This window comes from Salvelinus sp. IW2-2015, linkage group LG14 (genome assembly GCF_002910315.2).
Source record: "Salvelinus sp. IW2-2015 linkage group LG14, ASM291031v2, whole genome shotgun sequence".
Lineage (NCBI taxonomy): Eukaryota > Metazoa > Chordata > Actinopteri > Salmoniformes > Salmonidae > Salvelinus > Salvelinus sp. IW2-2015.
The window spans coordinates 20869260-20941348 of record NC_036854.1 but is presented as its reverse complement, the minus strand read 5'-3'; the positions used below and the strand labels follow the sequence as shown (position 1 = coordinate 20941348).

General features: G+C 42.1%; 3 protein-coding genes, 1 long non-coding RNA gene and 1 other non-coding gene across 5 annotated transcripts in view; 2 read left to right on the top strand and 3 right to left on the bottom strand.

Annotated features, from left to right (window-relative positions):
- gata4 (GATA binding protein 4) overlaps nt 1–2240 on the bottom strand; it is an 11785-nt gene extending 9545 nt beyond the window's left edge. The window contains exon 1 of the mRNA XM_024000165.2: nt 1442–2240. Within this exon, the coding sequence (XP_023855933.1) occupies nt 1442–1967 (526 nt within the window). The 5' untranslated portion in view covers nt 1968–2240. The remainder of the gene's footprint in view (nt 1–1441) is intronic.
- A 20054-nt stretch (nt 2241–22294) lies between these two features.
- trnae-cuc (transfer RNA glutamic acid (anticodon CUC)) lies at nt 22295–22366 on the bottom strand. The gene has a single exon. It is a non-coding gene; the product is annotated as a tRNA-Glu (tRNA).
- A 1800-nt stretch (nt 22367–24166) lies between these two features.
- Nucleotides 24167–49031, top strand: LOC111973073 (nuclear receptor coactivator 7). The gene is made up of 17 exons (XM_024000254.2): nt 24167–24601; nt 27848–27994; nt 35138–35298; nt 40806–40873; nt 41337–41444; nt 41519–41620; nt 41714–41839; nt 41920–42104; nt 42595–42749; nt 42920–43555; nt 43636–43798; nt 43914–44064; nt 44268–44396; nt 44525–44677; nt 44755–44850; nt 44979–45052; nt 46282–49031. The coding sequence occupies exons 2-17, from the start codon at nt 27957–27959 to the stop codon at nt 46415–46417; spliced, it is 2481 nt and encodes an 826-aa protein (XP_023856022.1). The 5' UTR covers nt 24167–24601; nt 27848–27956; the 3' UTR covers nt 46418–49031.
- Nucleotides 49032–55021: 5990 nt separating this feature from the next.
- On the bottom strand, nt 55022–55653 carry LOC111973325 (uncharacterized). Its single transcript, XR_002878556.2, has 3 exons — nt 55517–55653; nt 55239–55405; nt 55022–55110 (listed from the first exon to the last, which is right to left on the bottom strand). It is a non-coding gene; the product is annotated as an uncharacterized lncRNA (long non-coding RNA).
- Nucleotides 55654–62839: 7186 nt separating this feature from the next.
- The window catches only part of LOC111973205 (adenosine 5'-monophosphoramidase HINT3), an 18100-nt gene continuing 8850 nt past the window's right edge, over nt 62840–72089 (top strand). Inside the window, exon 1 of the mRNA XM_024000489.2 lies at nt 62840–63429. Within this exon, the coding sequence (XP_023856257.1) occupies nt 63298–63429 (132 nt within the window). The 5' untranslated portion in view covers nt 62840–63297. The remainder of the gene's footprint in view (nt 63430–72089) is intronic.

Below are 72089 nucleotides of genomic sequence, written 5' to 3'. Positions count from 1 at the left end.
CTGGGTGGAATTAGCCTGCTTTGATTTATAATGTAATAACATTTCCYTTTGCTTCTTTTAAAATGTTACATTTGATTTATGTAGGCTATTTTAATCTGCCATCGACATAGGATGCAGAAATTCCTAATAGAACGAATGCGTCTGTGAATGATAAATAAGCTATCGGACAGAAGGGAGTAAATAAATAACAATTATTGTGAGAAACGCAGGGATTGTCAAAATAAGATTTTAATTCCCTGAATGTTTGTAGTTCTACAAATGTGGATTTTTTAAAGGTCCAATGCAGCCGTTTTTATCTCAATATCAAATAATTTCTGGGTAACAATGAAGTACCTTACTGTGATTGTTTTCAATTAAAATGGTTTAAAAAATAAGCTTCTTAGCGAAGAACAATTTCTCAAGCAAGAATTTTGCGAGGACTGTCTGGGTGGGAGTGGTCTGAGTGGGGAGGGGAAAACAGAAAATGTGCTGTTATTGGCAGAGATGTTAGGAAATCTCTTTCTTATTGGTCTATTAACTAATTTACCACATGGTGATATCACCATGGAAGGCCAAACTTCCACCAAAACAGTCTGAAATGTCAGGCTCTTTTCAAACAGCTCTTACAATAACAGGGAATTTCACAGTATTATTTAAATCTCATAGTGTGGAAATATATATATAAAACACTTTATCATTTATTAATGGTAAAGTCTCATACTATAGCCTATATCCTACAATTAACAGGAATAAAACATATTTTCTTCAACAAAAAATCCATAAAATGCAATGTCTTGGGCTGGCTATGCAGTTAGATTTTTGTCCAATGCATGCCCCAATGTGCAATATTGTCGAGCACTAGGCCTATCTCTATCTACCCCATTGGCCTATTAGTATTCTTTAATATCAAAAATGACAAACGATAACAAATGATAGAAATTTCGTAGGATATGCTACTCATACGATATAACTCTCCCAACGTGTTCAAGCAATGCATTGACTCTGTTTATTTCAAACCATTGATTAAAGTTATCATGACTCAGGCTGTAATGAGACCTATACAAGTGTTTCGGTGATATAGGGTTGTATTATTTGTATGGCTTTCATTTGATGGAAACCATGTTAAATGAATAACATTATGTCCGGAAGACTTGGAAATATATACATGTTCAAAGTTGGATACACATGTGGAGATATATAGCCTATATTGTTACGCGCAGTTTAACGAACGGCTGTTCAGTGTTGACCTTTGGATAGGCCTAATAACCTACTGAATCAAGTATGACGTTTACCAATAGCTTTAATTCTAGTAATGAAACAACTGAAATATAGGCCTACTCTTGGCAATGTCTTAATCTGAATTTGAAAGCAATTTTTTTAGCAAAACATTTGTTGATAATGGAAAACCTGACATGAAAATGTTAATGGTGGATATTTCTGACCATGTTTTCACCTGTCTTACCTAGGTTGGGGTGCCGTGTCTGGCCCCCGGACTGCAGGCTATGCAGGACGGAGCTGTCGAATGGAGACGTGGCCCACGTCCCGCCCATGTTTGTGTTCATATAGGCCGGGTACGGACTGTGGTATGACCCGCCGAGGCTTCGCGTCCCGTAATGATCCCTCCCGTTGGTGGAGATGTTGAGCGGACTAGTAAACGTGTTCGTCTCCCGAGCTACGGCGACCCCGGATGAGAGAGGTGGGCTGGTGGAGAAGGAGAACCGCGGGGAAACCGAATGGTGGTGCGCATTGCTGGTGTTGTAGGAGGGAACCGACTCGGAACCCGGCTGCGCCCAGGCCGAGTGGCCTGACACAGGGTTGCTCTGCTGCGAGGACCCGTGTGTCTGGAGGTAAGGCAGCGTGGGGATCATGGGGGTGACCCGGGTCGTGGGCACGTACACCGGTGAGGTTGTGGGGGAGGCATTGTGGAGGAAACTGGGCTCGTACGTCGAGGGTCCGTGGTTGGTTGTCATGGTTATGCCCTGGTACATATCTGCTCCTCTGGGGTGACCATCAGCGTTGATAGTTGGTTATGATAGCAGCTGTGTCCACAGGCTCCTCGCTAACGTGTGAATGATTGCTGGTAATCCAACAGAACTTCTCTCCAACTTCTTCTTTAAACGGACTCTTGTCATGTAGTCAAACATAGGCTACCATTTCAAATAGTTTATTTTCTTCTTCGCCGAATGGACTATAGCCTAGTGTAGGCTACAATACAAGAATAACCATCTCTCCAGAGAGGAGAGGAGTGGGAAGCCGAGGCACAGTAATGGGCAATATTCCTGCTCTCATGTTATCATCTCTCTCTCGCGCTCTCTCTCTCTAACGTTACCTTTCTCTCTCTCTCGACCCACCCTTCACCGTGACTACTGAAGCCAACTCTACCCCAGCTTTAGTTTGAATTGTTTCCTGAAGAAGATCATACGATTAAAGAGATTGTCTTTGTAAATACCAGAAGATCAACGGCATATTTCTCAGATGAGATTAAATATGTAATCCAAAACAATAAAATACAAGTAGGCCTACAATGTAACATACGTAGGCCTATAATTTTTTGTGAAGCAACTGAGAAATAATATATTTTTTTAGATATTCCATCTATTTATTTCCCCCTTTAGCAAAGTCAATGTTGCAGTTCATGTATGATCATTTTTGCTCAGACTATCACATTCAGTTTTTCATTGATTGCCACAATTTGTCAAATTATGGAACAAATAACACATCGAATGATGTAAACATTTTATGAAAAAAGGTTTTCTTTTGTGAACGTTTTGTTCGTGCCTATTACAAATCAACTCGTTGCGCGTGATTGTATTTGTATGACTCTCACATTTCAAAATGGTTTATGACATTTACCACCCAAGAAAGTAAAAAGTAAAATATGTGATATAAATACATGATGTTCTTTAATTTGATTGAATGAGGCTGGACATTCAATAATATGTTTCAATTGCTGAACGATGAAGACCTTTATTATTGTAAATTGTGGTGTTAGCCAGTCAATAATAATAATTATAACAACAACAACACTAGGGCTTAATAATAGCAATACAATAAAAAACACAAATAAAACAAAACAATTAGTCATAATAATAACACAAATAATAATCCATCAATAAAATAGCATAAACATAACGTTAAATATAATGCCATTTTTTTTTGACCTGACGAATGTTTCTACCATTGTTAGAGATGATGGAGACTGAGTGCTGGGTCGGTTGGTAACCTATACAGTCACGGACCGGCGATGGTCGACGCCAGACAAGTCTTTAGTCCTCCTCGTCGGATGTGTCGAGCGTTGTTGTTCTCTCGTAGACAGATTTATACCTGTCATCAACACTTGTGAATGTAAACACACGAGGCCACTTCATTGTCCCGCTCTTCCCCCTGACAGTCAAACTTTGAATTATGTGGTTCAACGCACTATGCGTGCTGCCAAGTCAATGCCTGCACTTGTGTGTGTGCGTGTGTGTAGCTCAGGAGCAACGTCTTGTCGGTTAAGTCAGTCTAATTTCTGTCAAATTTCGTTTCATATTTGGTTATACATGTACATTCATTAGTTCAAAGTATTTCTTAAACGAATATAAATTGACGTTCACAAAAAAACAGATCAATATTATGGCTGTGTGTTAACTAAATGTAAATTAATTAATAATGAGCAATGCAAAATAAACGTAATGTAATAATAGGGATTGATAGCTAAAAGGCCTGTTGGAGTGTGTGTCTCTCTCTCTCTCTGGTGGTGGTGTGTGTGTGTGTGTGTGTTGTGTGGTGTGTGTGTGTGTGTGTGTGTGTGTGTGTGTGTGTGTGTGTGTGTGTGTGTGTGTGTGTGTGTGTGTGTGTGTGTGTGTGTGTGTGTGTGTGTGTGTGTGTGTGTGTGTGTGTGTGTGTGTGTGTGTGCATACAGTTAGAACATAGCCTATGCGTTGGTGTGTGTATGTGTGTGTATGTGTGTGATATGCATATGCTCGAATACTCCAGTTTCAGTCTTTCAATGTCACTATAACATAAACTGTGATAGGTGGCAATGTGTAGTGGGGTCCGCATGACTTCAGTGTGTGTATGTATGACTTCAGTGTGTGTATGTATGACTTCAGTGTGTGTATGTATGACTTCAGTGTGTATGCATGACTTCAGTGTGTGTATGTATGACTTCAGAAAGTATTCACCCCTTGACTTTTTCCACATTTTGTTGTGTTACAGCCTGAATTTAAAATGGATTAAATTGACATTTTGTGTCACTTGCCTACACACAATACCCCATAATGTCAAAGTGGAATTGTGAAAAGTTGAAATGTTTTGAGTCAATAAGTATTCAACCCCTTTGCTTTGGCAAGCCTACATAAGTTCAGGAGTAAAAATGTGCTTAAAACCTCTACAGGATCGATGTCCCCCCCCGGACGGTTGAGCTAACGTGTGCTAATGTGATTAGCATGACGTTGCAATAAGTTGCATGACTCACTCTGTGTGTGGTAATAGTGGTTAACATGATTTTTGAATGACTACCTAATATTTGTACCCCACACATACAATTATCTGTAAGGTCCCTCAGTCAAGCAGTGAATTTCAAACACATATTCAATCAGCCTCGCAGAGAAGGACACCTATTGGTAGATGGGTAAAAAACAAAACACAAAAGAATAATGTGCAGATATTGTACAATCTAGGTGTGCAAATCGCTTAGAGGCTTACCCAGAAAGACTCACAGCTGTAATCGATGCCAATGGTGAGATATTTCTGTATTTCATTTTCAATACATTTTAAACATTTATTAAAATATGTTTTCACTTTGTCATTATGGGGTATTGTGCATAAATGAGTGAGCACATTTTTGTTCTTCTACCCATTTTGAATTCAGGCTGTAACACAACTAAATGTGGATTAAGTCAAGGGGTATGAATACTCTGACGGTACTGTATGTGTGTGTGTGTGTGTGCATGCATGTGCTTGCGTGTGTGTTACTCTGGTCCTGTCTATTGTGCCATCAGGCCTTGTGGCCAAACAGGATGCTCTTGGCCGTCGTTGTGGCTACAGTGAGAGGTGACCAGTCTTTGTGGATCAGCGAAAATAACAAGACACCACCCTCTGTATCTCACAGGGCTTCCTACGCCTCTCCCCAGGGGCCCTCTCTCCAGGGGCCCTGTTCACCCGTACGCCTGGTTCTGGTGAGGGCTGACTTCGTCCTGCCTGCCTGGCCTGCTGCCTGAGCACACTCAAAACAATGTAGGGTTTGTTTGGTTGACCCAACTGCTGGCTTGCAGGCCTTGGGTCACTTAGTTGGGTTGTTTTCTTTAAAAACTGCTGGGTTATTGATGCTGGGTGCTGGGGTTATTGGTGATGGGTTWTTGAAATATGACCCAGCAGGTCTGATCAGAAGACTGGAGGCATAGTTTAGTATGCACGTGGCTTTTAGGTAGTTATTTCTAGCCACCGATTAGAGTAAATGTCATTCCTGTTCATCTGTTCTGTTGTATAGTTTTCATATGTTAAGGTTGAACATTTACATTTTTGTAGCTTCAATGAGGTTTCTAGAACTGTATAAGTTCCCCAAAAGCCTATGTAAATCCCATTGTTGGGATACGATAAGGAGGTATACCTTATTATAATATGTAATAAATCATCTTAAAGGTGCAATATGCAGAAATCACTACGCGATTTCCTGGTTGCTAAAATTCGAATAGCTCACCTAATTTCAGTTTGTGACAAAACAAGCAATGTATAATGAGGAAAATCATTGTACCATCTAAACCGCTGTGAAATATCTTTTCAATAACAAAAAATATTGCATTTTCAGCTTTTTGAAGCTAGTGTACAAAACCAAATGTAAAATATACAAAAACAACTTGTTAGGTTATTCACACAACCCAACTGGCAGGGTCAAATAACCCAGCGTGCGTTCTGTTCAATATTTACCCAGCGCTGAGTTACCAAATAACCCAAATTGGGTTGTTTTTAACTTAGTATTTTTTAGAGTGCAGAATGTTTCCACATCTAGACAGCCATACCTGTTTGATGTACACTGCTACAGCAGGTATAACTTTTCTCTAAAATGTCCAACTTTCTCCCTCTCTACCTCTTTCTCTCTGTCTCCCTTCTCCTATCTGTTTGTGTAGGCGACAGGGTGTGCCCAGGGCAGCCAGCCCACTCCAGTCCAGTCCAGCCCGGCCAGCCCAGGGCATGGCAGCCCATTACAGTATTGATTCTCCTGTTCTTGGCCCCTGGAGAGTCAAGGCAAATAGCCCAGTATTGCTCCATTGGAAAGGAACAGGGTATCATCAATGTGTAACTGATAAAGCAGCTAATAAATAAGTCTGCAGCTATTAACCCAAAGAGCCTAGCTACGTGGGGAAACACTCTGTGACGCATATCCCTGATGAGTCATGAACTTGCCTGGGGTATATACAGTAGGAGGGGATCTATAAGGGAATCTATAGGGAAGCGGGACAAGGTGTTTTGTGGCAACTTTAGCTGATGTGTAGGTTTGACACTGTGCATTACACGATCGGTTCTGACTGACATTTCATTGATTACTTTTTATGGAAATTAACATATTGGTTTGAGTATACTTGAATGTCTCTTATGCATGAGTGTGTACAATAGGTGTAGCTGTCTGAGTTGTGTACTTGTACATGCCTTGGCCGTAATATCACTGACAGAATGTGACGGGGGCCAGATCTCACAGAGGCTGGATCTGAGACGGAGGCCAGATCTCTATGTATGTCTACTGCAGTGTGTGTGTATGAATTAGGTGTTGGGTGAAGGACCAGATAGAGATGTTGGTGTGTGTGGGGGGGATAGACGGAGCTGGAGGGGACTGTTATGTGGGAGGTGTATTTTGTGTGTGTGTGTGTTAGGAAAGCTAAGGCTAGCTTTTTCAAACAGAAATTTGCATCCTGTAGTACTAACTCAAAAAAGTTCTGGGACACTGTAAAGTCCATGGAGAATAAGAGCACCTCCTCCCAGCTGCCCATTGCTCTGAGGCTAGGAAACACTGTCACCACCGATAAATCCACTATAATTGAGAATTTCAATAAGCATTTCTCTACGACTGGCCATGCTTTCCACCTGGCTACCCCTACCCCGGTCAACTGCCCGGCACCCTCCACAGCAATCCGCCAAAGCCCCCACCATTTCTCCTTCACCCAAATCCAGATAGCTGATGTTCTGAAAGAGCTGCAAAATCTGGACCCCTACAAATCAGCCGGGCTAGACAATCTGGACCCTCTCTTTCTAAAATTATCTGCCGAAATTGTTGCAACCCCTATTACTAGCCTGTTCAACCTCTCTTTCGTATCGTCTGAGATTCCCAAAGATTGGAAAGCTGCCGCGGTCATCCCCCTCTTCAAAGGGCGTGACACTCTAGACCCAAACTGCTACAGACCTATATCTATCCTACCCTGTCTTTCTATGGTCTTCGAAAGCCAAGTTAACAAACAGATTACCGACCATTTCGAATCCCACCGTACCTTCTCCGCTATGCAATCTGGTTTCAGAGCTGGTCACCTCAGCTACGCTCAAGGTTCTAAACGACATCATAACCGCCATCGATAAGAGACATTACTGTGCAGCCGTATTCATCGACCTGGCCAAGGCTTTCGACTCTGTCATTCTTATTGGCAGACTCGACAGCCTTGGTTTCTCAAATGATTGCCTCGCCTGGTTTACCAACTACTTCTCAGACAGAGTTCAGTGTGTTAAATCGGAGGCCCTGTTGTCCAGATCTCTGGCAGTCTCTATGGGGGTGCCACAGGGTTCAATCCTCGGGCCGACTCTCTTCTCTGTATACATCAATGATGTTGCTCTTGCTGCTGGTGATTCTCTGATACACCTCTACGCAGACGACACCATTCTGTATACTTCTGGCCCCTCTTTGGACACTGTGTTAACTAACCTCCAGATGAGCTTCAATGCCATACAACTCTCCATCCGTGGCCTCCAACTGCTCTTAAACGCAAGTAAAACTAAATGTATGCTATTCAACCGATCACTGCCCGCACCTGCTCGCCCGTCCAACATCACTACTCTGGACGGCTCTGACTTAGAATACGTGGACAACTACAAATACCTAGGTGTCTGGTTAGACTGTAAACTCTCCTTCCAGACTCACATTAAGCATCTCCAATCCAAAATTAAATCTAGAATCGGCTTCCTATATCGCAACAAAGCATCCGTCACTCATGCTGCCAAACATACCCTCGTAAAACTGACCATCCTACCGATCCTCAACTTCGGTGATGTCATCTATAAAATAGCCTCCAACACTTTACTCAACAAACTGGATGCAGTCTATCACAGTGCCATCCGTTTTGTCACCAAAGCCCCATACACTACCCACCATTGCGACCTGTACGCTCTCGTTGGTTGGCCCTCGCTTCATACTCGTCGCCAAACCCACTGGCTACAGGTTATCTACAAGTCACTGCTAGGTAAAGCCCCGCCTTATCTCAGCTCACTGGTCACCATAGCAACACCCACTCGTAGCACGCGCTCCAGCAGGTATATCTCACTGGTCACCCCCAAAGCCAATTCCTCCTTTGGTCGTCTTTCCTTCCAGTTCTCTGCTGCCAATGACTGGAACGAACTGCAAAAATCTCTGAAGCTGGAGACTCATATCTCCCTCACTAGCTTAAAGCGCCAGCTGTCAGAGCAGCTCACAGATCACTGCACCTGTACATAGCCCATCTGTAAACAGACCATCTATCTATCTACCTCATCCCCATACTGTATTTATTTATTTATCTTGCTCCTTTGCACCCCAGTATCTCTACTTGCACATTCATCTTCTGCACATCTACCATTCCAGTGTGTAATTGCTATATTGTAATTACTTCGCCACCATAGCCTATTTATTGCCTTAACTCCCTTATCTTACCTCATTTGCACTCAATGTATATAGACTTTTTGTTTTCTTTTGTTCTACTGTATTATTGACTATGTTTTGTTTTTTCCATGTGTAACTCTGTGTTGTTGTATGTGTCGAATTGCTATGCTTTATCTTGGCCAGGTCGCAGTTGCAAACGAGAACTTGCTCTCAACTAGCCTACCTGGTTAAATAAGGGTGAAATAAAATAAAAGTGTTGTGGTGTCTGTGGTGCATCTGTGTGTGGTGTGTGTGTGTGTGTGTGTGTGTGTGTGTGTGTGTGGTGTGTGTATGTGTGTGTGTGTGTGTGTGTGTGTGTGTGTCTGTGTGTCAGTAGCAGCATGGGTGGGTGGAGAAGAAACTGCTTTTCTGTATCCATAAAGTGTCCAGATATCCATGTCCTTTGAAATGTTTGAATCATTCTCAACTATTATGTGATTGTCGATTCAAATAAAGTATTTTTAAATGTGTGTTGTGTGTTGTGTGTGTGTGTGGTGTGTGGTGGTGTTGTGGTGGTGTGTTGTTGTGTTGTGTGTGTGGTGTTTGTTGTTGTGTGTTTTCTGTTGTGGTGTTTTGTGTGTTTGTTGTGGTGTGTTTGTGTGTGTGTGGTTTTTTGTTGTCTCCATCCAGTCTCGAATGAGTCCGGACTCCAGGAAAGCCTGTCCCCGTCTGGCTGGGGGCAGAGACCTTGTCACTGTGGGGTCAGTCTGCACACACTGCAGCCCTTTCTTCCTCTGGATAGACCCCGGCGGACCCCCTGGCTCCAGGAGAGAGCACTTCAAATGAGGGAGCAGGATAAGAGCCAGGCCAGGGAACTCTTGTAACAGAGGACCTGGAGCAGAGGGCCATGCATTAGAAGCACTGACCTTTCCGCTGCAGGACTGGAATTAATGCATGTTGCCCAATGTCTGTGATGGACCATGGTTCGGTTGCCCTGCCTAGTTAAAATTTGAGCATTCTGAACTTTATTGAATCATCTGTTTTTGTGAGCATATTTACCTTTTTTGATTAGCCTCATTGATTTGAGTGTTTTGGTGGGGTGTGTGACCAACGGTAATCAATGTCAAGTTACAGAGAGGGTTGTGGTGAGGACAGTTAACTACACCACTCATTCTCTGGCTTGTCTTAACACAGGGCTATCTCTTCAAATCATTTCTGCAATATGAACCGGAGTGGGACAGGTACTTGTGTGTCTGCCAACATATATAAAAATAATATTTTGAGTGAGACTTTAATCAATGCTAATGCAGATACCTACCTAGGTTGTATCTATGTGTTCCATATTGTTCCCTCTCTCTCTCTCTCTCTCCTCTCTCTCTCTCCTCTCTCTCTCTCTCTCTCTCTCTCTCTCTCTCTCTCTTCTCTCTCTCTCTCTTCTCTCTCTTCTCTCTCTCTCTTCTCATCTCCTCTTAACCTCTTCTCTCTCTGGTGCTCTCTTTCCTCTCGCTCCCTCTCCACTCTGCGCTCCATTTAAAAAATATTTTCTCTCCTCTACTCCTATCCTAATACATTTGGAGTTCTATTGGACAAATGAAAAACATAAAATTGGTCACTATGATGCGATGTGTGTGTGTGTATGAGTGAGCATGAGCTGTGTGTGTTATTTTTAGGTATCTGTGTTGTGTTTGTGGATTAGCTTTGTTTGTTCAATTTGGGCTAGGGAGTCGGGAGGAGACACATAGATCTGCGCATACTCTGTTATCCCGGAGTTTGTCTTTGACTAAATTATTAACTTAGTCCTCCAGCTGTAGCTTCTCATGTGTGATAAATTGTGCTGAATAGGAGTTTAGTCACACCATTATAAGAGCTATGTAAACACACTCAAACACCGGATAATTAATTAGATACACTGCTCAATTCTATAAGAGTTATTTTCCCCGTTGGAATCCCTTGTTTTAAAGCTTTTTATACAGCACAATAATGAATTTTCTAATGCTGTCTTTGATGTGAATAATAGTTGAAATACCACTTCAGCTTTGATTGTCTGTTTATGATACAATACCATGATGTGTCTCATGATCACTTTCACCGCACACTGCTGGGCCAACCCACCATTCACATGGTGGCCAACCGTATGGATCTAGCTGCTGATTGACAGCCCATCACAGCCACTCCAAAAACCATGTATCGAGGGGAGTTGCCCTGCCTTCTGCATATGTGTGTGGTTATCAAAGGTGTATTTTTAGTGGTTGAGGCACAGGGATCCCAGGCAGACCCCAGGACTCTCCCAGTGATAAGCAATGGCCAAAGTCCGCTAGCTGGGCCTGGAGAGTAACAGTACACACCACACACACCACACACACACACACACACACACACACACACACACACACACACACACACACACACACACACACACACACACACACACACACACACACTCTCTCACAGGGTATAGCAGATAAGCTGCTGATAGTGTAGGCCTCAGTGGCGACACTGCGTGGTAGGCTACGGGGACAGAAGTGTGTGTATGTGTGTTGGGTGTAGAGAGAGGTAAAGTAGGGGTAAGAGTGGGATGGGGTTAGGTGGAGGTGAGGTTGACGTAGGCACAACAACCGATGCACGACAATGAGACGGTGGGTTCATGTAGGGTTCAGATACCAGGTTAAAGACAAAGAGATGAGTAAGAGAAGGAGAGAGTGGTGGAGATACACAGAGAGAGGTTGTGTACTTTTATGGGTGTCGCTGTTGTTTTTGTTGAACATATTTGCTTTGGCAATGCAAGCCCCCTCACTTTTCATGACACTTTATTAAAGTTTATTGAATGAAAAGCTGTTCACCCCTGTCACTTATAGTGCTGTTCCTCCTAATGTCGAAACAGTGAAAAAGACAACAAAAACAGAACGAGGAAGTGAGAGGAGAGAAGTGTTTCAATCCAGAGATAGATAGGAAGTACGTCACGATAAGAGAGGGAATATTCCTGTTTTGAAAGGATGAGCGTATACAGGACAGAGAGAGAGACGGAGAGAGCGAGTGAGAGATAGACATTGAGTGATAGAAAGCAATGGAGAGCGATAGAGAAGGTGAGGCACAGAGACGGAGTAGGAGAGAAGAGATGGAAGCCACAGGAGGAGCAGTGGAAACAATAGGGCTCCATACTGCTCTTTCTTATCTGTCTGGGGCCTTATCCAGTGGGCTGGCTCTGTTAGTGTAACCTCCCTCCACCCCCCTCTCCTTGCGGGCCACTGGACACCCTTATCAGGCCAGGGCTGACGTCAGGCAGGGGCTAGGGAGCAAGGGGAATGGGGGCGGACAGGGGGAACAGGGGAGACAGGGGGGGCCGGAGACGGACCCTGATAGTGGGAGAGAGACAGCCTCCTCTGGGCTGTGGGAACCAGGAGGCTGGGCCCTCCCCGACCCACTGACCCTGCACGTCCACCACATACAACACACACACCAGTACCAGGGTATGGGCTGGTCCAGCGTGTCTGTCAATAGAGCCAGTATCAGGGTATGGGCTGGTCCAGTGTGTCTGTCAATAGAGCCAGTACCAGGGTATGGGCTGGTCCAGTGTGTCTGTCAATAGAGCCAGTACCAGGGTATGGGCTGGTCTAGTGTGTGTCTGTCAATAGAGCCAGTACCAGAGCGTGTTGTTGTGTGTTTGTGTGTTTTTGTCTGTGTTCAGGAGTAATGCCAGCTCCAGACTTAGACATATCCCATTTGCTTGTGTGTGTGTGTGTGTGTGTGTGTGTGTGTGTGTGTGTGTGTGTGTGTGTGTGTGTGTGTGTGTGTGTGTGTGTGTGTGTGTGTGTGTGTGTGTGTGTGTGTGGTGTGTGTGTGTGTGTGTGTGTGTGGTGTGTGTGTGTGTGTTGTGTGTGTGTGTGCGTGTGTGTGTGTGTGTGTGTGCATCCTAAACCAGCGACAGAATCCAGATAATGACAGAAATTCTTATGACTGTCATTTTCCAAGTTAGGACCTTTGAACATTACTGAACTAACCACGTACAAAAATATACAAGCTCACTGCATAGCAAAATCCTTTGAACATGTCACTTTGAGTTCTATGCTCTCCCTCTGAACCTCTCAACACACACTCTCTGCAATGTTATCAAAAATCACACACACATGATAACAAAAAGCAATGATGAATACTTTTATTACATAACTAGTAATGTCTTAACTATTAAACATGTCATCATTTAGAGTGATAAAAAAATAAAGGGCACTTATTCTGTCAGGGCTCAGCCCATGCATCTCCGTAAAAGCCTGTGTGGTCTGGGCCATGGAGGTGGAGGTGGAGTTCTGCCCGGAGTCAGGGCTAGCTTCACCCTGCACTGACATACAGTCACACCCTGAAAGCACAGACATMCTGTCACATACCTGTCCTTGTGCTTGTATCTACCCCCCTCCAGGTGTCGCCCATCTTCCCCAATATCCCCTGTGTATTTATACCTGTGTTTTCTGTCTGTCTGTGCCAGTTCGTCTTGTTTGCCAAGTCAACCAGCGGTTTTCTCCTAGCCCTGTTTTTTCCCGAGTCTCTCTTTTTCTCGTCCTCCTGGTTCTGACCCTTGCCTGTCCTGACTGAGCCAACCTGCCGTACCACTCTGCCTGCCCCTGTCCCCGACCTGTCTTTTGCCCTGTACCGTTATGGAATCTGCCCTGGCTATGAACTCTTGCCTGTCCCCGACCTRTCTTTTGCCTACCCCTTGGACTATAATAAATATCAGAGCTCAAACCATCTGCCGCCTGTGTCTGGATCTGAGTCTCGCCTTGTGTCGTTACACACACATAAATTATACTGGGATATAAATCACTGAAGACTGCTGGGTTAAGGAGGTACTTAGCCCTGAGCTGGGGTATGGCTATTGTCACGTTAGAAATGTTGAAGAACGGAGAGAGACTGTGTGTGTGTTTGTTGGGAGGGGGGTTAACAGGTGCAAGTTGCAAAGAGAGACGGGTAGTGGGGGGTTAAGGTGAAAGTGGCAAAATCTCACATCATTACTTGCAGGTGCAATCCTCCCCAAATACACACTTTCACACAAGGAGGTGCTTGCAATTAACAACTTATGCACTGTCCTTAATCTTTTCAGTGACTATCTCACAAGTCCTAATCACCTGAACACTGAAACAGTCTTCCACAAAGCCTCACAGTATTTTCTATCTCCCATCATTACACTCCTTTCTCCTCAGTGAAAGGAGTGAGAACATCAATCTCTCAGTCTCTCCATATATTCAGGCCCAGCTCCGTCCGGGTCTTTGGGTCCGGGAGATGTTTTCGGAGATGGATCTGTCGGATGAGCGAACGGAGACAATGTTATCTGTGTGTTGTCCTCGATAAGGGGGAAGATTTGTAACGGTTGCCCTGGTACTGTATCAGTCCCTCTGACCTTTCAGACAAACAGGGAGGAGGAAGAGAAGTGTGGCCTTGAACAGCTAGCCGGAGAGAGGGAGAGAATATAGAGAGGGGGAGGCAGAAGGAGGGAGGGAAGGTCAAAATACAGAGTAAAAGAGAGGGAGGCAGCAATTGATAATGAGACAGAAAGGGGGGTGAAGGTGGAAAGAGGTAACAGGGAGGCAGAGAAAGAGAGGGGGAGAGAGGGAAGGAGTTGTGTCTTAGAGCTGCTCATTTCCTCTTCTCCACCTCCACCTTGTTCTCTCTCACTCTCTTTGTCAACGGCCACTGCGGCCTTGGGTGTAAATAATTGTAGAAGAAGTGAGAGAAAGAGAGGAGGGAACCATAGGAGAGGAAGCAAGGGAGGAGAGAAGAGGTGAACTGGAGGAGCAGAATAGCCTCCTTTTCTTCTCTTGTTCTCTCTTGTTCTGTTTCTGACATTTTTCTAGGCGTTGGGCCTCAATTTTTACTGTATCTGTTGCGATGACTAGCAACAGACATCTAAAGGATCAGTTTAGATTTGACAGGGCTTACATGGTATTGTATTTACACTTGCATTGCTTTTGTCACCTTTTGCCCAAAATCCTCAAGTAGATGTTTATAAACTCTATTTGGTATGCGTGGCATACGTGTGTATTACAAGAATAAAGATTAGTCACCTCTAAAACACGAGGAAATCCACCACCCTCTAAGACCCTCTTTCTGCCTGTTGAAGTGCCCCCTCAATGCACTCTGTGTGATAGGATAAGCAGGAGCCTCATTAGGCTTTTTAATTGGTCGGTTTATTTAGAATGGGCTGTCTGTGGTCAGATCCCGGACCCGCCTGGCCTCGGGCCAAACTAAAGTAAACTGACATTACGCAGGCCAACTAACAGATCACAGAGTACAACATCCAAACATCATAACCACTATAACAAAGGTGTGTGTGTGTGTGAGTATGTGTGGTGCATGGTGTCTCTCTGAAATGTATAGTGGATTATGTAACATTGTCAAAGACAGTCCTCTCTGAATGTGTCTTCTGGGCTACGAGGTGACTTGCAATATGTAATGTGTGTGTGTGTTTTAGCGGTCCGTGTGTGCCTGTGGGGCTGTGGCGTCTATAGCTTGCGGGGGATCCATCATAGCTTATCATTGTAAGTAAACATGACAGGCTGGACGAAACATCTTGTAAGCCGGCAGACCTGCTATCTACCCACAAAGCATGATGATGGAGTGATGTGGCGCTAGGATTGACTAGCCAGTCTGAGTGTGTGAATGGGGGTACACACAAACACAAGGAGTTGACAGACATACACACGTATACACACATGTAGACACTCAGACAAACAGTAAGTACACACTTACGTTACCTGTAAATCCTGACCTACTACCTTTACATTACATGGAAAGATGAATTATTGTACTGCAGTAAATTCAAAACCCAGTGATAATTCATTTTCTCTGCAGGGATTTATGACTGTGATTTACTAGCCAGCGGTTGACAAGTCTGTAGTTTTACACCTGAATTCAGATGTACAGGACTTTTTCTTCTGGAAAGTGAACGTGGAGACGGGCCCTTTTTTTATGGGGGATGAGGTTACGCATCATTAGTGACATACGGAGGTCTGGTAGCTTTAGATCATTCACATTAGCCAGTTAGCTAGCGTGATCCTGAGGATGTCTGTAGGGCCATCAGAGTTTAGAGGCTTTATATGACACACTGGAAAATATGGTATTTTCATAACCAGCTAATGAAAAACAATCCTTGACCTGTAGGCAACTTAGTCCAGTCAAATATGAAACAAACTGAACAACACCATAGGCACACCACAGGTGTGTACATGCCTATGCGCATGCGTGCACTGTGGTAAGTATGTGTGTGTGTATCCTGGGGTCAGAGTCTGTGTGTCATCTGCTTGTTACAACACCATTGATAAGCCAGGTAAACAGCATGGCACTGATTGCTTCACCACCGTCATGTGAACGAGAACACAGAGGGACACGTCGAGACGCCCTGACACACATACAGAGACAATGGGTGTGTGAGAGTGTGTGTGTCTACTTATGGGTGCCTATTTTGTCTCTGTGTTTGGCTGGATATTTTCAAGTGCAGGCGGGGAATTGCCAGTTATCACGGCAAAATACAAGACATGACTCAGCAAATATTACTAGAAGCGGAACCCAGAGTTAAACAAGTCACAACAGTCCACAATTCCGCCTCATATTGATGTTTTGTATTTGAGAGGGGAGAACCGTCACAACAGTTCCTATAATATGTCTCACTCACCTGTGGTAGACTTCAAAGAACTACACTCTGGAAGGAATCTGTACAGCGTAGAATTCAATATACATTTAATATATTAATATTGTTTACTTCCTGGGTCAAAGGTCACATGCTGCAATGTTTCAGCTGATTGGCAGATTGACGTTTGGGGTCGTGTCACATGACAGGATACAGTAGGCTTGTATCTGTATCTGTTATGATTAGGCATCCCTCTATCTATCTATCTCTTTTACCATGCACTCCGTCTATGCCATCCCTCACTTCACTCGCCTCTATTTCCCACCTTGTTCTTCTCTCTCTATACATCTATGTGGGTAGTCTGACCCCCTGCTGACCCAGGAGATGCCACTCTTTATCAGTCAGAGGCACATCAGACAGGACGCTCCCAGACCACCGGGGGAGACAGACCACTATAGTCAATCACAGACTACCTCTCACACTACTCTGGCCCACCACAAACCACTGTGGCTCCCTACAGACCACTAAGGCCCACCACCCACCATGAGGGCTTCCACATGTGTCACTCAGGCCTGTGCTTCCACTATGTTTTATCTGATCTATTCAAGCCATTTATCCCTCCCTCTCTTTCTAGCTCTAATGCCATATTTACTAGCAGTGTGTTCTCTCTTTCTCACTGAGGGTCTACAATACTGTATATTTGACTTATTATCTCACTCCATCTCTCTCTGTCACATCTCATTACCTCTGAACACACTGCTAGTAGATCTGTCACAGTTGTATGTTTATGTTGATAAGTGGGGCCACACAAACAGTCTTAATAGAAACCCTTGTCATTGGTTCTCCCTGATCCCCTCTTGACTAGGGTAGCATGTTACCTAGGAGAAGTACAAGAAACAAACGACACTAATTCTACGTATCAGTACGCAATTGTTTCATCGATTTATTTCACACAAACATCATTTCACAGCAATTCACAACATACTGATTGTAAGCATATTATGAAATATGCATAGACTAAATCATTTTACTACAATCTCTACTGGCAATGAGGTTATAAGTATGAATTATTATGGCAACATTGTGACCTCAGTCCTCTTTGTGACATGTCTTTTTGGTCTGTTTAGGTTTTTTGGCCTCTTGTTGCCACAATGTACTTGAAGTTATCAGTGGCTGTAGTCTAAGCTCTGTGAGTGTGACGTATGAAGAAAATTATTTTAAAGATTTTCAAGGTTAACATTTCTGTCTGTCTTCCCTGGGTCAGACCTTGGTGTCTATAACATAATGCTTCGCGTAAAGGTCATTTTCAGAATTGAGACTTAGATGTCAGGGGTAGTTTTCCACTGTCTCAAAACAATGTACAGCAGCACAGAGGCTTTGAAGTCTTCCTCTCTTCCCATCCTCTCCATCATTTATCTCTCTCCGTCTATCCTTTATGGAAGAAATGTGATGGTTTCATAATAAAATCCCCAAAGAACATAATTTATATTATCACATGCCTCTATCAATCAACTATCATTCCAGATGATGAAAGAACATTGTTTTCAGTTCTAAAAAGATGCTACGTTTGCCCTTTTGTCCCCCTGTCTCCCCTTACTCAACTCCACTCCTCTCCTGCAACATAAATTCCTGTGTGTGTATGTATGGCTTTGATCTCAGACTGTATTCCCTCGAAGCAATAATCCTAAAACGCTAGCTCTGTAATGGTACCAAGCTGTTTGTGAGCCCTGGTGGGATGGTACCGTAAAATTCAAATAGCAGAGTCCACAACAGGACCAGCTGTATGTATACTGTTCTTGTGATCCGTGTATAGACATGTGTAGACTAGGGAGGCAGAGAGAGATTATAGGGGAGATGGGCTTGGACTATTGAACGGAATACAGATGTAGGATCTTAATTTGATCACTCTTTTGTTGATGAGAATTTTTATGCACAGCAGGAAATGAAAACGTGTAGTGTATTCAAGGTTTAAAAAGGCTTGTAAGTTTGTAATTTCCACTTAAAAATGTCAGACTTGATTTGCCCTAAGCTAAAATGTATCCTATCTATTAATTATAGTCCACATAATAATTAACATTTCCTGTTGTTGCAGGATTCTTTCATGCTTTAGCAAATTGGGTCAAATTAATATCTTACATCTGTACTGTAGGGGCCACATCTTGAAGGCATTACTCAGCAAAGAGTCAAAAGTTTACAGGAGCTCATCCTTGTCTTTTTAGTACTGTTTRCTTACAATGCAGTTGGGCTATGTTCTGGTCTGGCTTTCTCTCTCTCTTTCTCCCTACTTCTCTTCTTTATCTCCATGCAGACAAACTATGGTTCAATTGCCCCTAAGGTGCTCAAATGTTTGGAGCCATGAGACAAACAGCAAGAGAGAGAGCATTTCAAGAGATAATTTCTTAATTAAATGTTGACAAGGTGGCAGGGAGAGAGAGGTTTTGGGGGTGTGGTGTGTGTGTGTGGGTGGAGGGGGTGGGGTTATTGTAGGGTGTGGACAGGCAAGGGAGGTAGGGGGGTATGGTATGACTTTTGAAGAGAAAGTGCGATGCTTCCCAGAGCCCTAGGGTCTTGCCAACACAAACCCTGCTCCCTACCACGATSCCCCACAATCCTCCGCTGCAGTCAGGGGGCTGGCCGTCTGAGCGGCAAGGGGAAGGGACACACCGGCGCCATGGCGATTCCTTAGACAGCTTATCTCCCCCCCACCCCCTCTGTGATAGTGCTGTCAAAATAACTGCCAAGATACATAGCAGTCAGGAACTGGTTAAAACCTGCATGGCCCAATCGGCCAGCCGACTGTCTGTCTCAGTCTCTCTCCAGACTTTGAGGGCTCTGAGACCCAGGTTCCACAAACACAGGGAATCTCTGTCTCAAGGCTACTTTCTCAGACTGTGGCTTAGGTCTCTCTCTCTCTCTCTCTCTCTCTCTCTCTCTAATGAAGACACTGCTGCTGTGGCAATGATTTAAAACTCTGAGATTGAAGTGATTTAGGAGTTTGTCATTGTTTGACTTTTGCTAAATTGGGATGAGATTTAGATAAGCTAGATCAGGGATTCATCATGAAGGGCCGCAGTGGCTCGCAGGTCTGCATACCCACATCCATACCTACACATGCAGTCAGAGCCGGCCATAGCCTTTTGGAAATGTTATTGGGGGGTCCCCCCCACCTTGCAAGCAAAACATTTTAGCGGCCCCCCTCTTGACAGKGGGGAGTAAAAAGTTACGATAATTTCCTGTAATTCTACACATTTTGCCATGGAGCGTAGAGAAGATTTTGTAACTAATTTCATGCAATTCGAATCATTTTGCCATGGGGCGGAGAGAAAAATGTCAAGTTGTACAGCTTTTTTCCTGCACTTCTACAAATTTTGCCAAAGGGTGGAGAGAAATGTTTGAAGTTTTTTAAWTTACTGGCCCAATGCTGTTAACCGCTAGGCTACCAGCTGCTCTATACTGGTAGTAGTGCTGGTAAATTGACACCGCTCTGATATCCAATAGTCTTTACCGGCTGTATGTAATAACACTTAAGATTTTCTGGGACAACAATGTAATAAATAATACATTAAAAAAACAAAATACTGCAAAGTTTCCTAAGGACTAGAAGCAAGGCAGCCCTCTCTGTTGGCCCCATTTTATCTTGCTGAGAGTGACTAACAAATTCAGTGGACCCCACAAAGTTTGGTAATTCGATCATGATTACTACAAGTTTAGATAACTGGCTAGACTAACTTACCAATCTAAAATGTTTTTGCTGACATGGGCTAATTGTGTGACTGGCAGTGACTGACATAACAAGATAAAAACTGCTGATGCACAAACACATTTTGAAATCACACCTTTTGTATTGTACTATTGTAACTCTCAACAGTAAGTTGAGACACCAACTAAGTTCCCCAAAAAATGATTAAAAAAAAAATATATATATATATATATACAGTACCAGTCAAAAGTTTGGACACACCAACTCATTCAAAGGTTTTTCTTTATTTGTACTATTTTCTACATAGTAGATTAATAGTTAAGACATCACAACTACGAAATAACACATATGGAATCATGTAGTAACCAAAAAAGTGTTAAACAAATCAAATCCACCCTTTGCCTTGATGACAGCTTTGTACATTGTTGAAATTCTCTCAACCAGCTTCATGAGGTAGTCACCTGGAATACATTTCAATTAACAGGTGTGCCTTGTTAAAAGTTAATGCGTTTGAGCCAGTCAGTGGTGTTGTGAAAAGGTAGGGGTGGTATACAGAAGATAGACCAAGCCCATATTATGGCAAGAGCAACTCAAATAAGCAAAGAGAMACAACAGTCCATCATTACATTAGGACTTAAAGGTCAGTCAGATGTCAAGAACTTTGAAAGTTTCATCAAGTGCAGTCGCAAAAACCATCAAGCGCTATGATGAAACTCGAGGAAGAACCAGAGTTACCTCTGCTGCAGAGGATAAGTTCATTAGAGTTACCAGCCTCAGAAATTGCAGCCCAAATAAATGCTTCACAGAGTTCAAATAAAAGACACACCTCAACATCAACTGTTCAGAGGAGACTGCGTGAGTCAGGCCTTCATGGTCGAATTGCTGCAAAGAAACCACTACTAAAGGACACCAATAAGAATAAGAGACTTGCTTGGGCCAAGAAACACAAGCAATGGACATTAGACCAGTGGAAATCTGTCCTTTGGTCTGAGGAGTCCAAATTTGAGATTTTTGGTTCCAACCGCCATGTCTTTGTGAGACGCAGAGTACTGTAGGTGAACGGATGATCTCCGCATGTGTGGTTCCCACTGTGAAGCATGGAGGAGGTGTAATGGTGTGGGGGTGCTTTGCTTGTGACACTGTCAGTGATTTACTTAGAATTCAAGGAACACTTAACCAGCATGGCTACCACAGCATTCTGCAGCAATACGCCATCCCATCTGGTTTGGGCTTAGTGGGACTATCACTTGTTTTTCAACAGTACAATGACCCAACACACCTCCAGGCTGTGTAAGGGCTATTTGACCAAGAAGGAGAATCATGGAGTGCTGCATCAGATGAGCTGGCCTCCATAAGCACCTGACCTCAACCAAATTGAGATGGATTGGGATGAGATGAACCGCAGAGTGAAGGAAAAGCAGCCAACAAGAGCTCAGAATATGTGGGAACTCCTTCAAGACTGTTGGAAAAGCATTCCAGGTGAAGCTTGTTGAGAGAATGAGCGTGCAAAGCTGTCATCAAGGCAAAGGGTGGCTACTTTGAAGAATCTCAAATATAAAATATATTTTGATTTGTTTAACACTTTTTTGGTTACTACATGATTCCATATGGGTTATTTCATAGTTGTGATGTCTTCACTATTATTCTACACTGTAGAAAATAGTCAAAATAAAGAAAAACCCTGGAATGAGTAGGTGTGTCCAAACTTTTGACTGGTACTGTATATGTATTATTATTATTTTTAATTGGGGGGGGGGGGATTGATCATTCGGCCTTAAATGGGGAYTTGCAGCCTACTGGCTGCCAGTTGCCCATCCCTGGGTTAGATATTCAAGGTCTTTAAAATCAACAATCCAATGTAAAATCATGGCGCTCAGTGTCATCAAAAGCTGGGTCATACTTCATATTACATCAACTGTGCCACTTTCTGTTTGTGAATAACAGCAAGGGGACATTTATAATGACTGAATTCATGAGCTCATCAAGCGCCTTGCCTTTTGATTTCAGCCGAATAGCAATTGCTGTGATTAGACCGCCATCTAGCGGTGAAATCTGAAAAGGAGACAAAAKAATTACTTAAATCCATCGCTGGGTAAAGGGGATCGTAAGCGTTTTTCAATGTTCAAGTATGTGTTAGTTATGTCACTAGCACAGTCAAACGATAAAATGAGAAATTCTACAATAAGCAGCACTACCAAAACGTATATTCCCTGACCGGGAATCGAACCCGGGCCGCGGCGGTGAGAGCGCCGAATCCTAACCACTAGACCACCAGGGAAGGCTGCCTAKTTCTGCAAATTTAGATTACTTAAACAAAATTTAAAAAATACACTTCATTGCCAAAAGTATGTGGACAGTGGTTCGTCAAACATCTCATTCCAAAATCATTGGCAATAATATGAAGTTGGTCCCCATTTACTGCTATAAAAGTTGCCATTCTTTTGGGAAGGCTTTTCACTAGATGTTGGAACATTGCTCCGGGGACTTGCTTCCATTCAGCTACAAGAGCATTAGTGAGGTCGGGTACTGATGTTGGGTGATTAGGCCCGGCTTGCAGTCGGCATTCCAATTCTTCCCAAAGGTGTTCAGTGGAGTTCAGGTCAGGTCTCTGTGCAGGCAAGTCAAGTTCTTCCACACCGATCTCGACAAATCATTTCTGTAAGGACCATGCTGAAACAGGAAAGTGGCTTCCCAAAACTGTTGCCACAAAATTGGAAGCACAGAATCATCTAGAACATCACTGTATAGACCATTTTCTAGTACACAACACACTGACGTCACTCACTGATGTGCGCGCCTTGGCGGCAGTAAGAAAGCCATCGCCATCTACGCCCATTCAACATAGCCTGGATTTACGTTTTATTACTTTTAAACAAAATTTCATTTTTTTTGGTTCACATACGCTGAACAGTCGCTAAGATGATATTTGGTTGTGATCTTTGCAAAACAACTATTTGTATACAGCAATTGTTAGCTAGAATGCTAACGCTCATTGATATAGACTGTAGCAAAGCTAGCCAAAGAGCCATTTTACTGGTTGAAATGTAAGTGTTTTTTTAAGTACAATGCAGTTGATTTGCAATAATGAGACAAACATTATATTAGCAGGACATTCATACCAGCCTTAAAATCCAATTATAATCCAAAAGTAGTGTGATTTTTTTTTTGCATTGTTGCTGTTTCTTCTGTCTCTTTCTTTTCTCTTTAGGTCTTTAACTTGGTTGTTGGTGCATTGGGGGTTATTGGGGGTGGGAATGGAACATAGAATTTTTATTCCTTGGGGGGGGGGGGGCTGTGGGCGGGGTCTCGATTGGTTGAGTACAGCTATTTGGGAACTGTGTGGGATCTTGAGGGTTCGGGTTCACGTTTTTTGGCCTGGTGGTAGATTGGTCAACATGCCCTTGAGCAGGGCATTGACCCTGGATGCTTCTGTGTGTCGCTCTGAATGGGAATCTGTTGGATGACTGGTATGATGTAGTTATTGAGCGGCTTCACTGCAAGTATATTGTATGTTTTTCAAATATTCAATAAATAAAAAATAAATACAGGTAAAAAAGTAGTGGTGTTCCATCCTTTCAGGCTGTTGATAGATTAAATAGATTAAAATAGTGGAGAATGATATTTATTATAATTTGAGTGTAGTGTTAGATGATTGGGTAATTGCTGTGTTTTTTGTTGTTGATAAAAACAAATAAGCAAAGTATAAGGGAGTTATACTCCATTCTAGTAGGTGGCGATAATACAACATTTATTGGATGCCAACCGCCGTTAAACTTAATCGAAGAGAGGAGTAGGTGAAGGGAGAGGGTTTATACCCCACGCCCCATCCCAAAAAATCTGTCCACGAAAATAAAACCACGAGGTGAGGAATTTGTGTTTGGAGGTCAATTAGTGGCGAATTTGGTCAACCAAAAATGTAATTGCACATTTTCTACGTGAGCCTCATTTGGTATAAGTTATGGTTAAGTTGTTACTAATGCCCTGACATAAATGGACGCACGTGGCATTTCGGCAAATATGGAGAAGGAAAAGAAACGACTATGTTGGAGTTGTGCCAGTTTAACACACATCTGCCCTCTTATTGGCTAGAATGGTCTCACCTGCCTCCCATCTGAGGACGTGCGTTTCCTTTGTTATAGAACATATTTGTCAGGACTGGTCGTATTTGCGTTATTTAGAATTGTGAAAATGCATGATTGCACCTAGCTAGCTTGGATAATATATTTTAATGGTTTTATGCATGTACACTATTTGCAAGTCGTAACTAACGATAAAAAAGTAAACATTGTCAACCACGCTACTGAATTCATCCATTTTTTTTCTCCGCCTTTGTCACGATAAACAAACGCTGTAATGACATCAGCTGTCAGTGTTGTCTTGTGTGGACYTTGTCCCCTCTCCAGTTTTGCAGGCAGCAGACAGACACCGGTTCCATCCATAGTCATCGGGAAATCTCAGTTTTGCTGCACCACTGCCAGGAACATGTTAAGCAAGAAAAGCAGGATGCAGAAAGGTGGGTAACGATAAGTAGTTAGCTTTAGCATGTATGAACTATCTTGACTAGCTACATAACTAGCTCTCATTATAAACTCAACAAGCTAGCTAACGGTTAATTGAAAGGTAGATTAGAGCTACATTAGCTAGCTCATATTTTTTTTGTCGTGTTGCTGTTTAACTTTGTCTCTAACGTTAGATCTCTTTTGTCTACCGATATCGAAAGGCTCAATGTTGGCTGTTTAATTTCTGCTGCACCTGTTACAGACATCGATATGCAATTATTGTAAAGTCCCTAACGTTAACAAGTTTTGACCGGTGTAGGCCGTCATTGTAAATAATAATTTGTTCTTAACTGACTTGCCTAGTTAAATAACTTAAAGGTTTTCAGAGATTCCCTGGTTGCCTTCTCTGTTAATCTGTTCTTCGATGAGGTTTAACGGCAGTTGGCATTCAAAAATGTTGCATTACCGCCACCCACTAGACTGGAGTACAACTCCCTTATACTTTGCCCCCCCATTTACAATATACAATATAATATTTTGAACAATGTACCTGATAGAAACAGCACAAAATTGCACGTCATGCAATGCACGGCTCACCATCCAACTCTGCACTTACGCACTGTACAAAATATACGAACCCCCCCACCAGACACAGTAAGTTGCTAGCTAGTATTAGCGGGAATTCTCTACAACAAAATGCACAACAAATATTCACCAAAAAACGCTGCATCTTACATGTGATGTTCGAATAACATTTACAAACAAATTGATATAAATTGTACATTTAAATCATCACTTGGGAGTATAAAAATCACTTTTGACATACAGTGCTTTGCAACCAACAATTTACCGCTGGTTTGGTGCTTGTTCACTGGGACGTTTCTAACTGAAACATCCTCCCTCGTAAGCAAGCTACGCAAACCAGCCATGTTGAGTAGGTGAAGGCAAGACTAAACTAAAAACYGAAAACCCATTGGCTTAACAATAAAGTGGCAAGCGGAATCACCAATATAACCCTGTGACACTATAAACACAAAAAATCCAATCTTACTGTAGAATATGACAACTTCTGCACTACTCTAGCCCTGGAAACCCCAACCTGCCTCTCTTGTGGGATGCCATGGGCACGCCTACAATTAACACATACCACTACTTTCCCCAATGCTACACATTCCTTTCTCTCATGCCCTTCTGCACACTTCTCACACCTAGGAACCTCCCTCCTACGCACTGCTACCCATGAGCTTGACACCTGTAACAACGAAATGTATTCTGCACAAAAGCTTGTATGGGATAACATATACAGTACCAGTCAAAGTTTGGACACTCCTACTCATTCCAGGGTTTTTCTCTATTTTAACTATTTTCTCCATTGTAGAATAATAGTGAAGACATCAAACTATGAAATAACACATGGAATCATGTAGTAACCAAAAAAGTGTTAAACAAATCAAAATATACACTGCTCAAAAAAATAAAGGGAACACTTAAACAACACAATGTAACTCCAAGTCAATCACACTTCTTGTGAAATCAAACTGTCCACTTAGGAAGCAACACTGATTGACAATAAATTTCACATGCTGTTGGCAAATGGAATAGACAACAGGTGGAAATTATAGGCAATTAGCAAGACACCCCAATAAAGGAGTGGTCTGCAGGTGTGACCACAGACCACTTCTCAGTTCCTATGCTTCCTGGCTGATGTTTTGGTCACTTTTGAATGCTGGCGTGCTTTCACTCTAGTGTAGCATGAGACGGAGTCTACAACCCACCACAAGCGGCTCAGGTAGTGCAGCTCATCCGGATGGCACATCAATGCGAGCTGTGGCAAGAAGGTTTGCTGTGTCTGTCAGCGTAGTGTCCAGAGCATGGAGGCGCTACCAGGAAGACAGGCCAGTACATCAGGAGACGTGGAGGAGGCCGTAGGAGGGCAACAACCCAGCAGCAGGACCGCTACCTCCGCCTTTGTGCAAGGAGGAGCAGGAGGAGCACTGCAAAATGACCTCCAGCAGGCCACAAATGTGCATGTGTCTGCTCAAACGGTCAGAAACAGACTCCATGAGGGTGGTATGAGGGCCCGACGTCCACAGGTGGGGGTTGTGAATGCCAAACATCCTGCACGGTGTTGGGCTCCGAGAACTTCACTACACCTACCACTTCAGAGACTTCGCCCTCACTCACTTCAATTTTTCCTCCTGTCTTTGATCTGGTGTACAGCTCACTCTGCTTATACTTTCAGCCATTTCTTTTTTAATAAACAATCTCCTGTTTTTCTGCCATTTTTTTACCGATTCAAGCTCACCCTCTCTCTGACCTCCTGTTTTCTTTTTCCCTCCATTCCTCCTCTGTAATCCAAGTATATGTCTCCTTATGATAATACTATAATTCTACTGATGTGCATCTTGTTCTTGCCCTCTCAAGGGATGCCATTTTCCATCAACCCGATTTTCTCAGTTGCTATTCTGTTAACGTTACATGCCACTCCTTACCTTTTGAYATAAGGAGTGGATTGTTGGCTACAAAGACCGGTAACCAGACTAATTCAGAGATGCCTGTTTTAGTAATGCAGTTGCTCAGAGTTACTACAAGCCATTTGCYAAGGTTGTAATTGTGAGCTGTTGCAGTGATTCACCCTAGTCAAGTTAATTTATTTTTACCTTTAACTAGGCAAGTCAGTTAAGAACAAATTCTTATTTTCAATGATGGGCTAGGAACAGTGGGTTAACTGCCTTTTTCAGGAGCAGAACGACATATGTTTTATCTTGTCAGCTCGGGGATTCGATCTTGCAACCTTTCGGTTACTAGTCCAACGCTCTAACCACTAGGCTACCTGCCGCCCTGTACCTCAACTCCTCCATGGAATAGAGCGCAGACCCGTTTTTGAAATAAACCTCTGACTCCTTCAAGTCACTACGCAGGCGATGCTTCAAAAAATGTAAATTMTTAAACCCTTATCGTGTACTTGTGTTTGTATGCTGTTGCGTGCCTTTTCTTGTCTGCTGAAATCCATACTTTATAAGTATTTGGATATGTAGGCCTACGTAATCAGAGATTCAATTGGCACATGCGCTCATTTGCCAAATGCTCATTCGATATGCTTTCAGCACTCTACACTTAAGCTGATGGACCTGTGGCATTAGCTATCACTCAGCTCGTTCTAACAGTCTGGTGGAGTCGTTGGCTTGCTATTTGGTACACTGCTGCAGCCAACRCAGTTACTCAGCTAATTCCCTTCATTAATTTCTATCCTCCCTTAGGATAAGGAAGAGTGCAGTGCAAAGAGGAAAGGAGCGGAGAAGGGATAGTCTTCACGTTCTGCTCAGTGTGTATGTGTTAGGRTGCATGAAGCTATAGACCACTGCACTGATGGAGAAGAGGGAGAGGAAGCCTGGCTACTTTGCCAGGTAAGTGAAAGTTGTTTCTGTGTTTAGGCCGAATTCTTTTAGCGTTGTGTTTTTCGAGACGGCTTGTGTTACCAGGATGCGGCAACTATGTTTTCCTTCACTGTGTGCACAGCGTGGCAGCACTGACTGACCTCCCATTATGCCATTGTTTGTCACGTTGTGTTCAATTACATTTTTATTAGTCGCAAACACGTTTAGCAGATGTTATTGCGGGTGTAGAGAAATGTTTGTGTTCCTAGCTCCAACAGTGCAGTTATATCTAGCAATTCATAACGGTACACACATCTAAAAGTAAAATAATTGAATTAAGGAATATATAAATATTAGGATGAGCAATGTCATAGTCCGGAGTATAACTGTATGTATATAATGGGAGGTATAGACAGTATGTGGATAGTATGTGGATAGAATATGGATATCTGAAGAATATGTAGGATAGAATAGCATATGTACAGAAATAGTTGAACAGGAWAGGCCTATAATACAGTATATAAATATGAAATGGGTAAAACGGTATGTAACCATTATTAAAGTGACCAGTGTTCCATATCTATGTACATAGGGCAGTATATCTGTAGAATACATAGGATAGAATTGTGTGTGTATTATATATATTATTACACATAGTACCAGTCAAAAGTTTGGACACCTACCCATTCAAGGGTTTTTCTTTATTTGTACTATTTTCTACATTGTAGAATAATGGTGAAGATAGCAACACTAAGAAATAGACAAAGTGTTAAACAAATCAGAATATATTTTTGATTCTTTAAGGTGGGCACCCTTTGCCTTGATGACAGCTTTGCACACTCTTGGCATTCTCTCAACCAGCTTCACCTGGAATGCTTTTCCAACAGTCTTAACTTCTAATGGCTGAAGGGGCAGTATTGAGTAGCTTGGATGAAAGGTGCCCATTGTAAACGGCCAGCTCCTCAGTCTCAGTTGCTAATATATGCATATTATTATTAGTATTGGATAGAAAACACTCAAGTTTCTAAAACGGTTTGAATTAATTCTGTGAGATTAACAGAACTCATATGGCAGGCAAAAACCTGAGAAGTTCCACTTCCTGTTTGGATTTTTTCTGGGGGTGCCATATTTTCAACCAAGCTCTTATTGAAAATACAGAGAGATATTGATGGGTTTTCACTTCCTACGGCTTCCACTAGATGTGAACAGTCAATAGAACTAAGTCTGATGACTCAAATGTGAAGGGGGGTCGAAGGAGACAGAATTTAGTATGAGGTGCCATGAGGTGACCATGCATTCAACACGCGCGTTCACGTGAGWGGCAGCTCCGTTCCATCTCTCAATTGAAGTTGATTTAATTCTCCGGTTGGAACGTTATTCAAGATGTATGTTAACAACATTCTAAAGATTGATTCAGTACATCGTTTGACATGTTTATACTGACTGTAACGGAACGTTTGGACATTTCGTCACGTTATAGTGGTCGCGCTTTGAGACTTTGGTTAGGGTATTAGGTAAACAATTCGAAAGTAGCTAATTTGACATAAATAACGGACATGAACGAACAAATCAAGCATTTATTGTAGACCTGGGATTCCTAGGACTGCATTCTGATGAATTCATCAAAGGTAAGGAAACATTTATCATGTATTTTCTGGTTTCTGTTGAGTCCAACATGGTGGCTAATTTGGCTAATCATCTGAGCTCCGTCTCAGATTATTGCATGGTTTATATTTCCGTAAAGTTTTTTTGAAATCTGACACAGCGGTTGCATTAAGGAGAGGTATATCTATAATTCCATGTGTATAACTTGTATTATCATTTATATTTATGTTGAGTATTTCTGTTGAAACGATGTGGCTATGCAAAGTCACTTGATGTTTTTGCAACTGAGACGGAGCTCAGATGATTAGCCAATTAGCCCCCATGTTGGACTCAAAAGAAACCAGAAATACATGAATAAATGTTCCTTACTCTTGTGAATTTCATCAGAATGCAGTCCAGGATCCAGTTACAAAATGCCTTGATTTGTTCGTTAATGTGTTATTTATGTCAAATTCAGCTACTTTCGATGGTTACACTAATACTAACCAGTCTCAAAGCGCGACCACTAAAGCGGACGAATATGTCCAAACGTTCGTTAATTGCTGCCACCATGGGACCACCGCATCGTCATACGCTCAGGAAGGACGTTTTTTCTTTTGGCTAGTACTCTTCTTTAGATGTGAAATTATCGTAACTGTATTTTTGTGTGATAGAAAGCTTGAACATTAAATCAACTTTCGAGTGGAAATATATGTCATAGTGTGACTTTATCATAGATGAGAGATCGCTCTATGGAAGACAGCAGGCAGTACAATAAGTGACATTATATTGACAGTATGCAATTATGTAGTCTAAATATACACGTTCGCGTGGTTTTTACCGCAGCATTATTACACACTGAGTCGAGCCATTAAACTGTACACCGAGTAACGGATTGCCAGACAAGCACAGTTCGCTGGGCTACCAGCCGCTACACCTACATAAAATCGAGACGATCTACCGATGCTCAGGACGGCATGAGCGTGTGTTGGAAGCTGCGGCAGCCACTCAGGTGGAAGGAGCTAGTTGTACTCATATGTTGAGATGCATGGAATAATGATTATCGGTACGTCAAATAGGTGTGCTTGATTGCAATAATGAATATAATGGAATATGCTTGTTCTCCTGTTTATTCATCTTGTACCGAAGCCATCTGTATTAGTTATAGGAGGAAAGATTCTGGGCCTGAGGCTATATTGCTCACCGCACACAAGGAACTCCACTGACCGCTTGTAGTGGCTAAATAAACGTATCTTGCAGATCAATTAAGGCGTGGCCACTGAATTTATCTGATGGATGAGAGTGTGTATGTACCGAGTTCATTTGATCTGGCGACAGGACGGTTCGCAGAAGTCTCAAGGTGGCATGCAATTCTGCATACTATCAGATTCACAGTATGTGATCAGATTGAGAAGCATATTTAGTGAGCATTTTCTTAGCATCTTAGCACAGGTGGATGTCTTTATCAATTGCATCTCGTTCTTCATGTCGAAGTGAATAGCGTGTTGCTCGCAAATGTGGTATACTTTCTGAAAAAATGGTGCAAATTAGTGACCCCAAGCTGATGTTCTTATCTCATAATGTTGTGGTGTCATATATGTGTATATATAGTGGGATACATAAGATCCATTATGATAGATATCGCGCATGTTCGCTCTGGTCTTCTCACTTATATAGGTACACTCCATAAGACTGTCGAGGATCTCTATAGTAGCAAAAAATTCTTATGTGGGCACAGAACTTGAGAAGTGCTTGTGTGGCGAGCAAGGGTTAGGAGTATAAACCATGTGCGACTGTGAGATTGTACCGACAGGTGCAGACCGAATTAGGCGGTGCTGTTCTCAGTGGAGCGAGATAGTGGCTACAAATGAGGTCTACTCCTGGTCGCAACTGATGCATAAATGAGCTCGGTCAGCGCTGTGTGGGTGTGGTGTGTTTGTAGCTTTTGCTGCATTTTAATAGCACGCCCTGTCTGGAACCAGTTTTAAATGTACACGATGCAATATTGTAGACGTGTGTCACCACCATGGCGTCCCCAACCAAAATACAATCCATTCGTGAGCGCTGCTGTTTAGATGGTAAAACGTCTTACTAAGGGTTGCAACAACAAGAGGTAGCTAACTTTGATCGAATTAAATGAAATGGCCGATTTAATTAGGGCCGATTTTTCAAGTTTTCATAACAATCAGTAATCGGCATTTTTGGACACCGATCATGGCCGATTTACATTGCACTCCACGAGGAGACTGCGTGGCAGGCTGACTACCTGTTATGCGAGTGCAGCAAGGAGCCAAGTTAAGGTGCTAGCTAGCATTAAACGTATCTTATAAAAAAACAATCAATCTTAACATAATCACTAGTTAACTACACATGGTTGATGATATTACTAGTTTATCTAGCTTGTCCTGTGCTGCATATAATCGATGCGGTGCCTGTTAATTTATCATTGAATCATAGCCTACTTCGCCAAACGGGTGATTTAACAAGCGCATTCGCGAAAAAAAGCACTGTCGTTGCACCAATGTGTACCTAACCATAAACATCAGCGCCTTTCTTAAAATCAATACACAAGTATATATTTTTAAACCTGCATATTTAGTTAATATTGCCTGCTAACATGAATTTCTTTTAACTAGAAAAATTGTCACTTCTCTTGCGTTCTGTGCAACAGAGTCAGGATATATGCAGCAGTTTGGGCCGCCTGACTTGTTGCGAACTGTGTGAAGACTATTCATTCCTAACAAACACAGCGAACTTCGCCAAATGGGATGATTTTACAAAAGCTCATTTGCAAAAAAAGCACAATCGTTGCACGAATGTACCTAACCATAAACATCAATGCCTTTCTTAAAATCAATACACAGAAGTATGTTTTATTAATCCTGCTTATTTAGTTAAAAGAAATCCAGGTTAGCAGGCAATATTAAACTGGGGAAATTGTGTCACTTCTCTTGCATTCATTGCACGCAGAGTCAGGGTATATGCAACAGTTTGGGCCGCCTGGCTCGTTGCGAACTAATTTGCCAGAATTTTACGTAATTATGACAACATTGAAGGTTGTGCAATGTAACAGGAATAATTAGACTTATGGATGCCACCCGTTAGATAAAATACGGAACGGTTCCGTATTTCACTGAAAGAATAAACGTTTTGTTGTTGAAATTATCGTTTCCCGATTTGACCATATTAATGACCTAAGGCTCGTATTTCTGTGTGTTATTATAATTAAGTATATGATTTGATAGAGCAGTCTGACTGAGCGGTGGTAGGCAGCAGCAGGCTTGTAAGCATTCATTCAAACAGCACTTTCGTGCGTTTGCCAGCAGCTCTTCGCTGTGCTTCAAGCATTGAGCTGTTTATGACTTCAAGCCTATCAACTCCCGAGCTAGTTAGCGGGGTGCGCGCTAATAGCGTTTCAATAGGTGACGTCACTCGCTCTGAGACCTTGAAGTAGTTGTTCCCCTTGCTCTGCAAGGGCCGCGGTGTTTGTGGAGTGATGGTTAATGATGCTTCGAGGGTAGCTGTTGTCGATATGTTCCTGGTTCGAGCCCAGGCAGGGGCGAGGAGAGGGACGGAAGCTATACTGTTACACTGGCAATACTAAAGTGCATGTAAGAACATCCAATAGTCAAAGGTATATGAAATACAAATGGTATAGAGAGAAATAGTCCTATAATTCCTATAATAACTACAACCTAAAACTTCTTACCTGGGAATATTGAAGACTCGTGTTAAAAGGAACCACCAGCTTTCATATGTTCTCATGTTCTGAGCAAGGAACTTAAACGTTAGCTTTTTTACATGGCACATATAATGGCACACATATTGCACTTTTACTTTCTTCTCCAACACTTTGTTTTTGCATTATTTAAACCAAATTGAACATGTTTGATTATTTATTTGAGGCTAAATTAATTTTATTGATGTATTATATTAAGTTAAACTAAATGTGTTCATTCAGTATTGTTGTAATTGTCATTATTACAAATAAATACATTAAAAAAATTGGCCGATTTAATCGGTATCGGCTTTTTTTGGTCCTCCAATAATTGGTATCCACGTTGAAAAATCCTAATCGGTCGACCTCTAATGTAAATGTCTGACCGACTGGGTATGTGATGAAATAAATAAAAGCTGAAATAAATTATTTTCTCTACTATTATTCTGACATTTCACATTCTTAAAATAAAGTGCTGATCCTAAATGACCTAAGACAGGGAATTTTTACTAGGATTAAATATCAAGAATTGTGAAGAACTGAGTTTAAATGTATTTGGCTAAGGTGTGTGTGTGTGTGTGTGTATATATACTTCTGACTTCAACTGTACATACGTACACACGCAGACTACGTACATAGTCTCAAGTGCAGGCTGACAACACGTTGATAGGTGCACTCGTTACATCCCTCTGCTGTGTCTCCAAGATGCATCCCATACCTTTCAGGCTAGAGCTAGGCTAATAACCTCAGTATTGCATGGAGAGGAGACTGTATAGCCCGAGGAGCGKGAACATGGAGGGAGGAAGGACCTCTTGTTTCTTTTGACCTCTTATTCCTTTTGACCACACCGCCTCAGCTAGCATCTCCTGCTCTCCCTCTCTTCCTGTCCACTGAGCAGGGTGCAAAGGCCATTCAGGATTGCGGAGTGCTTGCGAACGTAAGAGACACTGTGAAATGGCTGCCTGTTATGTCACCATATTTTGTCATATGGCCTCCAGGACTGGCTTCCAGCCCAACAGCCGGTCCCGGTTGATTTTACATTATTACTATTGTTTCTAAAGTTTTTGTTTTCTATCCCTGTAAGTAGCTGAAGCATGAGAGCCTGGCTCTCTGTCCTGTTGTTGTTGTTGGGAGAGTTGTTTGTTTTGYGTTATCTGTGGCTGTGCTTGAGTGGGTACACAGGCAGGCCAAACATTTCTCTGTAACCAGGATAGAGAAAAGGCAAGAGTGAGACAAAATGGTAGAGCGCCAAAGGAAATCTATACATTCCGCTTGTGGAAATGTCCCTGTGTGAAACAGGATGGTAGTGTGGCATTTGCTGGTGAAATCCTGAAACGTTTACTAGATGTCGGTTGCTCTGCAGTATCCGTAATTGCAGAGAAGCTATTAAAAGACCAGCGCTGTATCCGTTTGTCTCGTGTCTCCAAACGTATTGATCCACTGCCCAGTGCTCCTCCATTAGAGATGCTCTATATCTCTCAGCTTCTTCATTTTCACACATCCTTTGTCTGTACAGCATTGGTTTTCCTTGAATGTTGACTTCCCTATCTCTCTCTTTCCAACTTTCTATACTGGGCTTACACTGCCTGGGCCTTGTTTACAACCTGTTTCAGTCAGTCGCAYAGGCCTAGCACTATCCCTGTGTATACTGGGTGATTGTAGCTTTGTTCTAGCTTCCCCTTTTAATGAACCTAGGCGGGGGTGGGAGATGCCATGACGTCATCGCCTGACCTATCAATGGTTAATCAGGGAAAAGGGGAGCAGAGAGAGGAAGGTGGGGAGAAAGGTAGGGAGAGAAAGTGAGCAAGCAAAGGAAATCAAATGTTTATAAGCCTGAGTAAACAAATTGCCCTCTTTCTCCATAACCTCAGGCTGAAGAGGCGGAGACAGCTCAAGCAGAGCCAATCAGGGAAGGCAGTGGCTGAGCAGAACCGGTCGGATTCGTCCGCAAAGATGCCCGTCATCTCCTGCCCAGACCCTGCTTTTTCTGAACCCCTGGAGAGGATTAAACCTAACCTGCCTGGAGGCTCAGGTAAAACTCAGTCACACACAGGAACCTTCCCTAGGCACTGAGGCACATGACCCCCTGTTATGAACAGAGGGTCAGAATGATCATCTTATCAAGGAAGTTTCATAMCTGACTAGATTCTCTTCTGTTTTTAGTTTTGGCAGTTTTTTTTGGCAGATTTTAGGACAATGTGATGAATATCCTCAGCTCTCCCTTCAGATTCCTGTGGTTGGATGGAGGAACAGCCAGTTGGCAGGTGGAATTTTCCATGTCTTGCAATGGCATAGCACATTATCATGATTACATTAGAAGTGTGCTGTGTATAAAGGAGTAACTAATATACATCAATCATTTGTGAACCTATATTACTGTCACAAGTAGCCTAATAAGTGTCTTTATTCAACACTAATATATCTAAACAAATGTCGTTTTAATCTAACAGTATTTCTATCAGTGTTGTTATTGAACTAAATAAGCAGTCTCCTTCAATGACCGACAGGTCTTCTATAGCTAGTCCAGGCCTTGACCTGTAACTTTTTTGCACTTGTTAGCCACATTTTTTTTTTTTTTACGTAAAGGAAAAAACTCTGAAGGCTCAAGTCACTAGTCCAAAAAAATAAAGGTCTGTAACACCATGTTTACATCATAGTATGATGCAAGGAACCACTTTACAATGCATTACGATCATTTTTACCATAGAGAATCAGACAAACATGTAGGCCGCACTCTTTGCATACTCAAGCCTGTCCCAAAATATAACACTGCCCCTTTAAAGCTATCCTGAAGGATGGATGGCCACCTTTGGTAGCCTGTAAAATATTGCAACATTACAATTACAACCAAATACTTTCCCCCCCTCTTTTTATAAAATAATGAARGGCGTAAAAAATGTCTAGGATGGTTCAAAACACTCTGGGACTGTGACGACAGTCAAAATTCATAGACTGCATATATAAAGTTGAAGTCGGAAGTTTACATACACTTAGGTTGGAGTCATTAAAACTTGTTTTTCAACCACTCCACACATTTCTTGTTAACAMACTATAGTTTTGGCAAGTCAGTTAGGACATCTACTTTGTGCATGACACAAGTCATTTTCCCAACAATTGTTTACAGGCAGATTATTTCRCTTATAATTCACAGTATCACAATTACAGTGGGTCAGAAGTTTACATACACCAAGTTGACTGTGCCTTTTCAACAGCTTGGACAATTCCAGAAAATGTCATAGCTTTAGACGCTTCTGATAGGCTAATTGACATAATTTGAGTCAATTGGAGGTGTACCTGTGGATGTATTTCAAGGCCTACCTTCAAACTCAGTGCCTCTTTGCTTGACATCATAGGAAAATCWAAAGAAATCAGGCAAGACCTCAGAAAAAAAAAAGAATGTAGACCTCCACAGGTCTGGTTCATCCTTGGGAGCAATTTCCAAACGCCTGAAGGTACCACGTTCATCTGTACAAATAATAGTACGCAAGTATAAACATCATGGAACCATGTAGCCGTCATACCGCTCAGGAAGGAGACGTGTTCTGTCTCCTAGAGATGAACATACTTTGGTGTGAAAAGTGCAAATCAATCCCAGAACAACAGCAAAGGACCTTGTGAAGATGCTGGAGAAACCAGGTACAAAAGTATATATCCACAGTAAAACGAGTCCTGTATCGACACGACCTGAAAGGCCACTCAGCAAGGAAGAAGCCACTGCTCCATTAAACCGCCATAATAAAGCCAGACTACGCTGTGCAACTACACATGGGGACAAAGATCGTACTTTTTGGAGAAATGTCCTCTGGTCTGATGAAACAAAAATGGAACTGTTTGGCCATTATGACCATCGTTATGTTTGGAGGAAAAAGGGGGAGGCTTGCAAGCAGAAGAACACCATCCCAACCGTGAAGCACGGGGCTGGCAGCATCATGTTGTCGGGGTGCTTTGCTGCAGGAGGGACTGGTGCACGTCACAAAATAGATGGCATCATGAGGTAGGAAATTATGTGGATATATTGAAGCAACATCTCAGGACATCAGTCAGGAAGTTAAAGCTTGGTCGCAAATGGGTCTTCCAAATGGACACTGACCCCAAGCATACTTCTAAAGTTGTGGCAAAATGGCTTAAGGACAACAAAGTCAAGATATTGGAGTGGCCATCACAAAGCCCTGACCTCAATCCTATAGAAAATTWGTGGGCAGAACTGAGAAAGTGTGTGCGAGCAAGGAGGCCTACAAACCTGACTCAGTTACACCAGCTCTGTCAGGAGGAATGGGCCAAAATTAACCGAACTTGTTGTGGGAAGCTTGTGGAAGGCTTCCCAAAATGTTTGACCCAAGTTAAACAATGTAAAGGCAATGATACCAAATACTAATTGAGTGTATGTAAACTTCTGACCCACTGGGTATGTGATGAAAGAAATAAAAGCTGAAATAAATTATTCTCTACTATTATTCTGACATTTCACATTCTTAAAATAAATTGGTGATCCTAACTGACCTAAGTCAGGGAATTTCTACTAAGATTAAATGTCAGGRATTGTGAAACTGAGTTTAAATGTATTTGGCTAAGGTGTATGTATAATTCAACTGTATATATTGTATAAGCAGTGAGGCTGATGCAACCGATCAGACCGTTTAGCCTAAAATGTTGATACATGACTCATGTTTATTCCTTCATATTATAAGCTCAGCAATGCACACATGGCTGTAGGCTACATGCAAATGTTCCAAAATGCAATTCGCGGTTAAACACTGTTCTCAAAAGCGCACCACTTGCGCAAGTGGTTTCACATGACAGAGATGAAAATATCCTTTAGAAATGTAAAGAAAGGGGGGAGATCTGAAGATGCATGGGATACTAATATGACTAGGATTGTGTCTATGGCTTCTAGATGACAAAGTTGATTTGAAAACTAAAAGAACATGAGTATAATGCTGGTTTTAATGGCATATGAAGTGTTTATAAAATAATTCCCTAAACATTTCTATGGTTTTATTTTGGCTAGGCTACTTTGCTAAATGTAAGACATGCTTCATAAAATGAAAAACATTCAGGTTTTAAACATTTTTGTTTATGGTTAAACAATTTTGTTACTGCTGACCATCTCTGCTCAGATTCAAGGTGGGTGATTTGCGGTGCACAACAGGCACTGTCCTCTCCGGTCTTGTGACCATTTATCTGAACAAGCCAGTGTCTCGTATGTTGACAGAATCAAACCTTTAGACATGAATGTTAATTATCCTTCATTTTATTTGTCAAACATTACTGGAGTTTAGCCTATACAATGCATTGGGAAAGTATTCAGACCCCTTCACTTTTTCCACACTTTGTTACGTTACAGCCTTATTCTAAAATGGATTAAATAAAAACATGTCTTCATCAATCTGCACACACTACCCCATAATGACAAAGTGCAAACAGGTTTTGAAAATGTTTGCACATTTTATTAAAACTAAAACATAATTACATAAGTATTCAATCTCTTTGCTATGAGACTTGAAATTGAGCTCAAGTGCATCCTGTTTCCCATGATCATCCTTGTTGTTTCTACAACTTGATTGGAGTCCAACTGTTGTAAATTAAATTGATTGGACATGATTTGGAAAGGCACACACCTGTCTATATAAGGTCCTACAGTTGACAGAGATTGTCAGAGCAATAACTAAGCCATGAGGTCGACGGAATTGTCTGTAGAGCTCAGACAGGATTCTGTCGTGGCACAGATCTGGGGAAGGGTACCGAAACATTTCTGCAACATGGAAGGTCCCAAAGAACAGTGGCCTCCATCATTGTTAAATGGAAGAAGTTTGGGAAACTTCCTAGAGCTGGCCGCCCGGCCAAACTGAGCACTCGGGGGAGAAGGGCCTTGGTCAGGGAGGTGACCAAGAACCCTAAGGACACTCTGACAGAGCTCCAGGGTTCCTCTGTGGAGAAGGTTGTCCTTCTGGAAGGTTCTCCTATCTCTGCAGCACTCCACCAATCAAGCCTTTGTGGTAGTGGCCAGACGGAAGCCACTCTAAAGTAAAAGGCACATGACAGCCCGCTTGGAGTTTGCCAAAAGGCACCTTGAGTGGCTCAGCCAGAGCCCGAACTTGAACCCAATCGAACATCTCTGGAGAGACCTGAAAATGGCTTTGCAGCGATGCTTCCCATCAAACCTGACAGAGCTTGAGTCGATCTACAGAGAAGAATGGGAGAAACTCCCCAAATAAAGGTGTGCCACGCTTGCAGCGTCAAACCCAAGAAGACTCGAGGCTAATCGCTGCCAAAGGTGGTTCAACAAAGTACTAAGTAAATGGTCTGAATGCTTATGTAAATGTGATATTTCAGTTCTTTTTTGTTGAAAAAATTWGCTGTTTTAGTGTGTGGGGGGGTGTAGTCAAGTTTAAATAAGGCTGTAATGTAACAATATATGGAAAAGTGAAGGGGTCTAAATACTTTCCAAATGCACTATTTATGTAATTAAAAGTAATTTAAAGTTTGACTACATATACTTCACCTTCCTCATGTCATGTCATCGGTTTGGACATGAGGCTGTAGCCAATATGCATATCACCTACACTTTGACATGTAGGACTTTTTTATTTGTGTACATGAAAAATAGATTTTAATATTACGCCAATGTTGATCCAATTCTGATCGGAGTAATTGTTTGATTTAGTTTTTCGGACAATTTACTGTAAATCTATTTTTGTCAGATTTTATTTTTTTTCTTGTCCCAGACGAGCGTTGATGTCGAGGCCTGTAGTCTGTAAAGCTTAGAGACCTTTCATTAACCCCGTGTTAATCTACTAGCCACAGTACTGTCAGTACCAGGCCAGCTGTGTAAACTGCTGTCAGTAATCTAATTAAACCCGGTAATTTTTCTCTCCAGCCCAGTGTGGGCATCTAGACAAAAGAACCCACATAACCCTGACAGACAACTCACTGAAGGACAGACAGAGCTCCGTGTTATTGCTGTGTCTGTCTTCTCCAGGCCTGGTTATAAAGGATTCAAGCTAAGGCCTTTTACCGTGTGCAGCCTTTTAATTTAGAGGTTGTTGCATATTGGCTTTACAAACAACAATGTAATTCAATCAGAACAGATATCCCCATAATCCTAGGTATGCAGTTACTGACCAATGAGTCTATTTAGTCCTATACTGCATTCACTCAGAGCTACAACAGGACACAGAAAGAAAACAAACATATCTTATGACTATTTCTCGATCTGATAAAGCTACCAGTCACTATGCAGTAGTGAATAAGTGACGGCTCTGTACCAAATGTGATCTCTGAATGTACAGTGACCCACGGCTGGAATCCTCACAGCTGTACAATGCTGAGTCATCCCTCCACTGTTTCTGTAGGAGCTGGAGTAGAGGACATAGTGGGAGGGTGTTTTTAATAAACTGGCTCTGGCAATTAGTGAGAGATTCCAATATAGCTCAATTTTAAAGCACTATTGTGTTTGTGCATACATGCTTTTGTTTCTGATTGAGCTGCTCTAAGGCGGTCATCTATCTACTGTGTCAGTGACCTGTGGCTGTCTTTCAGATGGCAGCAGCAACGGGAGCAGCCAGGCCAAGAGAGAGAAGAGGCCCCCCGGGACAGTGGAGTATACCGTTAGTACAGGCTGCCTCTGTGATGCCTCACGAACTCCTCTCTCACACTACAACTCCCATAAACCCAAGGGGTTCTGACTTCAAAGACTCTAGCTTAGGAAAGCAATGTGGACAATAAACCTCAAACATTTTCTTCAGAAAATACAGGGGTGTATTCATTACGTCTAGCAATGGAAACCGTTTTCCATTTTTAAGAACCAAATGGAAGCAAACTGAGCGAACGGACAGAGGGACATACCTGAATTTGTCCAATAGAAACTCATTTTCATGGCAAAATGTTTTCTGTTTTGGAGTAAACGGTTTCTGTTGCAAAACGTTTTGCGACAAAATCGGCTTAATGAAGACACCCCAGTTGTATGCTTTGCAAGATTTCTGTAGATTTAGTCTCATGCTCCATTTTGCTTTGGGTAGATTGATACTTTTGGTAATCAAAAATAACCAAGGATTTAACTTCATGTTACAGGTGGGACTCCAGGAATCTCTAAGCAGCATTGCTCTGAAGTTTAACATCACCCCGAACAAACTGGTGCAGCTCAACCGTCTCTTCTGCCGTAGTATTTATCCTGGACAGGTGAGGTTTCAGCACATTACACACCACTTCATGCTGTAAATCCTGGCTAACATGCCTGTATTTCACCTTTGCAGAAGCTGTTTGTTCCTGACGTGGGCCAATCGGGTGCCGACTCTCAGTCTGTGGGTTCTTTTGACCTCGCCTTCCCCAGCGGCCTATCAGAGAAGGTGTTACAGGTAAGTCAGTTCTCCTTTTTAAGATAACCCATACTAAAGTAATCTTTGATCCTGGTTCTGTGCTTGTCCCTGCTGCCTTTCGATATGTTTCAGGATGGAGACTCCAGCGGCAGGTCAGTAAGACCATTACGACGGCTGCTGTCGCCCCCGTCCGAGGACGAGAGCCCCGCCACAGTCAAGTTCATTAAGATGAGCTGCAAGTACTTTACTGACGGAATGGTAAGTGGCCAAACCGTAGGTCATTTTGCATTAAAGACCACCACAGCAGACTCAAACTGATGTGTTTTATTGTCTCCCAGGGTGTGGTGGGAGGGGTGATGATTGTGACGCCCAACAATATCATGTTTGACCCTCACAAGTCGGACCCCCTGGTGATCGAGCGCGGTTGTGAGGAGTACGGCCTGCTCTGCCCCATGGAGGAGGTGGTGTCTGTGGCCCTCTACGACGACATCTCCCGCATGAAGCTCAAAGACGCGTTGCCGTTGTAAGAACCCACCCTGCCATCTTGAGAAGCTCTTTCACACTCTGTCCATCTTTCACTCCCTATTTAAACTAGCCCTTTTTGCTCTTTCTTGATCTTATCTTAACCTTGCTTTTCTTACTGACTCTTCAAGCGTCACACTTTTTCTTCTTACTTCTACCTCTTTCTGCACTCCTYTCTCTCACTTGTTCTTTCTCCTCCCTCTCTGAGGTGGAAAGTTGAACTGATTTCCGGTACCAGATTCTAGGGGCAGACGACTCGGATTCGTTTTTGTCTTTAGTTTTTGAATAATCTATTATATTTTATTTTGAACTGGTTCATTTTCTCGGTTACTATTATTTGTAGTATTATTATTTTGCTTTTTGAAATCCCTTTTTATTTTTCTGTTTTTCAGTTGCATTTTCTTTTTGTTCATTTATGATTTCCATTTCTTTTGTTTAATTATTTTTATTTTCCCATCCTGCTTTGTGGTGTGCCCCCTGACACTCTACAGAGACCTACCCCAGGATCTGTGTCCTCTGTACAGGCCCGGGGAGTGGGAGGAGCTGCCCTCGGAGCGCGACCTCAACCCCTTTAGCCGCTACGAGGCGCTGGACTCCAAACGACCCATCGTCCTGGACGACATCAACTCTGCCCTGTCAGAGACGGGTATGACTGGGAGATAACACACAATGACTTATATTGGATCAGGATGAATCATGGCAAATCATTATACACATGTAGTTAAAAAACAAATTACCTCGTGCATAATAATAATTTAGCAATATTTTGATCCATGTGGTCATTTTAATAAAACAGCATGGTTTCTTATATCCCAGTCATAGCGAGAGCAGAGTGTGATCCAGCAGACAAGTCTCCATCAGATGAGGTTTTCACAGAGCTGGAGCTTCCCTTGAACGGGAGCGCTGAGGAACCGAAGAGCGGATCCAGACCACCTGCCACTGCTACAAGCCCGAACCAGCAAGGAGAGCCTCCAGGATCTAATACCCCTAAACGGTTAAAGTCCCAGGACCAGTCCCCCTCTGACGCAGTCCCACTGACCTCGCAGAGAGGGGAGGAGGAGGATGAAGGACTGGTACAGAACAGCTCCATTGAGGACACGACAGAATCACTGCCCGTCTCATCAGAGACTGAGAAAGATGGTGAACTCTTGAAGGAGAAGTCTGCTAGCCTAGCCACAGGCCGAGACAAAGATGACAACTCTACAGGGCAACTAGTGAACAGTGTTAGCATTAGCGAACAATCAGAATCAGCAATGGACCAAAACAGGAAGCTGAGCTTCAGCGAGACCGCTGAGGCTCCGGGAAAATGTATTTCTTGGGAACCCAGCCCTGCAGGCGAGCTGCAGAACGGACCAATGATAGAGGGGCTGAGTGAGGAAGGGAAGCGGAAGAGGAGCAACAAAGCGGAGGTGAAGTCCAGGCTGCTGGAGCGGATGCAGGCGCCCATCCAAAGTGAGTGTTAACAAACACTTCAAGCATTTTGTGTCGTTTCTTGTATTGCATTGTTTCAAATTTTTCAAATCTCTCTGCAGACACGCTTCTGTCCACGGAGGAGAAGAGTAAGACCCCTCCCATGTTCCTTTGCCTCAAGGTTGGYAAGCCCATGAGGAAGTCCTTCGTCATTAGCCAGTCATCCAGCCCCGCTCACACGAGAGGAAAGCAGCCGGAGTACTGGTTTGCTGTGCCCCAGGAGAGGTGAGAGTTCAACCACTGAGACCACAGCCAGAACCTCGATGACAACTGGTGTGTGTTCACAATTTTATAAACTTTCAATAAATGTTCTGAAACATAAAAGTGTGGTGTGTTTCAGGGTGGACCACCTATATGCATTTTTTGTCCAATGGTCTCCTGACGTGTACGGTAAGGTGGCCAGGGAACAGGGCTTCGTGGTCGTGGAGAAGGACGAGCTCAACGTGATCGATAACTTCTTCAGTGACCCCGTGACCCCTCACAGCTGGGAGGTGAGTTCACATGGCATGTGATATGGCATTTTGACTGTGATATGTTAACATTGTGGTCAAGTATTTTGTGGGTGTGTGTGGACCAAGCTGTGTTCAATGTTTGGACTATGAGTTTTATCGATTTAAGTATATTTTGACTGTACGGTTAAGCAAGTTTTGACTGTACGGTTAAGGTATCTAACAGTACATGGTCGTGTTCGTAGATCATCACCATCAACGAGGCGACGCGCAGGCAGACTTTTGGCAGTTACGAAGGGGAGGAGCCTTCAGGGGATCCACTGCCGATGCTCAGTGACCCTAGCACTCTGCTACAGGACACACACATAGAGAAGGTACACACACGCCATGACTCACAACACTTTCAATCAAAAAAACAAACATGTGACTTCACCTACACAACCTATGCAGAAATGCACATCAACACACACTTCCCAGAATCTGTTTTTCTCTCTCCTCACAGCTTGCGTGTCGGCTGCCGGCGCGGGTGCAGGGGTATCCATGGAGACTGGCTTACAGTACGGCAGAACACGGGACCAGCCTAAAGACCCTGTACAGGAGCCTATTGGATGTGGACAGCCCTGTGCTACTGGTCATCAAAGACATGGACAACCAGGTACACACACACAATGACAATGGTGCCCAATTTGTATTGGACTGTTGAGTTTAAAAAAAATTATCCTCCCCCATTAGTTGTTTGGGGGATACTCTACCCATCCCTTCAGAGTAAGTGATCACTGCTATGGCACGGGAGAGACCTTCCTCTTCAGCTTCTGCCCTGAGATCAAGGTCAGACATAGTTATATTTATACTCTGTGTGTTATCATTATACCCATGTTCAAGTTTAATGCTTTATATGAGCTGGATGCCATTGCTTTTCTCCCTGACTTCCAATGTGTTGCTTTTCCTTTGCTCAGATGTACTGCTGGACTGGGGAGAACTCCTACTTTGTTAAAGGCAACATAGATTCTCTTCAGATGGGAGGAGGAGGGTGAGTGTATTTGAATATATGTGATTGAGCAATGTGAGGAAGCGTGCAACTGGCATGCTGACTGCAGGAATGTCCACCAGACTGTTGGCAGATAATTCAATGTTAATTTCATTACCATAAGCCACCTCCGTTGTTTTAGAGAATTTGGCAGTACGTCCAACCGGCCTCACAACTGCAGACCACATGTTTTGCGTCGTGTGGGCGAGCGATTTGCAGTGACCCATGGTCGCGGTGGGGTTACTGTATGAGCAGGCGTAAGCTACTGTAAACTAACACAATTGCAATTTGAATGCACAGAGATACCATGACGAGATCCTGAGGCCCATTGTCATGCCGTTCATCCGCTGCCATCACATGTTTTGATGTATACAACAGCGTGTTCCAGTTCCTGTCAATATCCAGTTACTTCTCACAGCCATTGATGAGGAGTGGGACAACATTCCACAGGCCACAATCAACAGCCTGATCAACTCTATGTGAAGGAGATGCTGCATGAGGCAAATGGGGGTCATACCAGATACTGACTGGTTTTCTGATCCACGCCCCTACCTTTAAAAACAATCAAATGCATCTGTGACTAACAGATACATATGTTTTCCCAGTCATGTGCAATCCATCGATTAGGGCCTAATCAATTTATTTCAATTGACTGATTTCCTTATATGAATTGTAATTCAGTAAAATCTTTGGAATTGTTGCGTTTATTTTTGTTCAGTGCATATACAAAACACAATCTCGTTTTTGACTGCACTGGGCCTTATAAGAATGACAACAAATGACAGCTTATATACACAAAAGCTCTGGTGATCAGGTTATGAAATGGCATGACAGATATTTTGATGTCTGTGTATCACCTGAAATAGCTAGCCTATTAAATGATAGGCTGTCGCTACGAAGTTTTTGCCCCCGCCCCTACGGAAACCTCTTTCTGAAAGCTAAGGATCTGGATCATGTTCTGCGCATGTGTTATTTTATGGACACTATGTAGCTACTGCTCACACTCCACCTCCCTTTACGTTTCCCTCTTTACTCAGCCTCTTCTGAACCATGATGATGTAGCCCATCTCTGCCTCATATTTCTGTACGCAGCGTTGTACCCTCGCTGTCACGCTTTGCTTGACAAAAAGCCATGTAAGCATCTTTGTGTGACCTGCTCTCTGTTGAAGTCAACTTGTAGTTGCCATGTCGTTATGAGTTTGTCTGACCTTTTTTCCTGTCTCTCTCCCTAGAGGTCAGATAGGGCTGTGGGTGGACGCTGACCTGTACCACGGCACCACCTCCAGCTGTGCCACCTTCCACAACCAGCCCCTCTCCCCCCGGAAGGACTTCACCATMCACAGTGTGGAGGTCTGGGCCTTCGAGTAGCCTCCCTCCACCTCCAGTCTCCGCCAAACCCCACCCACACTGGTGGGAACTTAGACCTAGTTTCAACGATTCTGATGCAATTGTCCTTGCTAACGAAATCCCTCATAGGTAACTATAAAACATCATTGTGAGATTTTTGTATTGGGGAAAGTGTCTAATAGTTGGTACAATGCCCATCAAAAGGGAATAAGGCATCTGGTGAAGTGAATAAACAACCATCAATTCTCTACAAACGGAGCCAATCAGATTGCTCCTTTTTGTTATCAACCAGAATAATCTGATTTCCCTGAGATATTAGAAACTGATGTGAAAAGAGGAAGCAGGTGAAAGGGAAGTGCTTTTAGGTAGTGCTTTTGAGACTMATTTCTCTAACACACACACATCCGCCCCAAACCCACTTTAAATATAGGAGTAATTGTTTACAAAGAGAAGAGGTTTGCATTCACTGAAGGTTGTATTGTTCTCATGTCTCCAGTCCTATATAGACTGAATGAAAATGTTGCATTTCATGACCCTCGCTTTCCAAAACAACTGCCCACTAAGGGAACATACAGTGCATTCGGAAAGTATTCAGTCCCCTTCACTTTTTCCACATTTTGTTATGTTACAGCTTTGTTCTAAAATAAATTWAATTGTTTTTCCCCTCATCAATCTACACTCAATACCCCATAATGACAAGACAAAAACGGGTTTAGACATTTTTGCAGATGTGTATATATTTAAAAAAAAATATATATATATATATATATATATATTTAAAAAACGAACTGTGGCATTTACGTAAGTATTCAGACCCTTTACTCAGTACTTTGTTGAAGCACAGCGTCGCTGCATAGCTATTTTCAGGTCTCTCCAGAGATGTTCAAGTCCGGGTTAGTTGTCCTGTTGGAAGGTGAACCTTTGCCGCAGTCTGAGGTCCTGAGCACTATKGAGCAGGTTTTCATCAAGGTTCTCTCTGTACTTTGCATTCAGGCCAAAGAGTTCAATCGTGGTTTCACCAGACCAGAGAATCTTGTTTCTCATGGTCTGAGAATCCTTTGGGTGCCTTTTGGCAAATTTCAAGCGGGCTGTCATGTGCTTCTGTCTGATCACTCTACCATAAAGGCCTGATTGGTAGAGTGCTGCAGAGATGGTTGTTTCTGGAAGGTTCTCCCATCTCCACAGAGGAACTCCAGAGCTCTGTTAGTGGCCATCAAATTCTTGGTCAACTCCCTGACCAAGGCCCTTCAGTTTCGCTGGGCAGCCAGCTCTAGGAAGAGTATTGGTGGTTCCAAACTTCTTCTATTTAAGAATGATGGAGGCCACTGTGTTCTTGGGGACCTTCAATGCTGCAGAAATGTTTTGTTACCCTTCCTCAGATTTGTGCCTCAACACAATCCTGTCTCGGAGTTCTACGGACAAGTCCTTCAACCTCATGGCTTTGTTTTTGCTCTGACATGCACGGTTATCTGTGGGACCTTATATAGACAGGTGTGTGCCTTTCCAAAGGGTCTGAATGCTTAAGGTATTTCATTTTTTTTTTGTAATAAATTTGCAAACATTTCTGAATCTGTTTTCGCTTTGTCATTATGGGGTGTGTGTGTAGATGAGGAAAAACATGAATTGAATCAATTTTAGAATAAGGCTGTAATGTAACTAAATGTGGAGAAGGGGTCTGAATACTTTCAGAATGCACTGTAAAGAGGGAGGTTTTGTAATGAACAAATGTTTTATTATACTTTTGTAGCTGTTTTGTTTGTTTCATCACCTTTTATAATTTTCTGTACACTTTGTTTTTTTTAAAGATGAATGCATTTTGAAATGTTTTCACCTTTTTATAGAATTGTATGTTTTTGTTTGTTTTGCGTTTCAATTTTCTGTTTTGTTTTGAAGGAAGTCCCATCATCGGCCACAAGGTTGCTAAATCCCAAGCAGGAAATAGATTGACGGTTCTCAAGGCAGTATTAGTCTGTCACATCTCTGACCAACTGTACCTTCTCCTTGTTTGATATGCGTTTCTGTAAGTAGGGTGAGTTGCTACAGAGTGTGAGGGTTTAGTCCATTGATACAAGGGAAGTAGGGAGGGATGTCGTTTTGCACTGCAGGCTTGTAAGACAGTTCAATAACTCAAGGTGATTGGTCTTGTCTGTGGAATTAACATCATTCACTATTGTCACTTTCTACCACTACAACAGGGAAGGATGGGTCACCACTGGTATTTTATTTGGGAAAGAAAGGGATATACCTTTGTTTTTTATCTCAACACGTTCTGTTGATCTCGTGCAACTGAGGGTTCCTTTTTATTTTCCAAACCGAGTGTTCATTTCTGTCTCAAGTAGTTACTGTAAGATGACTAGGCCTACTGCATGATATGACAATACTGTAACTGTTGTTCCTGCTCATATGACATTCCCCTTCCTGCGTTCCCACTATCCACAATCCTTACAGGTATGGCTTTGTTTTATGTATTTTTGTCATATAGATGTTGCATGTTCTTCTCATTGTGAATGTTTCCAGTATTTATTTCCTGTGAATCCAAAACCATAGTATCATATGTGAATACCACCAAGGATGTATTTATTCTATTGTTGCCACGTTTAAAACGAAATAAACAAATAATAGCATTCCATGCTGAGATTTTTGTTTTCCCCCACTTTCTTACTCTCTGTCTTATGTGGGCTACATAGGCAAATGCAACTTGTGTAATTATCCCATAGTCTAGTAAGTAAAGCTGACTCAATTTTGAAAAGTAGTTTAGGATTTAACTGAGTAAATTTCTCAACATCTAGGGGGCGTACGGTCATGACTAGAAGGGATCTAGCATTTGGCAAATTAACGTCAGAAGTAGAAACATTTAGCATTTTAGCAAACCCTTTTCCTGACCTTTAACCTAATTATCCTAACCTGCTACGAAAAGTAAAATCTGACATTAATTTGACAAAAGATGGATCCCTTCTAGCCATGACCAGGGCATTTGCGCTTAACTTGCGACCAGGGACAAATGAATGCAGGCGTTTACCAGGGCTGAAGCCGCTGGGCCTAGGCCAGTGGGAAGAAAAAAATAATCATAGAAGGAAATGTATACTGTTAGGTTCTAATTTCGTAGAATAAAAACTCAATGGACATTATGAAAGCTTAACCAAGTTTCTTCTTCCCAGAGGATCAATACAGCTGCATTAGACAAATATTTTCACACAAGCACTGATATTTAACCGTTCCTCATACCCATCTGTACAAATGTCGTTCTTTACTGCTAGGCAGGACACTAGTGTTACGGGCCATAAACTTTTATTTCTCCCTTAAGGTGACCCTGACCTCAACCCCCCCCTCAATCACTAATCCATGGCTCTCTCCCCTTATCAATGTCTGCCACATGTAATCGCTCCCCTGCACTCAACACATTCAAAGCTTAATTGCATACACTATATACCTTCCTCCTATAACCATTAACTTCTGGTGTAGACCCTCTAAACCTCAGCACTCATCAGTGACATGAACAAGTATATTTTCATATTCTCTGAACCCAATAATATGTAGTGTTTTATTTTTTTAAACTGCAACCGCCAACCACTGGGGGACTCGAGCCCGCTCTCAATGAGTGGGTGATTCCGCTCTGCTAATAATCAGATGAGGGGAGGAGGTAGGACACCATGTGGGTAACTGGGGAGCCCAGCCTTGATTGAGTAACTGATAAAATAAAATGCATTATAAATAATTGTAACTGGTCAATAGTGTGAGTCGGGCTGGGCACAAGCCTGTAGCGGGCTCGAGACAATTGTTTTTCAACCACAGGGGCCCGCTCTCAATGTTCAAAACAAATAAATAAAGGGAACACTAAAATAACACATCCTAGATCTGAATTAATGACATTCTTATTAAATACTTTTTTCTTTACATAGTTGAATGTGCTGACAACAAAATCACACAAAAATTATCAATGGAAATCAAATTTATCAACCCATGGARGTCTGGATTTGGAGTCACACTCAAAATTAAAGTGGAAAACCACACTACAGGCTGATCCAACTTTGATGTAATGTCCTTAAAACAAGTCAAAATGAGGCTCAGTAGTGTGTGTGGCCTCCGCGTGCCTGTATGACCTCCCTACAACGCCTGGGCATGCTCCTGATGAGGGGCGGATGTCTCCTGAGGGATCTCCTCCCAGACCTGGACTAAAGCATCCGCCAACTCCTGGACAGTCTGTGGTGCAACGTGGCGTTGGTGGATGGAGCGAGACATGATGTCCCAGATGTGCTCAATTGGATTCAGGTCTGGGGAACGGGCGGGCCAGTCCTAGCATCAATGCCTTCCTCTTGCAGGAAACTGCTGACACACTTCAGCCACATGAGGTCTAGCATTGTCTTGCATTAGGAGGAACCCAGGGCCAACCGACACAGCATATGGTCTACAAAGGGTCTGAGGATCTCATCTCGGTACCTAATGGCAGTCAGGCTACCTCTGGCGAGCACATGGAGGGCTGTGCGGCCCCCCAAAGAAATGCCACCCCACACCATGACTGACCCACCGCCAAACCGGTCATGCTGGAGGATGTTGCAGGCAGCAGAACGTTCTCCACGGCGTCTCCAGACTCTGTCACGTCTGTCACATGTGCCCATGTGCTCAGTGTGAACCTGCTTTCATCTGTGAAGAGCACAGGGCGCCAGTGGCGAATTTGCCAATCTTGGTGTTCTCTGGCAAATGCCAAACGTCCTGCACGGTGTTGGGTGTAAGCACAACCCCCCACTGTGGACGTCGGCCCTCATACCACCCTCATGGAGTCTGTTTCTGACCGTTTGAGCAGACACATGCACATTTGTGGCCTGCTGGAGGTCATTTTGCAGGGCTCTGGCAGTGCTCCACCTGCTCCTCCTTGCACAAAGGCGGAGGTAGCGGTCCTGCTGCTGGGTTGTTGCCCTCCTCCGGCCTCCTCCACGTCTCCTGATGTACTGGCCTGTCTCCTGGTAGCGCCTCCATGCTCTGGACACTACGCTGACAGACACAGCAAACCTTCTTGCCACAGCTCGCATTGATGTGCCATCCTGGATGAGCTGCACTACCTGAGCCACTTGTGTGGGTTGTAGACTCCCGTCTATGCTGATCAACTAGAGTGAAAGCACCGCCAGCATTCAAAAGTGACCAAAACATCAGCCAGGAAGCATAGGAACTGAGAAGTGGTCTGTGGTCACCACCTAAAAAAATATAATTTTGTAAATATTTTTCCACAAAAGTAATACACTGGGCCTTTACTAGTATTAACGGACCAATATAGATATCTGCAGCAAGAGCAAAAAAAACATTTAAGTTGAATAGTGTTTCCGACACATTGGGGCAGCTGGCTTCCGGGTTAAGCGAGTGGGTGTTAAGAAGCGCGGCTTGGCGGATAATTTTTTGGATGACTCGACCTTCACCTCTCCCGAGCTCGTTGGGGAGTTGCAGCGATGAAACAAGATCGTATTCACAAAATTGGGGGGGGGGGGGAATTAGGTAAAAATAAAAAGTTGCAAAGGCACAACATCCACATCAAGTTAAATATTTTTCTTGATCAAATAACATGGAAAACAACACACCAAGTGCAATGCTCTACCAACTGAGCCACATCACAAACCACTTGCTGTCTCAATGTACTAAATTACTGTATAGGTCATTATTTATCTTCATGGTGATGGAAAGTCTACAGGTACAAACCTAGATGACTAGCCTCTGTAAAATACCGTTATATACATTTTACATTGTGGTTTGTAAGGATGGTAAATTAATACTGCAAAAAAAGTGGTTGCACACCACTTGCAATGCTAGGGTTGTGGGTTCGATTCCCACAGGGGACCGGTATGAAGATGGTCTACTAAATTGGAAAAGGAATGAATAGACCATTTTAGTTTCCACATACAAAGAAATCTATTTGTCACACGAGCAGAATACAACCGGTGTAGACCTTACCGTGAAATGCTTACTTACAAGCCCTGAACCAACAATGCAGTTCAAGAAATAGAGTTAATAAAATATTTACTAAAACTAAAGTTAAAAAAAATATTGAATCAAAAAGTGACAAATGTACATAACAATAACGAGGCTATATACAGTGGGTACCGGTACCGAGTCAGTGTGTGAGGGTACAGGTAATTTGCATTTGGAAAGTATTTCAAGAAACTGGAAAACATAAAGCAAGACTCATKTTACAAATTATGGTAATCACAAATACATTTAGTTTACATTTATTCACAAAAGTAGTGCACTGGGCCTTTAGTCCTTGTATTAGCGGACTGATATACTGAACAAGAATATAAACGCACCATGCAACAATTTCAATGATTTTACTGAGTTACAGTTCATATAAGGAAATCAGTCAATTTAAATAAGTTCATTAGGTGCAGAGTTATCAATGTTCCAAAAACTTAGCGGAGAAGGACCATTTGGGTCAAACAAGATAACAGTTTTTCCCACGGGAAATCCAAGAAAGGACCATGGGAAGATGTCTCTCATGAAATCTTTGACTTTAAAGAAAGTGTTCTTGAAGGATGGCATAACTGTGGGAGAACTGTACACAGTACAAACATTTGGGGTGTTGAGATTTTACCTCATCACCAAGGAGCTGAAACAGGAAGTTGTTCAAAATGCAGAACAAGTTACAGAAACAGTAGCTGTCACTTTAACCTACACTGAAGGGATTGATGTTCGCTGTCTCTCAGACCTACAGTTGAAGTCGGAAGTTTACATACACTTAGGTTGGAGTCATTAAAACTCGTTTTTCAACCACTCCACACATTTCTTGTTAACAAACTATAGTTTTGGCAAGTCGGTTAGGACATCTCCATGTCAATTGTTTACATACAAATTATTTCACTTTTAATTCACAGTATCACAATTCCAGTGTGTCAGAAGTTTACATACACTAAGTTGACTGTGCCTTTAAACAGCTTGTAAAATTCCAGAAAATTATGTCATGGCTTTAGAAGCTTTTGATAGGCTAATTGACATAATTTGAGTCAATTGGAGGTGTACCTGTGGATGTATTTCAAGTCCTACCTTCAAACTCAGTGCCTATTTGCTTGACATCATGGGAAAATCAGCAAGGAAGAAGCTCAGCAAGGAAGAAGCCACTGCTCCAAAACCGCCATAAAAAGCCAGACTACGGTTTGCAACTGCACATGGGGACAAAGATCGTACTTTTTGGAGAAATGTCCTCTGGTCTGATGAAACAAAAATGGAACTGTTTGGCCATTATGACCATCGTTATGTTTGGAGGAAAAAGGGGGAGGCTTGCCAGCCGAAGAACACCATCCCAACCGTGAAGCACGGGGCTGGCAGCATCATGTTGTGGGGGTGCTTTGCTGCAGAAGGGACTGGTGCACTTCACAAAATAGATGGCATCATGAGGTAGGAAAATTATGTGGATATATAGAAGCAACATCTCAAGACATCAGTCAGGAAGTTAAAGCTTGGTTGCAAATGGGTCTTCCAAATGGACAATGACCCCAAGCATACTTCTAAAGTTGTGGCAAAATGGCTTAAAAACAACAAAGTCAAGATATTGGAGTGGCCATCACAAAGCCCTGACCTCAATCCCATAGACAATTTGTGGGCAGAACTGAAGAAAAAAAAGCGTGCTACCCGAAACGTTTGACCCAAATTAAACAATTTAAAGGCAATGCTACCAAATACTAATTGAGTATGTAAACTTCTGACCCACTGGGAATGTGATGAAAGAAATAAAAACTGAATAAATCATTCTCTCCACTATTATTCTGACATTTCACATTCTTAAAATAAAGTGGTGATCCTAACTGACCTAAGACAGGGAATTTTTACCAGGATTAAATGTCAGGAATTGTGAAAAACGGAGTTAAATGTATTTGGCTAAGATGTATGTAAACTTCCGACTTCAACTGTATCAGAGATAGTTTGCGCTACACAWTGGAGAACCCCTTCCGTATCAGCTGGGTGACATACTGGTATTTGTATATAGCCAACAGAATGAGCTACACAACCTAGACCCCTTAAAGTACCTGATCGCTTTTACAATTGATACTCCTCCAAACAGATGTCACACCACATGCCCTGCAGAAGACAGAAGTCACGTCACAAACCCCTCCAGATGTTAGAAGTCACTCCACAACCCCTTCGGACGTCAGATTTCACGCCACATCCCCTCAAAACATCAGAGTTCATTCCACAACCCCTCCAGATGTGAATGGGCACACCACCACCTCTCCAGAAGACAAAGGTCAAGCCACAATCCCACCAGAAGACAGAGGTCACTCCAGAACCCCTCCAGATGTCAGAGGTCACGCCACAACTCGTCCAGACAGAGTTCACGCCACAACCCCTCCAGATGTTAAAGGTCACTCCACAACCCCTCCAGATGTCAGAGGTCACTCCACATCACCTCCAGACATTGAAGTTCACACCACAATAATATGATAATGTGTTGGATGCTGTAAGAGAAGTGCTGTCACAAACACTCTAGAGGAAAAAGGATAAGCCGGCACCTAGAAAAGTTTTGAAGTTACTGCAGGCATCCCCACAAAATCATGCAGAGATTCAGAATTTACTATATTTCCAGCTATATATCACAGGGTTTAATGAGATTCATGACRGGTGCTGATGTAATGTGTCAGAGTTAAGTCTAGTTCACCACTTAGGATGGTCTGTTGAGACGCCATGTCACACACAGCTTAGCCACCCGATGCAGCCTCCATGAGAGGAGTCAGACCTGTCTAAAAGTGAGAACATATGGGTCAGTGACATACTGCAACACACAGACACCACACCTAATTTCTGATGTCTTTGACTCTAGCCCAGATAACATGACCTGCCAAGTTCAGCTGATGGTGGCTGCTCTCACCTTGGAGCGGTGCTCCATGTTGGCAGTCCCGGGTCAGTGCTGCGTTGCGCTTGGTCTCGATGGGAGTGTGGATGTCTGAGCCCATGTCCAGCAGCAGCTTGACCACAAGGACGTGACCATTCATGGCAGCCAGCATCAGCAGAGAGATACCCAATGTACTTCTAGTCCTGACAGGAAACAAACACACAGTGAGTGAGGAACAGACAGGAGAGGGGGGAACATGTGGACAGGGATGATAATACACATAGTTCAGAGTGGGAAAAATCTTTGTGACTGACAGGGATGGTTGTGTGTTTCAGAGGTTGATAAACTGTCGTATCTGGAGTTGATTTCAGCACCAGCATTCAGGAGGATCTTGATGTTGATGCAGCCCCCTGAGGYGGCCAGGCTGAGAGGAGTAATCTGAAATGCTACACTGCTTCTTGTTGGCCCCACGCAGCAGCAACAGTTTTACCACCAGGAAGGAATGGACCACAGGTTATTATTGGGGAATTTCCACTAGTGTTTTATCAAAAAGGTAACAATTAACTAATGTGATGTTCAGGGAAGAATGTGTTTTAGTGAATCGCAACACCTCTTGTCTTCCTACAGAGCAGGCCAGGGAGAGAGGTGTGTTTTTGATTCTCTCAGACTGGGCWTCGATGTCCTCTCCTTTATCCAGTAGGATCTCCACCACGGCAATGTGATCCGCTGTAGCAGCCAGGATTAGAGGAGTGAAACCAGGGGACAGAGAGATTACTCTCCAACACCTACATACACAGATAGACTCCCACTTATACACAGAAACTATACATTTCCCAGAAAAATGTACATATAAATATAAAAATATAGCTAGGTGGTGTGACGTAGATGTGCATCGATGTCCAGAGGGGGAGCATGGAGGGTGGGGACACTGAATTGATGGGCATCTGTGCTGTGGGTATGGGCGAGGTTGTAGTGTTCAACATAGACACTACTGCTCACCGCTACTGTAACAGAGGGAGAGAGAACAATTAATAAAAGAGCGTTCAACCTATAACTAAATCAAATTAGATTTAATTTACAAGCAGTTGGGAATTATGTTGAAAATGTATTGAAACCATGTTCAGCATTAAGGAAAAGGATGGGGGACAGAACACTCACCTTACTTTTTGTTATTAGAAGAAGAAAGAAAGTGAAGAACCAGCTTCTACAGTAACTGCTCACATAACTGCCATGATGTCTTCCAGCGTGTCAGTGACTGTCTGTGTGGGGAAGGCCACTATGAGTCTGTCGAGGGCCTGAGTGAGAAGGCCCGGGTCCCAGGCCTGTCAACTATTGCCCCAACATCTACTGCTGGCTCACCATCAGCCTCTGTATGTCAGGGCAGGTGCTGTTGGGGTAGTCTGCTGTACTAAAGTCTAGAATGCTGAGTGGCCAAGGTAAGAAGCTGGTCTACAGAAGTAGGGGCTGCCCCGGGTCACCCTTCAGGCCTTTGGCCTTCATGTACTCTTTGGTGAACTTCTCCTTGGGGATCTTCTTCTTCTGCAGCTCAGCTTTCTCTATGGCTGAGATCCTTTGGCTCAACTCATTCAGCTTGCTCTCCGTCTCTTCCACAATGCACTCCAGGTGCTGGTACAAGTAGAAGAGGGGCAGCAGATCTGTGTCTGGACCGTCTGCAGCAAGTGGGTTACCCTGGAAGGGGCTCAGCCTCTGCTTGAAGCCGTCTGAGACAGCTACACAAGACAACACAACCAGTTAGCTACAAGGTTGTACCATACAATATTACAGCAATCATTATAACGCTTTGATGCCTTGTGCACTCAACTGGTGTCTAGTTGTCTTCTTGGTCAGGGAATGAACAAAGTTAGACCTGTATTTACTATTGGACTGACATTTTGTGATGACAGATGGAGGTGTTGTGATGTTGGAGGGTACTCTGTCTGTCTCTTGTGGAGGCACTACCATGGCCAGGGCTTGGAATGGAAGTCGTGGAGCCTGTTTGGGTTAGTGCAGATATTACAAAAGTATTTGGTATAAATATTTGGTATCAACTTATAAAAATGTGATGTTAATACAAATACATGTCTGTAGTAGTACAGTAGCTGTTTGTTTATTGGTAAACCAACAGTCCCTACCTGAGAGGTGTTATGGGAGGGGAATGAGAGCTGAGATGCAGTACGTTTGGCACGGGGACCAAAAGGATGTTGTTGGGGTAGTCAAGGAGGTAGGACACCACGATGATGTGACCATCCTTAGAACCTCTTCCTCTTTGCTCTCCTTTCCTTCCTTGTCCTCCTCGTCGCTGCTGGTCGATTCTAAGATCTTGCTCTGTCCATCTTCCAACTGTCAGGGACCACCTTAATTTTGAGGAAATAACATCCAACCCTGGGATTAACCTGATCGATTGTATCTCAATTCAGTTAAATAAGACATTTGATTTCTCCATAAGAATGCCCATTCAGTTCCTGAACTAAGTGGAATTGTGAGTGTAGAGCTCCCTAAGTGAGCCATCCTTATCTTTCCTCGACGAGAACTCRGGCTTAGAGATGCTGTCCATGTTCACTTCCTTTCAGGCCACAGTGTGACAAAAAAAAMCACACAAAAATATCTAAATGCATGTGCATTCAGCAAAACATTTGACCAATTGTGAGAAGACTATATTAGTAAAAAAACATGCATATTTACATTTCCCTTGGCTATAACATGTATGACAGGGCAAAAAACAAACCATATATAATATTTGTAAACTAAACCCGATGGTCCCTGGTAAAAAATAATGTACTATAAAGGGAATATGGTGCCATTCGGGAAGCACACCCACATTGTGTGAACAACTCGTGCAAAAAAGGCTGTGTATTGACATGAACTGTGTTTCGCAGAGATGAGGCCAGGCCAAAAGGTTAGAGAGAGGTCTCACCAGGTCAGCCCCCGGCTGCAGCAGCACGTCAGCCACGTCTGTGTGTCCATTCTCTCAGGCGTACGTTAGGGCTGTGTCTCCCGTCGCATGGACATTGGCTCCGGAGTACAAGAATACAGGTGTAAATTCCACCCCGAGTGTTGTGTGTGTGATCTGGATAAAAAACGAAACAACTTTAGGAACTRTTGGTTTTGGTGATAGCCAAGTGAATTTCCATAATGTATGAAGCGAGGATGAGCCCATCTCAAATAGAGGTTGGTAGAGTTTGGTTTGAGAGAACCAAACAGAGAGGCTGTCCAGTTAGGAGAGTTTCTGCTCACCTGCAGCCAGCAGGTATTTGACTAGCTCCAAGTGTCCCTCTATGAGAAGTGTTGAGCAGCTCAGCTTGAAGTTGGCCCCGGCAGGGCCGTCTCTTGGATCCCCTCTGAGTGTTGATGTTGGTACCTGCAAACAACAGAGACTACACTCTTAGTAAAAAAGGTGCTTCCCATAGGAGAAGAAAAATGGTTGTTCCCATAGGAGAACCCTTTGAATATCCTTTTTGGTTCCATGTAGAACCCTTTCYACAGAGGGTTTTACATGGAATGCAAAAGGGTTCTACCTGGAACCCAAAAGGGTTCTACTTGTAAACTCTTTCAGAATCCTTTTTTCTAAGAGTGTACAGAGGAAAGTTTGAAAATGGCTTGGCTGGGAACGCACTTACTAAAGGGCTACTAATTTATTCACACTGTTGGCTATTGAAAAATTATTTCAATTTGTTTTGGAACAGCCAGCTTGTCCCTATTGCATCAACTCAGTAAGATAATGAGCTTAAAACTTAATATAATCACTTGATAATTTTGTTTCCAAAAGAGGGGTTTCGTATTTTGCCTCAACAATGAGCTTGGGCGGTCAATATGGTGGAAAAATCTCTAAACAGATTTACTAACTAGTTTAATTCAAACCCAGAGAGAGAGAGAAAGAGAGAGAAAGACAGAGAGAGAGAGAGAGAGAGAGAGAGAGAGAGAGACCATACCTTGTGCCAAAAATAGCACCACCATGTCCTCTTGCCCCTCTCATGCAGCCTCTATGAGTGGAGTGTATCCCTCATCATTGACCTCCTCCAGGTTGGCGCCCCTCTCAATCAGCAGGGCAGCCACCTCGGTCGGTCCCCTTCATTTGTTGTTGAGAGTCCTTTCAGGTGATCCCTGGCCCCATACAGCTGTGGAAGGCTGTACATAAGCAGTGGACAGCCATGCGGAGCTACAGCGTATCTGCAGGGGTGGATTCTGTGAGTGTTCGAGGTGAACAACATGCTGCAATTCTTCCTATAAGATAAAAAACAAGAACAATAATTTGGTTAGTCACAATATTTCAATAAATGTACATTTCCTGCCTTAGTTACGGGTAAACTGTGATGGTTAGTTGTGAACTCAACCTATAATTTTGACATGATATACTCATGTCTAGTATACTCATATACTCATGATACTAGAATCTGAAGAATCTGAAATATAAAATATATTTTGATTTGTTTAACACTTTTTTGGTTACTACATGATTCCATGTGTTATTTCATAGTTTTGATGTCTTCACTATTATTCTACAATGTAGAAAATAGTCAAAGTAAAGAAATGCCTGTTACAGTTATTCTATCATTGCCTTGCCAAACAATAGTAATGTTATGTGGCAATACAACATTTTGTGGGTGGCTTTGCCACCCAGGCCTCTACGGTTGCCATGAAGGCATGTCTAGATCCACAACACGCTGGATAACAGGGCTCTGGTAAAGCTAGGTGGACCAATCGTCTGCTTAGTGGATTCTACCAATTACAGATACATTAACAAAGAAACTACAACGTAAATGACCTGTTTCCCAAAGAGCAAAAGGGTTTAACTAATACCCTTGCAAATGTCCATTTCCTGTATCCCTAATAATTTGTATAATGAATTATTTGCATTATTGTTTTAAAGAAAAATGGTCATCAAATTATTGCAGCTGATGCCCTATTTGGGCTTCCCAGAAAAAGATTGTCTGGGATCAGCATTGAGTGCATTCTTCTGTGACCAAGACAAAGCCTGCATTCCAAACACTTAAAAGACACACCCTCTCCCCTTAGCCCTCAAATTAAGTGGACACTTCTGATGACGTATCATGATGTCTGACGTGTTTACACTGGGCAAGGGGCGAGGGAGGAAGGAATTAATTTTAAATGGACCGCCCTTGCCCGGAAACTCGTCACTCGTTCCTCCCGCAATGATAGTTATTTCAGCCACTGGTAGCTTGTGGGTGCTTTATATGCGCTACAGTCAATTATGATTGCATGTCTACTTATATTAACTATATAATTATTAATATACGCCTACTGTATGATAGCTATCAAATGAATTAGCTAACTAACGTTAGCCTGCCTAGCTGGAACTTCTGAATGAATTTGTTTTATTATATTTCTACAATTTCCAAAAGCTAACCAAACAATAACATCAATACTTTTACGAAATGTTTGTGCATTAGTAGCATCATTTCTAACTTATTTACATTTGTTTTTACTTACGCCTCTTGACTCCGTATTGATTTTGAGGTTAAGTTTTGGCGGACTTTTCTTAGCGGATGTGTAATCATCGTGAATTGAATTATGGTGCGTTTCAGGCCCTGAAGTGAACATAATTGTACACTCGCAAACTCCATTAAAAACGAGGGCTGAGGGGCTTACTTTGCAAACTTCCATTGCTTGGCCGCAGGGATTCCCTCAAGGTCATAAGGTGAGGGTAAATGGACGAGGGTGTGTCCACGGTCCAAACACTTAAAAGACACACCCTATCCCTTTCAGCCCTCAAATTAAGTGGACACTTCTGATGATGTATCATGACGTTTGACGAGTATACACTTGCAGGGCAAGGGGCGAGGGAGGAAGGAATGATTTTTAAATGGACCACCCTTGGCCGGGAATTCGTCACTCGTTCATCCCGCAATGATTGTGTTTCAGCCACCTGTAGCTTGTGGGTGCTTTATATGCGCTACAGTAAATTATGAGGGTATGTCTACTTATATTAAATACAGTATATCATTATTAATATACTCCTACTGTATGATGGCTATCAGATGAATTAGCTAACTACCGTTAGCTCCCTTAGTTCCTTTTTTCAAGAGCAAAAAAAATGCTTGTGTTTTCTCACCCTCAACCCATTTTGCTCTAGATCTAATAAAGGCCCCTTTAACTAAATCAATGTACATTTGATCTAGTTCTATTCGAAATGTATACAAATCTGTTTCTTCCTCGGCTGAAAGGGTATCCTTTTCTAAAAGAACATTCAATTTATTCATAAGCYYATCTTCTTTCAAACATTTCTGCTTCTTTAGTTCATTACTGCGTGTAATGGCGAAAGATCTTACCTTGAATTTAAATATTTCCCAGTTACCTCCATGCTTTGGTTCTAAATCATTTGAGTTAAACAAGTCTATGTTCAAGTTATTTGTGCTCTTGTTAAAGACTGGATAATTTAGGAGTGAATTATTACGTTTCCAGTATCCTCGAATGCCACTGGATTTTCAGCACATTCTAACTTCAATAATATAATTTTATGATCAGTCAAAGGAGCATGTTTATGATTTACTTATTGTACATACTGTAAAAGTGGGGGAGAAATGAGAAAGAGATMAATTCTGGATCTCCATGTATCGATCACTGTTAGTATACTGCTAAATTATGTGATGTCACTATTCTGAGATCTTTGAGCTATTCTAGTTGGACATCTATCTAAAGAGTTATCAGGTGTTTCATTAAAGTCTCCAGCTATTATGAGCCATACTTGTTTTGCAGCTCAGTATCAGCAAGATCCAAAAATAAAGTCTAATTTGAGGTGTACGTGTTGTACCCATAGACATTGCATATAATAAAACAAGCATTATCTAGTTTTGAGATCAATATAACCCTTCTCCCATCTTTGGATATACAAGACTCTGAAATATCACCTCTAAACTTATGAAGCAATATTATATTACCAGCTGAGTGGTTAGACCGTGACTATAATAAACAGTATTTCCCTATTGTGATTTCCAAAAACTAGAATCTGAATTGCAGGAGTGAGTCTTGGAGTAGAATGAAATCTGCATTAGAGTGTTTACCAAAAAAAAAWATATATATATATTTTAGTTATGTTTCGTAAACCCCTGGCATTTAGAGATACAGTATTTAGTGCATTGAATTCAAAACGTTGCATAACCTGATAAAAATAAGAAGACAAATACAGTGTAGTGATATGAATATCTGGTTAACTAGTAAGCTAGGTTTCGTCCCTCGCCCCTTGCCTGCAAGTGTCAACTCGTCAGACGTCATGATACGTCATCAGAACTTCATTTGAGGGCTGAGGGGAGAGGGTGTGTCTTTTAAGTGTTTGGAATGCAACCCGTATTTTGGCTAATGTAATACGACACCCGGGAAGTTTTGGCATACTAACTATATACATACTGTGACCAATAAGCATACTAAATWCTCAATGTACGTTAGTATGAGTATACGAACACAGATCTCGTTTTTTCCCCGAGTTCTAAGTTGTCTTGAAAGCGCAACTGTATACACTACAGTATCACCATGATATATGGGAGCTATACAACGCAGACGGACCATTAGAGCTTCTACGTCATCTCAACATATCCACAGATGTGTATAACTAAACCAAGATAGACCACATCCTTTCGTTTCCAATGCGAACAAATGAGTCATAGTGTGCAGAACAAGTAAGGAGGTGGGCAGAGTCAAGCCAGGAGCTAGCGAGATCCTATTTGCCTGTTCGAGCATTCATCTCCATATTTCCGTGAAGTGCACGTGTAGAATAACTTAATTCGCCTTTTCACTCCTAAACAATGTGATTTTAAAAATATTTTGGCAAAGTCTACAAAACTTTGTCCACTCTGTTAAAAACAGATTTTAGTTTTGGGAACAAAAAACTGTATTGAGATCAAATGTTTCATCGATGAGAAAATTTGCAGAATGTCGTCCAAAATCAATCTCCTTCCATCTTCTCCCACTGCTGGCCACTGGGCTTCCTCTCAATGCTAAATTTGGTAGTGAACGGAAACGCCAAGTGGAAGCTTGGTAAAATATCTATCTCGTTGATCTATCTGTGACATACGTGTTACAGAAGCGGTAAATCGAAAACGGCTGCCATCAGGAAATAGATCTCKGGAGCCGGACCGGCTAAATGGAGAACAGCGCAGGGGATACTGTACAACAACGCGACGCACAAAGTAATTTATCCAGCGACATGGAAGACACCTGCATGTTCTGTATGATTGCTAAAAACCAAGACAAGGACACAGAAATTGTTAAACAGGTAATAATATATCGTGGGGATGGGCTCGTAAGCAAGCATTTCACGGTCAAGTCAGGGTTCGGGTCTAGAAGCACTGTTTCGGCTGCTGCTACTTTTTTGCTTTGGTACTGTAGTTATCTGACTCCCCCCAGAAAGACAATTTCCATAAACGTCCACATAGAGATGTGACAATTCTTAATAAGACACACTAGTCATCTTTGTGCACAAAACATTAATTTAATTATTCAAATAATAATTTTTCATCACACACAGCCGAAGATATTAACATTTTATATTTTATATACATCCAACAGAGTACCACAGTAGGAGTCATAATACCCATAACACTTAGGGGTCAAACAAGGAAATGTTTCCCATTGTTTCTCCACCATTCATTTTTCCCATAGGGGATTTTAGAAACACTTAAAATAAGGGCTGTGTTTTGTTTAGGTTTACCCTGGCATGACGTTTTGATAACCGTGTAAATCTCTCTAGGACAAGGTGTCTTTTATCAATATATTCACCTGTATTCACCCCCCAAAATGAAACGCTAATTAGCTGCTAATGTGGCTATCATAAAGACCTACAAATGCCATGATGATCTAGATGATACTGCCAAATCGAGGTAAAGGTAAGAATCGATTGATTAACTATCTAACGCTAGCTAAACCATAGTAATAAATAAAATGGCTACATTTATTTAAATGGGCAATTCTGTGAACTGTCTTGTGCAAGTTTTTAATTGACACTACCTGTTAGCAAAGGTGTCAGCTAGAGATGATGTAGGAGCTCGTAGGGATTTGTTGTTTTACATGATAGATATAGGGAGTTTTTCCTAGCCACTGTGCTTCTACACCTGCGTTGCTTGCTGTTTGGGGTTTTAGGCTGGGTTTCTGTACAGCACTTTGACATCAGCTGATTTAAGAAGGGCTTTATAAATACATTTGATTGATTGATGATGTCTACTTTGATGGTAATTAGCATTTTCGATTCAGAGTAAATAGAGCCGAATATATTGTTCAAGAGAGATTTACATGGTTATCAAAACATTGTGCTAAGGTAAGCCTACACGAAACACAGACCTCATTTTAAAATGATGGAAAAAACTATTGGAACCGTTTTTCTGTCTGACCGCTATGTTTTGTGGGTATTATGACACCTCCACTGTGGGGCTAGGTCTGCCATGTTTTTGGATGACATGATGACATCGTCACTGAACCCTGTGCGCACTGAGTGCTAGTGCACGTGTGATGTTGGTCAGAATCAGAGTGACCGTTCGGAAAATGTGACCCACGGTGCTCAGAATGGCAGAAATATTTTATTTTATTTGTATTTGTATTTTATTTTTTWAAATTTTATCCCATTTTCTCCCCAATTTTCGTGGTATCCAATCGCTAGTAATTACTATCTTGTCTCATCGCTACAACTCCCGTACGGGCTCGGGAGAGATGAAGGTCGAAAGCCATGCGTCCTCCGAAGCACAACCCAACCAAGCCGCACTGCTTCTTAACACAGCGCGCCTCCAACCCGGAAGCCAGCCGCACCAATGTGTCGGAGGAAACATATCCCGTGTTACCTGGCCCCTTGGTTAGCGCGCACTGCGCCCGGCCCGCCACAGGAGTCGCTGGAGCGCGATGAGACAAGGATATCCCTACCGGCCAAACCCTCCTAACCCGGACGACGCTATGCCATGTGCGTCGCCCACGGACCCTCCCGGTCGCGGACGGCTGCGACAGAGCCTGGGCGCGAACCCAGAGGACTCTGGTGGCGCAGCTAGCACTGCGATGCAGTGCCCTAGACCACTGCGCCACCCGGGGCCCCAGAAATCACATTTTAGTTTATGGTAATTTATCTTAACAGAACATGCAACTCTGATGCAACAGCATGCGTCATTCTTACCGAATTCCGATGAGCAATTTGAAGATGTTAGAATACATAGGCGGCGCGTCCATAAGGCTAGGGGAAGCTTTCCCCTGAAGGAAATTGAATTAAATTTGCCAAAATGAATATACCTAAATAGCTTACTCCTGTCTATACTAGAGGTCGACCCGATTTTCATTTTCCAACGTCGGTACCGATTTTTGGAGGACCAAAAAAAGCCGATACCAATTAATCGGGCCTATTTATTTTATATATATTTATTTATCAGTTGAAGTCGGAATGTACATACACCTTAGCCAAAACATTTAACTCAGTTCTTCACAATTCCTGACATTTAATCCTAGTAAAAATTCCCTATCTTAGTTCAGTTAGGATCACCATGTTATTTTAAGAAATGTGAAATGTCAGAATAATAGTGAGAGGAATGATTTATTCAGCTTTTATTTCTTTCATCACATTCCCAGTGGGTCAGAAGTTTACATACACTCAATTCGTATTTGGTACATTGCCTTTAAATTGTTTAACCTGTTAGTGTGTAGGGGGAGCTATTTTCACTTTGGGAAAAAATCGTGCCCAATTTTAAACGGCCTCGTGCTCTATTCTAGATCGTACAATATGCATATTATTTATTACTATTGGTAGAAAACACTCTCAAGTTTCTAAAACTGGTTTGAATATATCTGTGAGTAAAACAGAACTCATTTGGCAGCAAACTTCCAGATAGGAAAGTGAAAAATCTGAAAACGATGCTCTGTTCCCAGGGCCTTGCCTATTCATTGTCTAATTTCTATGGATTTGCATGCACTGCATACGCCTTCCACTAGATGTCAACAGAGGCAGTGGAAGGTGGAATGGGGTGTCTAGCTTGATCTGAGTCGAACAAGAGCTCTTGGAATGACGTGACCACAATTTCCTTTCCTCTACCTAGGCCGCGGGAAGGACATCAGCATTGCTTCTGAAAAGCGTTCGGTTATAGACGGCTAATATCTCCGGCTTTGTTTTTATTTGATACATAGTAGAAAAACATCATAAAGTAGGTTTTTTTCAACCGAGTTCATCAGTTTATTTAACGTTAATGGGTTCTTTGAGCGTTTTCCGTTCTATGCGTCGAGAGGAGATGGACACTTCGTGCCACATGGCCTAGCTAAGGTTGCTAATTCGACAGGAGAGAAGGACATTCTAAAACCAAAACCAACGATTTATTCTGGACCTAGACTCCTTGGTTACAAGATTGAATGGAAGCTCATCAAAAGTAAGAACAATTTATGATGTTATTTCTATTCATGTTGGAAAATGTTTAGTCCTATTCTCCGCCACTTTTTCCGGGCGTGTCTCGCATAAACGTAAGCTGTTTGTTATGGTAAAGTTAATTTTAAAAAATCTACACGGCGGTTGCATTAAGAACTTAATGTATCTTTCATTTGCTATCCAACATGTATTTTTTAGTAAAATTTATGATGAGTTATTTGGTCAGATAAGGTGAGTGTCAGAAATATATTCCGGACATTCTGGGAAAAAAGTTGCTACATTTCACAATGTATAACCACAGGTTTCAGCTCTAAATATGCATATTTTCGAACAAAACATAAATGTTTTGTGTAACATGATGTATAAAGACTGTCATCTGATGAAGTTGGTCAAGGTTAGTGATTTATTTTATATTTATTGTGGTTTTTTGCGAATCTTTTGCGGTGAATGAATGCGGTTGTGTGTTTGGCTAGTGTGGTAAGCTAATATAATGCTATATTGTGTTTTCGCTGTAAAACACTTAAAAATCTGAAATATTGGCTGGATTCACAAGATGTTTATCTTTCATTTGCTGTACACCATGTATTTTTCATAAATGTTTTATGATGAGTATTTAGGTATTTCACGTTGCTCTCTGTAATTATTCTGGCTGCTTCGGTGCTATTTGTGATTGTAGCTGCAATGTAAAACTATGATTTATACCTCAAATATGCAAATTTTTCGAACAAAACATAAATGTATTGTGTAACATGTTATAAGACTTTCTTGGTTAGTGACTAATTATATTTATATTTTGTCGTTTTTTTGAAAGCTACCTATGCGGTGGATAAATAGCGTTGTGTGTTTGGCTATTGTGGTGAGCTAACATAAATATATATTGTGTTTTCGCTGTAAAACATTTTAAAAATCGGACATGTTGGCTGGATTCACAAGATGTTTATCTTTCATTTGCTGTATTGGACTTGTTAATGTGTGGAAGTTAAATATTTCTAAAAAATATTTTTTGAATTTCGCGCTCTGCGAAGGCAGGGGAATGTTGTGGGTGTTCCGCTAGCGGAACCCCGGGGCGAGAAAGGTTAACTTGGGTCAAACATTTCAGGTAGCCTTCCACAAGCTTCCCACAATAAGTTGGGTGAATTTTGGCCTATTCCTCCTGACAGAGCTGGTGTAACTGAGTCAGGTTTGTAGGCTGTCGTAGCTGAATCTGAATTAGTTAGGTAACATAGATAAATAACATGTTTTATTTACTTTCATAATATGCAGATAATCAGAAAGGGAGAAGGGCTCCACTATGTCTGTACGCTAGTCACTCCCTTCTTTTCCCATTGGGGGGAGGAGTATGGCAGTGTCTTGAATCATTGTATTACCCCTCTGATGTGTTGATGAATCTTGAGATAGTATATGGCCTAGAGGTTCAATCCCCTTAGTGTGCTTCTCCAGGGTGGGGAGAAGAGGGGGTGTATTCGAGATGGGAGTATCTAGAATTGACAATTGATATATGCCATTGGATGAGGTAATGTTTTGGTCCTAAGTGGTACCAAGAACGAGATTAGAATCTCGTCTAAAGAGACCAAACTGAACGATAATTTGTAGCTAATGCTATCTGGATGGGATACTCCTCTTTCAAGTAAAAGGTTATTTGTAATGTTCCTAAGATCTGTTATTCGTCATGTGTGTTGAGAGGGGTGTATCTTTTCTATAAAAGATACTAAGAATTGTTTTGTAAGGACTCTCAGAGAATTCATTTATAGACACTGAATTGATCTGAGAGTCAAAAGGGCTATGGTGAAGCTCATATAATTTAAAGATGGAGTTTAAAATATAACTCTGACTTGTGTGTGGTTTGTAAACTCTGATCATTTAGTAATACAGGAAATTACCACGACAAGGCCTCCTTGCTCGCACACGCTTTTTCAGTTTTGCCCACAAATTTTCTATGGGATTGAGGTCAGGGCTTTGTGATGGCCACTCCAATACCTTGACTTTGTTGTCCTTAAGCCATTTTGCCACAGCTTTGGAAGTATGCTTGGGGTCATTGTCCATTTGGAAGACCCATTTGCGACTAAGCTTTAACTCCCTGACTGATGTCTTGAGATGTTGCTTCAATATATCCACATCATTTTCCTACCTCATGATGCCATCTATTTTGTGAAGTGCACCAGTCCCTCCTGCAGCAAAGCACCCCCACAACATGATGCTGCCACCCCCGTGCTTCACGGTTGGGATGGTGTTCTTCGGCTTGCAAGCCTCCCTCTTTTCCTCCAAACATAATGATGGTCATTATGGCCAAACAGTTCTATTTTTGTTTCATCAGACCAGAGGACATTTCTCCAAAAAGTACGATCTTTGTCTCCATGTGCTGTTGCAAACCGTAGTCTGGCTTTTTATGGCGGTTTTGGAGCAGTGGCTTCTTCCTTGCTGAGCGGCCTTTCAGGTTATGTCGACATAGGACTCGTTTTTACTGTGGATATAGATACTTTTGTACCTGTTTCCTCCAGCTTCTTCACAAGGTCCTATGCTGTTGTTCTGGGATTGATTTGCACTTTTCGTACCAAAATACGTTCATCTCTAGGAGACAGAACGCTTCTCCTTCCTGAGCGGTATGACGGCTGCGTGGTCCCATGGTGTTTATACTTGAGTACTATTGTTTGTACAGATGAACGTGGTACATTCAGGCGTTTGGAAATTGCTCCCAAGGATGAACCAGACTTGTGGAGGTCTACAATTTTTTTTTTTCTGAGGTCTTGGCTGATTTCTTTTGATTTTCCCACGATGGCAAGCAAAGAGGCACTGAGTTTGAAGGTAGGCCTTGAAATACATCCACATGTACACCTCCAATTGACTCAAATGATGTCAATTAGCCTATCAGAAGCTTCTAAAGCCATGACATACTTTTCTGGAATTTTCCAAGCTGTTTAAAGGCACAGTCAACTTAGTATATGTAAACTTCTGACCCACTGGAATTGTGATACAGTGAATTATAAGTGAAATAATCTGTCTGTAAACAATTGTTAGAAAAATGACTTGTGTCATGCACAAAGTAGATGTCTTAACCGACTTGCCAAAACTATATTTTGTTAACAAGAAATTTGTGGAGTGGTTGAAAAACGAGTTTTAAGTACTTCAACCTAAGTGAATGTAAACTTCCGACTTCAACTGTATATATATATTGATTTATTTTTAGTAATGACAATTACAACAATACTGAATGAACAATGAACACTTATTTTAATATAATACCTAAATAAAATCTATTTMGTCTCAAATAAATAATGAAACATGCTCAATTTGGTTTAAATAATGCAAAAACACAGTGTTGGAGAAGAAAGTAAAAGTGCAATATGTGCCATTAAAAAAGCTAACGTTTAAGTTCCTTGCTCAGAACATGAGAACATATGAAAGCTGGTGGTTCAATATTCCCAGGTAAGAAGTTTTCGGTTGTAGTTATTATAGGAATTATGACGCGTCGACTATTTCTCTGTATGCCATTTGTATTTCATATACCTTTTGACTATTGGATGTTCTAATAGGCACTTTAGTATTGCCAGCTTAATCTCAGGAGTAGATAGGCTTGAAGTCATAACCAGCGCTTGCTAAGAATCAAGCATTGGCTAAGAGCTGCTGGCAAACACAGTAAAGTTTGAATGAATGCTTGCAAGCCTACCACCGCTCAGTCAGACTGCTCTATCAAATATCAAATCATAGACTTAATTATAATATAATAAACACAGAAACACGAGCCTTTGGTCATTAATTTTGTCAAATCTGGAAACGATCATTTAGAAAACAAAACGTTTATTCTTTCAGTGAAATACTTAACCGTTCCGTATTTTATCGAACGGGTGGCAACCCTAAGTCTAAATGTTGCTGTTACATTGCACAACCTTCAATGTTATGTCATAATTATATAAAATTCTGGCAAATTAGTTCGCAACGAGCCAGGCGGCCCAAACTGTTGCATATACCCTGACTCTGCGTGCAATGAACGCAAGAGAAGTGGCACGATTTCCCTAGTTAATATTGCCTGCTAACATGAATTTCTTTTAACTAAATATGCAAGTTTAAAAAATATACTTCTGTGTATTGATTTTAAGAAAGGCATTGATGTTTATGGTTAGGTACATTCGTGCAGCGATTGTGCTTTTTTTCGCGAATGCGCTTTTGTTAAATCATCACCCGCTTGTCGAAGTAGGCTGTGATTTGATGATAAATTTACAGGCACCGCATTGATTATATGCAATGCAGGACAAGCTAGTTAACTACACATGGTTTATGATATTACTAGGTTAACTAGTGATTATGTGAAGATTGATTGTTTTTTATAAGATAAGTTTAATGCTAGCTATCAACTTACCATGGCTCCTTGCTGTACTCGCGAACAGGTGGTCAGCCTGCCACGCAGTTTCATCGTGGAATGCAATGTAATCGGCGTCCAAAAATGGCGATTACCGATTGTTATGAAAACTTGAAATCGGCCCTAATTATTTGTCCATGCCGATTAATCGATTGACCTTTAGTCTATACAGAAATAAATATAATCATTCAAAATAGGCTAATACACCAGAAAGCATGATTTGTAGTAATGATGATCATCAGCTTCTTTTTTTTACTGTCGATTGTTTTAAATCGGATTGCTTCTACAGTCGGAAGGGGCAATTTGTGCAAAGCGCACTGCAAATACCAAATATATTATTGTTGAGTTGTGACTGTCAGTGAAAAGCAGAGAGACCCAGCCAGACTCATCTCAATATTTAAAAATACAATCACGGGAAAAACATTTGGAAAGCGAAAAGGCTATTGCTGTAGCTAGAAGACAATGAAAAGACTACAATCTGTCTTTTAATTATAAAAATTCTCAATTTAATTGAGCAAAAATTTGCCTATCGTAATAGCACCCGCGGAGAACATCTGCCATATCCCCGTTGAGTGTGCATATTGATTGTCTTTTGTGCCACTTTTGTTTGTTTTTGGACAATATTTTCCTCCTCCAGATTAGATGGACGTCATATTGTATTTGCGTTTCCCCTTTTAATAGGCCCAGAGTAGACTACCCTGTAATTTTTGTCGCATTAAAAATATATTCTGCTAATGTTTCTAGTTGTAACAGATGTATAATGTACTCTCCATGCGTTGTTTTCTCAAAATAAATCACTTTGGCCAGTGGTCCCAGTTGAGCATYATTTATTTCTGTTGTTAAATGGGAAACAGCATGTTAGTTGTGCAGGGCTTAACAGTATTGATGGCGAAATCCCTTGCATCACATTTTCCTACTGGGCGAACAAAATACAAAAATACAATACAAAATATAACATGTGTAAATACCTGTTGTTAAATGGGAAACAGCATGTTAGTTGTGCAGGGCTTAACAGTRTTGATGGCTGTCGATGGCAAAATCTGTAGCATGAAGACAACTGTGTTAGCAGTGGCTTATGTGACCATGACATCGGTGTATGCTAGCTAACACACTTATTTACAGGAATCATATGCCAAAGCACATCCCAGAAAGCCCCTCAATCCCTAACAGGTACCATATACCCACACATGTATAAATC